The 72,089-nt window shown below is 40.7% G+C and overlaps 3 protein-coding genes across 3 annotated transcripts in view; 1 reads left to right on the forward strand and 2 right to left on the reverse strand.

Moving 5' to 3' along the window:
- Positions 1-33,626: 33,626 nt before the first annotated feature.
- On the reverse strand, positions 33,627-39,510 carry LOC139908126 (olfactomedin-like). The gene is made up of 5 exons (XM_071894709.2): positions 39,463-39,510; positions 39,042-39,200; positions 37,918-38,130; positions 37,165-37,297; positions 33,627-34,525 (listed from the first exon to the last, which is right to left on the reverse strand). Exons 1-5 carry the CDS (start codon positions 39,496-39,498, stop codon positions 33,684-33,686), a joined length of 1,383 nt encoding a protein of 460 aa, XP_071750810.2. The 5' UTR covers positions 39,499-39,510; the 3' UTR covers positions 33,627-33,683.
- A 12,059-nt stretch (positions 39,511-51,569) lies between these two features.
- On the forward strand, positions 51,570-58,220 carry LOC139908128 (olfactomedin-4-like). The gene is made up of 7 exons (XM_071894710.2): positions 51,570-51,659; positions 52,525-52,647; positions 54,381-54,599; positions 55,144-55,297; positions 55,406-55,633; positions 56,353-56,521; positions 57,239-58,220. Exons 1-7 carry the CDS (start codon positions 51,606-51,608, stop codon positions 57,672-57,674), a joined length of 1,383 nt encoding a protein of 460 aa, XP_071750811.2. The 5' UTR covers positions 51,570-51,605; the 3' UTR covers positions 57,675-58,220.
- A 7,290-nt stretch (positions 58,221-65,510) lies between these two features.
- LOC139908125 (olfactomedin-like) overlaps positions 65,511-72,089 on the reverse strand; it is a 7,406-nt gene continuing 827 nt past the window's right edge. Inside the window, exons 3-5 of the mRNA XM_078283213.1 lie at positions 69,168-69,380; positions 68,528-68,660; positions 65,511-67,750 (exon numbers count right to left, since the gene is read on the reverse strand). Of these exons, the coding sequence (XP_078139339.1) occupies positions 66,909-67,750; positions 68,528-68,660; positions 69,168-69,380 (1,188 nt within the window). The 3' untranslated portion in view covers positions 65,511-66,908. The remainder of the gene's footprint in view (positions 67,751-68,527; positions 68,661-69,167; positions 69,381-72,089) is intronic.

Below are 72,089 nucleotides of genomic sequence, written 5' to 3' on the forward strand. Positions count from 1 at the left end.
GGGGAAATCACAACTACAACAGTCTACTGACATGAATGCCAAAATAAAACCCTGGATATAGAATAATAGTCTAGAATAATAGTGTTCCTTGCATTAGCTCTAATTGGTGCGCGCTGGAGGCACACACACACACATACAAAGACAGACAGAGAGAGAGAGAGAGAGATGATTCTTGTTTTTATTGGGGGGGGGTTTCAGTTGTATTTAGTTGCTTTTCTATTCTGCTGTTCATCGGACATCCATGCCAATAAAGCCGACTGAATTGAGAGAGAGAGAGAGAGAGAGAGAGAGAGAGAGAGAGAGAGAGAGAGAGAGAGAGCATCCATGAACATTGGAGCCTTTCTTACTCATGCAAATATGAGTCAAATGTTTTACCCCAGGCGGGCGCATGCAGGCAGAGGCGAGGGAAGGATTTAGGCGCGGCTTGAAGACAATTACTTGCCTCAATTGATACTCGGGGCGGACAATTACAGGTAACCAAGACATATCTGTACAATTATGCAACCGAGAGCCGAATCATCTTACCGGGATTACTATCTTATAACCTAATAAGGTGTAAAGAATCCATCCTCGGTCCTTTCCGCCAGAGAGATGATAGACAGAGAAGAGGCGACTTACTTGTTGGAAATCTCTCTCTGATCAGGTGTAAACGGCGCTGATTGCTTTTCCCTTTCTCTTCTGTATCCTCCTTTATGTTGTGCGCGAATACACGATCTTTGGTTGTGAAATCCAGCGTGCGCGGACCAGTTGATGGCTGCAGCGGGACCGACCGCCCGACCGACCGACCGACCGACCGACCGACCGACTGACTGGCTGACTGACTGAGGAGAGGAGCGGAGCGGAGAGGAGAGGAGAGTTGTCTCTTCAGCACCACACCACTTTGAACAGCTCCCCGCTGACGTCACTCGCCTAGTTACGACGCCACGCCCACTTCCCTAACGACCGCCTCGGAGAAGGAGAGAGAGAGAGAGAGAGAGAGAGAGAGAGAGAGAGAGAGAGAGAGAGAGAGAATAGGTTTAAACAATCAGTGTTGGGCTCCATAAAAAAACCAAAAAAAAACAATGTATCAGCCTACTAGTTAGGGGAGACCAGGGCATCTTGTCATACTTTTTACTCATTGGTGTATTTCTCAGTAGTGCCTTACTACTGAGATACCATATAGATTTTTCTAGCTCAATTAAGGTCTTCTCTACAAAAAATGTCATTTTTACATTTTGAATAATTTACTGGAAGCAAAAGTTATTACTGATGAAATACCACTTGACAACTTGTGACAACTTACCCCATGTCAGGGCATGTTGTCACACATGATGGGGCATGTTGTCACATAGACAAGTGTGCTGTGTTCGTGCACACAATTCCATTTCCTCTGAAGTATATATACAATAATAACATGAAAAACATACGCTTGTATTGAAAACAACATACTTAATCTCAGAAATCGACCCCCCCCCCCCACACACCACCACCACCCACCCACCCATCCTGGGATGCACAGACAAGCAAATTCTGATACAATTTCTAACAGTATGATATATTAATGTACATATAATATATACACATTCAATTTGATGTTTTATGATGCAAAATGTCTTTTTGGTCAGCCTGCCCTCTGTGGCTGTGTGAGGCTGGACCAGCAGTGAAGCCACTTGTGAAGCCAAAGGTTTGTGGGTTCAAGTACCAAAATAACACTTATTCAGAAAAGAGTGAATGTAAAGCTATTTCAAACCAAAAAGAAAAAACAAAAAAAACCCAAAACAATTTGGATAGTTGAAACAACATGCCCCAAAATCAATGTGACAACATGCCCCATGTACATAGCTTGACTAAACCATTCAAATTTATTATCAGGTTATAGCTGACCCTTGCTTTTATGTCTCACAATGTATAATTATTTTGATTCCTTTGTAAGAAAAAAATGAGAAGAAAACACTAAGATTTTCATTATTTACTTTCAGGTATCAAAATAGTTTTTACATTAGAGTGTTTTGACTTAGACTGTTGTATTCAACATAGGTGACCTCTTATTAAGAAAGAAAACATTTGTGTAATTGGACTTTTGGCTCTAAAATATTTAGTTTCAGAAATAAAGCCACTGAGACAACTTACCCATGTGACAACTAGCCCCGCTCTCCCCTAATTACAGCAGTAATTCATTACACTACTCCTTCCTATATCACCTTTACATTACTCATTCAAAATTGGCAGTTGGCATCCTGTCTTTCCTTCAAACATTTGCAAAATACTTTTTAAAAAAAAAAATTAACATACAGGGGTCGATCATTTAAATATCTGGTCAGTCATCAGTTGTTGCTCCACTTTGCCTCTGAAATTTAGTCTATATACGCGGATTTGGAGGTTTTGGTAGTAAATTATATTAGATGCAGGGACTTTGTCATAGTTGAGGGTTTAGTGAATTGACACCCATGTCTAGAAAGGTATATGCAAATTCAAATACAAATACATCAAATCAAACCAAATACATTTGTCATTGGCTTGTAGAAATAAATAATAAACCCTTTACTTGGCTGCTACAAAAACTCTATAAAGAAATGATTATATAGCAGAATAAATTTGTCTCAGCAAAAGAAAGTGAGAGAAACTGATAGAGGAAATAAAAGGGAGAGAGAGAGAGAGAGAGAGAGAGACAGAGAGACAAGTAGAGACCTTGCATAATGAACTTTGTGAAATTACATGTTACATATTACACATCCATAGAATTGTCCTAAATAAGGCCTGCAGAGCTGAACAGGGCGGTTTTCCATTGGCTGTTTTTAGTAGGGAAAAGAACCACAGTGCTACCAGGATTACAAGCCAACACATCACTATGTACTGACCCTCTGCTACTACTTGACTCATAGAAACTAATTCCCATATGCAGAGAGAACATAAAACCAGATACATTTGTAATGGCTTGAAGAAATCAAACTAAAACCCTAAACTTGGATGCTACAAAATTCTGGAAAGAAATCATAACACACAGCAGAATAGCTCATCTCAGTAGAGTACTTAACAAAACGCTGAATCAGAGAGCATGATTTGGTAACTGAAAAAGGTCATCATAAGAATAGATGACATGAATGTCTCTGTTCACACTTGTGTGATAAAATGAAGGCCTTCCAAGCTCTACCAGATAAAGAGAAGAGGTGTTTTAGGTGAGGAGAGACATACAAATGATACTGCTGCAAATGTTTGCTACAAAACATTATGTCATACTAAGAGTAACAGAGATCAATGCTAACCAATCAGACTGAAAACTTCTGGAAAAAAAACCCTTCCCGGAAGGTGAGTGGATGACAAATGGATGACAAATGGATTATTTTTGTTCTGTTAAAGTCAATCTGTACATATTGTATACATGTATATACTTGCATTTACTTGCTAATGAAGCTATTCTGATTCTGAGTATGCAAGAAAGAGACAAGAGAAGAGAGAGAGAGAAGAGAGACAATGTAGGAAAGAGAACAGGGAGAGAGAGAGAGAGCGAGAGAGAGAAAGAGAGAGAGAGAGAGAGAGAGAGAGAGACCTTAAGTGTGGTAAAATAAGACTAACTAGGAGCAAAAAGAGAGCGTGCCACTAATGAACTTGTCCCAATATCAGACAGGAGAGACATTAACAATGGAAAAATAAATGTTGGGAATGTATGTCTCTTGACAAATTTGTTCATATTATTTAACCATTGGTTGAAATCCAAACTTTCATGCCAATGAAGCACCTTTGAACTGAATCGAATCAAACTGAACTGAGAGATAGAACAGGCAGAAGAAGACGAGCGAGACGGAGAAAAGCCAAATGCATGGTGTCTGTTGTTTTTTCCCCTCCGGTGCCAGTTTGGATGGATGTGTAGTCCGCCTACATGCTGTCGAGTTCCATCCCAAACTGATGGGCGGCCGGACAGACTTCACTTCCAGGAGTTGCTAAGAACCAGCGTTGCCCACCAGCTCGTCCCACAGGTACTCGTGATGCCTTCAAGTGCTCCTTGTAAACTCCTTCTTCTGATTTTGGAGGCCGTAAATATGACTGTGACTATGATATGAAATATGTCACGCATTTAAGTGCTTTTGATTGGCAACAATGACAAAGTGGACACTGTTTGACTGAGATAAATGTGACTCATTTTGCATGTAATTTATGTTTTCATTCATTTAGTAAATGAAGAAAGAAAAGCCAGCACTCATAATGTCCTTTTGTCTTTTAATTAAATGGGCAGCTGAGCAGAGCACAAACGACGGACGCATTTCAGCAATAAGCCATCAGTGTTGTGTTGCTCAAAGCGGAAGTGACACTTAAATACATATATGCATACAGTCCAATTAATTATTCAATCAAAATGAAAAATACATGATCAAAAAGTCACTGTCAAAGAGAAATCAACGTACCAGCTTCCCCCACTCAGTACGGATTAATACCAGGAATACACAATCCACAGAATAAACATAACACTTAGGAAAAATAAGTATCAAGAAAAATATAATAGAAGAATAGAAGAATAGAAAATACATATAGCTGCCCATTTAATTAAAAGACAAAAGGACATTATGAGTGCTGGCTTTTCTTTCTTCATTTATTAATCTTTGGCCGTGCACCTAAGGAGGATTTTTTAATCGAGTTGTGCGTGCACTTGGCGGAGTTTGTTCATTCATTTAGTAGCCATAGGTTGGTGTATACATCACTTTTAGCATCAGTTGTTGACGCTGCTTCCATGCTCTCCGTCCCATAAATGTCACATCTCAGCTCAACTTCCAAATATATTTCCAACGGCCCTCGAACACAGCATATGCTGTATTTATACTGTAGGCTGTTTACTTGAAGAAAACCCTAGAGACCTTAGTATGCAATTCATCCAACCCCCATGTCTAATGCTGCGTTCACGTCATATCAGGAAAAACAGAAGAACAGGATGACATCTTGTTGCTACAACTTGAAAGCGTTTTCGTTAGAACGCCCACATCCTAAATCATTTTTATTTATGAACCTAAAATCAATCATAAACAAACTGCACTGCTCACTTTTCATTAGTAGAGTTGATTGTATTAGTGTGAATATAACTGATAATTTTATTATCTTTGACTGCTGACATCAGTGGATTTGGTTAGCCACCTGTGTTGAAACACTTCCGCAATTTTTGATGCCAAGTGGGAGATATCGGAACCTACGAAAAATTCCCACATGCACTATTTGTAATCACCACTAGGAGGCTGAAGTGAACGTTTTTTCCCAAATCGGTGGTTCATATTTACGGTCAATCTGACCCGACATGAATGCGGCAAAACAATTTACTCCAACAACTGGAACTTAAAATGAGCAAAGGTTAATCAAAATGTTTTCACACATGAATTCTTACTCTTAAAATAAACCATACATATACATTGGCCGCCTCTAACCTGAAATGACACCCCTAAACCGAACACTTTACATTAAGTGTTCATTAACTAATGTTAACTAATGCATTTACTAACATTAATTAAACATGAATAACATTAGCAAAGATTTGTTAATGTTAAATGCACATGAACAACTGCATTAGTTCATGTTGTTATACATGTTTGTTAATGTTAACTAATGTTTACTGACATGAATTAAGCATGAACAGTGACATTAACAAAGATGAGTTCATAATAAATGCACAATAAACAGCTGCATTAAGTAATGTTGTTATACATGTTTGTTAATGCCAATGTATTGTCTAAATTGAAACCCTAACTCTTCATATATTACTTAAACATATCCTGGCGTTAACTAAAGAGATTAAGTCTCAACAAGTATTACCTAACATGAATAGTGTGTTATTCATGTTATTTGGTATGCCTGTTTTAAAGTGTAAACTCTTCATGTACACTTGAATAAAATGAGGATTTACTGCTAAGTTATAGAGGATAGGGAGGAAGTCTCTCTGCGTGAAGTCCCTGGGAATGTGTGATGATGTGATATCGGAGCTTTGAGTCCAGCCTCTGAAGGAAGCAGCGTTCCCTAGGGAGTCTTCAGTCGACCTGGAGACAGAGATAGGGGAGATTAGAGACAGTGGAGAGGCAGAGGAACAGCGAATTTGGACCATGTTGGAGTTGAAGGTGATTTACCATGCAGTACGTGCGCAGCATCTGGTTTCATCAAATGGCCGAGGGGATTGATCTCCTGAACTGCAGCCACTCAATCAGCTCCAATCAGCTGCGTTCTCTCACATGTATTCCATGGTAAAGCTAGATTAGTTGGTCCAGCTGATTAATTGGTATTCAGTGGGTATGAGTGCTGATTATGGCTGACTATTCATCAATGTTGCAAAATCTGAAGGTAGTAGGTGCAACATTGCAACCTCTGTTTAAACAAGCTACTGAAGTGTACAGTGTCATTCAGTTTCCCATAGCTAACCTAGCACATTCTACATGTTGTGCACCAACATCATCTAAATATCCACTATCCTTGGAAACACAAAAAGGCAAGTGATACTCTTTGTATGTAATTACAGTCGGTTGAGTCGTCTTTTAAAAGATTCGGCTAGTGTTTTTAAATACATTTCTTATCGTCAAATCCTATGAAAATAACAAAATCAACAATGCGTTTACTAATGCGGCATTACTTTCCGACTTCCCATGTTCCCTTTTTAGCCTTCAAACCGGAAGTCATTGGCTCCAATTGTAAGCTAAAAACCTTAGACATAGTTTCAATTTTAAAAATCGCTAACTGTTACCACGAAAAGTCAGGCTGTTGTAGTTATTACCAAATCAAATTCAAATGGGAACAAATTCTCCATTACGACGGGGACTATTTTCAGTGCTACGGAACTAATTTCCTGAGATGGAAAATGTGTTTACGGTCAGCTTATTAAGTTGTTTGAGGAAAAAGTCGGCCGGCCCGGTGCATCGCAATGATGAAATATGTTGCCAGAGCAACGGCATGGCTCTGTGACTTGTTTTTAATAGTTTTTTTTAATACAATGTTGTTCTATGGCTACTGGGACATGGCTGCATTGGGCATCGGCTACATGGACGAGACTTGTTAGCAAAACAAATTAATTGCTGATTTTGTTATTTTCATGATGGTAAGACATGCATTAAAAAACACCTTTAAAGCTGCACTAGGCAAGATCTTTATGTAAAGATTCACCCTTTTATCAGCCTAAATCACAAAGTGGGTCTGCAATAGAGAAGAGCGTCCCTTCCCTACTAATAGAGACACTGTAGATCCACCCAGACATTCTGGTGTGCCGAGGTGGGGCACAGACTCGAGCAAGGGTAGCATGGCATTTAGGAAGGATGTAGGCAGATCCCATTGCTGTGTGGGTGTTGTTGTGTTGAAAGGACGCGTTTTAATCACTTTTTGGATTCAACTGTTGGAGACTGTTGAAAATAAACAGAATTATCCATAACATTTTCAAGCATCATTGTCTACTGTATGCATATAAAACATGTAGGCTACTAACTCTTAGTTTGCATCTTCAGGTGCATGCTTTGCCATTCAGTTTGTTCAGACATACTTTTTTGTCACATTAAAAGATCCCAGGTTTGGTCTTCTCTTTGTTCCCCATGGCTGGAAGGCATGTTTCTAGAAGCATAGTTTTCACATATAAAACCAAAATGCTGGCTTGATGGTCCCGCCTCTAACATGCCCATCAGTCAATCATAACTCAGGATTTTGGGGTGGCACTTGGGGTGGCCAATCAGATTTCACCCCTTAGACATGCCCCTGGGCGTCATTATGGTCAGTTCTCCACACACAAGAAGTGACCAGTTGAAACTTAAAGGCCCTGACACACCAGGCCGACGGTCGGCCGTCGGCCAATGTCGGGCCATCGGTAAGCGTCTGTGTCCCTAGTTTTTGCGGTGTGTCCCGCACCGTTGGCACTAGTCGGACCCCTGTCGGCGGCTTTTCGGCCGATTGAGAATGTTGAATCGCCGGCGGAGCCCGTCGGTGAGACATGGCCATCTCTATTCCAATATGCGAATATTTCACAACGACATGGCCGTCTGGAATGAAGAAACTGAAGACCAACTGATCAGCATGATTCAGGAGAGGCCAGCTCTGTATGACATTACAGAAAAACGTTATGCCAACCGAGTGGTGAAAACAGAACTCTGGCGTGAGATCGAAAATAAAGTTATATCAGGTAAGATTTTCTTTAGCAGAAACTGTTCGTAATTGTTTGTGTTATTGTTCGCTAACGCACAGTAAATATCATTTGTTCTTTCTGTTTACCACCAGAGTCTGACTCATTTTCAGTTGATTCGGTTCCATATGGTAAACTCGCTTTATGGAACAGGCAGTTGTGTTGTTATTATGTGCTAGCTAGCTGGCTAACTAGCGTCCTGAATCTGTCCTGTCGCAACAAGAAGAGCAAAAATAACCTTTGTTGGCACTGCATATAGACATGAATTGGACATGCTAACTAGGCACAATGCTTAAAACTTGGCTTTGTCTTTCAGAGAAGAGTCAAATCCAAACTGTCTCCTAACAGCAGTGAACAGCGCTCTGTCCAGAGAAAGCTGAACTCTCCAATTCACCTCTCTTGTCCTTTTGGTATCGTTTGGTATAAAGCATCACAGACTGGTCGGGTTGGTAAACATGAGCCACTTGGCATAGTTTTAAAAAAAATTCACAATCATAATCACAATCACAATCATCAAAACCATAGTCAACCTCTTTTTCATGGAGAGTAAACTGGTCAGTGGCACCTGAAGCAGATGCCTGCTGTGTAGTCCTGCATCAATCTGATGTGGACTGGAGAGATGCACATATTTTAGGTGGGGGGGAACTACCTTCATGTAGAAGGTGGCAGTTCAACATTAGTTGAACTTCTGCTAAAATTCAGCTCTGGCTAGTAAAGGGGCCGGCCATTATATAACTAGACGCCCTTTACTGTCAAAAGAATCCATCTGGCTGCTAGTCAAACTCAAGTGGCTTGTTAATTTTTGAATCCACCAACCATGGCGTGGCATGGGGCTGAGAACAGTGTTTCGCAGCTCTGTTTATGTTATGCGCGGACTCGTGAAGCACCGTGAAGTGCTTTTAGATGCGTTTTAGATGGTCCGTCGAGTGCAAACACAATTGAAGGAGATGCTGTTGGGCTGCTACAGTGTTTCAACAGGGCTACACACACATACACACACACACATACACAGCCTGCATGATGATGAATTCCTTTTACAGGCATTCAGATGAATTATACAAGGCAGTCCAAATGCAGCGTCTCTCTCCTCCTCTGAGCCCATTAACGATGACAGTAATGCCTGCTGCTGCCAAAACGAGGAGGTGGTCTGCTGTCTGTGTGTGTGTATGTGTGTGTGTGTGTGTGTGGAGGGAGTGTTGGCAAAGTTGGTGCACACATTTGCTGAGTGGCTCATATTCAACCCATAGAAACCAGCCCTGTTACTTTTTGATTGATCATCAAAAGATGCAGTGCAGTCTCAAGATGAGAGTCAAATCCAGTGGCCTAGGGTGTATACCTGTGTGTGTGTGTGTGTGTGTGTAGGGGGGGGTTTGAAGCTTGTCCTCAGCCTACAAATAGGAGCCAAAAAATCCATCTTCCATCACAAATTCTTTTACTTACAGCGCGTCTGCGCTGCAGAGGCTGAAATGAAAATGAACATCAATACTTGCTGCAGCAGAGATGGAGAGGTACATTACTATAAATCAGTGGGGCGATTAAAAGCCTGGAGAAGTATTGGAAAGAACTGTTGGACGCGTTTACTATGATACACTCCAAGCCATGAGGTTTGGAGTGTATCATAGCACTGCAGAGATTTAGTTTTCATCCAGTTTTTCATCCACTGGCCACTGTGGCTAGTGGATTCCACAGTTTGGCAGCCACTTACCAGCCAAACTGATCTATAATCAGGGATATAGTGGAGGGTCAACTCACCGTGAACTCAGGTGACCCAACTGTTTTGTTTGCAGAATAGAATTTAAGCAGTTAGAAATTCTTTGTGACATAAATTCAGAGTCATGTAAGTAGCATCAACCTTTTTTTTTTTAAAGTCACAATAAAACCGTTGAAGAAAAAGTTGTGGAGTCAGAGGTTTGTCTTACTTGAGTATATATTTATTAAAAGGAGTCTCATGAGAGGAAGAGATGCACACAGCACATAGGCTACATACACTTCTTCAAAGGAGAATAGATTTGAACTGGTCTTTATGTATCTTCCAAGGACGCACAGAATGTGCTGACATGGGAACAGGTCACAGAAAAGGGTTACAGCATCATATGTTATGTCTTAGTTTAGAGAATCTACAGATAGTCTGGGACATCCAGGAGCCACTTGTGTCAAGAGACCTCTGGCCTAGTAAGTTATGGCACAAGGGTTACAGTGGGGTAACCATTCATCATGCAATCGTACATTCTCTGAGGGGACCCCAGTTCAGCTGTTAATACATGTATGTTAATTTTTCTTCCACAAAAACGAAAAGTGACTTTTAAAAAAAAAAAATTGTTACCTTTTCCATGTCGTAATATACACCTATTTAATAACACATGCCAAAAAAGTTACTTTTTTTTTTAATAGTGTATGTGTTTGCATTTTTATATCAAAATCCCATTACTTTTCATTCAATTTTTAGTGGTTACTTCACCAGTAGGCGTACATAAAAATTCCAACCAGTAACACTGTCACCCCCCGCCCCTCGCATTATATAAAACTACCTTTCTCTCATTAACAAATACTGCTATCGCATCGCTTTACACTATCAGCCATTTGTGAACAGTCCCTCCCTGTGTTGTCCTGTTTTAACTGGAAATACGCCAAATTACGGAAGCAAGATGCTCTCAAAATGCTATTTCATTGTGACTTTAATGGGAAAAAGCATAGAAACTCTTCCTTTGTTTACATGCTAAAGTGGCTAGTACCGTGCGTTCACACTGCTAGCACCTTGGTTGATGTATTGCTTTATTCTGACTGAGAGCCGGTGCGAGAGTTCAATTGCATCTATCTAGTGGTATTGTTCAGCTACAAAGTTATGAACAGTCAAATCATGTAGTTTTTGCTGCTTTGCTATTTCCTTTCATAACGTTACATTGTTTTGATGAGTTAACATAGCTAGCTAGCAAGCGCTAATTAGGTAGCAACAGAATAAGCTCAATAAAATGACTTCAGAGCTTGCTATCAATCGCAATGGTCAATGCAACTGTTTGTTTTTTGAGACATTTATTCCTGTTGTCTTTCAAATAAAAGTTGTAGAGAACTGAGAAGCGCGTCCATTTCGCACCTACCTGGCTGAACTATTGTTAATGAAAAATAATAAGAGTCCGCCCACTGCACTACATTTTTGCATGTTTCAAGCCATCATACTCTTCATTTCTGATGAAGAGCATGATGGCTCGAAGAAGTCAATAACATAGTAATTGGTGAATAAATGTGAAAATGGGAGTAGTGCAGTGTGGAGACTCTTTTTTTTATTTTGTATTTTTTATTTTTCATGTCTGGCATGTGAAATACTTGCATGTGCGTGCCTTTGAGTATTTTTTCAAGAACTAATGTTCATGAAACAAACAAGGAAGCACTAAAATCTGATTGGCTGTTGATGGTCAATGACCACGATAAGTTTAGCCGTAGCCAACCAGAGCTTCCCTGGTCTCTCTATAGGAAATCAATGGACTTCCTGTGACTTAGTGATCGTGTTGCTCGCAGTGTGAACAAACAGGTAGTCAACAAACTTTCCCGCCACAACCCTAATTTACCGGCATTTAGGCTACAGCGTAATGTTAGATTGCCATCAGTCTCTGCTTACGAGCACGGCTATCTGGACTTTGATTCATATCCTGTAGTGTGGAGGAAAGCATATCATTTTCCCAGGCAATAACAAATTACATGAAGACAAAATTTTTAATAAATGCCTTGTCTGATAATCTCTGCCAGTCTCCACATTTTCAAACTATCATTAGACCTTTGTTATGCTCTCATCTCCAGACATGCTCATAAATAACACATGCATACGCCCACACACACACACACACATACACACACACACACTCCTATTCTCTCGCCTCATCTGATATCCATAGCCGAGGGTTGGGTTGTACTATGTGATGTACAAGCTGCCCTAAAGCCTGCACCGCTGTATTATCTATCACACTTCACTTCTCATTACTAGCAACAGTCACTTCTCTCCATCTTACTCTGTCTCGTCTTCCGCCCTGTCTATCGCCCTCCTTTCCTCCCACACACTCTTCTTTACACCCTCCCTCCCTTTCCTTCCTCCCTTCCTTTCCTCCCTCTTTTCTTCCTTCCAACCTTGACTTTAGTGTCCCACGATGGTCGAAATGTTATTTCAGAGACTTTTCTGTCCCGACGACAATACAATTCTAGGGGAAACACTGAATACTTGTAATTTTTGGAGGGGATTTTTTGGGGGCACGCAAATGGTCAAATTTAAAGATGCTGAATATTGATACAAAAGATCAGCTATCGGCAGCTTCAATCCAAAAATATCAGTATCAATGGCTAAAAACCTGTGTTGGCCAAGTAATCGATGAGTCATTGGTATTGACCAACAACCCTATCAACCCCGACAGATATATTATGCTCATTTTCTGCTATGGGGCAGTAAAAACCTGACTTATTGCCCCTTTAATGTCTAGAGCCTGTTTATCCACCTTGACAATGTTCACCAGCCCTGAACAAGAAAGCTCAATATTCACCATAATAGATACAACTGTGTTGGAAAGACCAGCGTGAAAAGCAATTATCCTGCCAGCAGTATTTCATCAACTCAGACTTACATCAGCTCTCTATTGTCAAAACAAGGAACGGCTTTGTCTGCGGCTGTGCTCGGGCCTTTGTATAGGGCAGACGACTTTGCCGTGGTAAAGCCTGTCTACCTTATGTGCACTTATCTCTTCAGGCAGTCATTTAGTCCACAAAGCTCCGGTCGGTGCCGATAGGGAGTGGCCGGCTGCTCTCTTTAATGAGGCCGCTGATCCTCTTACATTGGCACACACAGCTACTCTGTAACCCGGAGAGGTCAGGGGACACGAATGAGGGGGCGAATGACCGAGGAGGATGAGCTGGGTTAAGTAAAGTCAAGTCAACTTTATTTATATAGTGCTTTAAAACACATTAACTAGGTTGTACATAATAGGAGGGTGGCAAAACGGGGGACCAATAGCAAAATTAAGAAGGGAGTGAGTGAGTCAATGTGAATAAATGAGAGAATGGATTAATCAATGTATTGAATGACTGAATGATACAAATTTTCCTAAGGTGAAACTACTGTAGTTTCATAAAATATACAAAACAATAATCAAAAATAACTATAAATAGTTAATTCATTCATTTTCATATCATCTGTGTACAACAACACCAAGCACAAAAGTAGATTTAAAAAAAAAAAAGAGAGAAAAAAAAAAACGTTTTGGGCCATTTTCTCAAAATGACATATTCCCTCCTATGTAAAACACTTTTTCAGCTTAACTTACATATGGACACAGAATTTGACCTGCTGCTTCTTAACCAAAATAGCTCGTAATTTACAGAGGCTTTTTGATATGTTCCATCATTTTACATGAAAAAAATTGAATTGAAAAAATGTTTTTTTTTAACAAATCCTTGTGTAAATTACCAACTATTTAGTTATTCATCAGAATGAAACTCTCTGACTTTTTTCCCATTCACCTGTAGTTAATCTGGCACATCTTGTAACAGCAGACACACATCTCCTCAGCACTGATACAGGACTGTGAATGCAAAGGCAAATGAATGGGAAGTGTAATGATAAGTTGGACAAAGCAAACAGCTTTTTAATGAATTACACAACAAAAAACTGACTTTATATCCAGTGTATGTCATTTCAAGCACGTCAAGCTGTTTGCTCTCAGCCTCGCTGACCACCTAAGTCAGTGAATGAATAATGCCTCTGTGGCAATCTATTGAGCGGCCTCTAGCCATTGGCTGATGGAAGTCATCGTCATCGTCAAAGAGATGAATGATACAGCATGGGTCCCAGGGGAGCTGTAGACACTCGATGGGACTGGAGGAAAGCTCTGATTGGATGATGGGATGGCCAGATGGGGGAGGAAGAAGGGGGGGTGGGGTGGGGGTGTTTGTGTTTAACTCTGTGCTTATTAGAAACCAGAACCAGTGATAAACAGTAATGAGTCGAAGGAGAGATGAGAGAAGGCATGTTATCTGTGTTAGCTGCCTAAACGATTCAATTAGGCAAAATCATTTCATTACATTTTTTGATTTAGATCTGCTATCCAACTGGAGTTTGTTAGCGAGCGCTTGCCTGAATTTATCAGCTTCTGGCATCAGCATGCTATGTATAAATGTGTGTGTGTGTGTGTGTGTGCGCGCGCACGCGCATACAGCAGTGTTACTGTCAGTAAGTGAGTGAGGTTGTGCCTGTGCATGTTGATGTGATGCTAATTGGCAATAACGGAAGAGCAGGGGCAGAGTGGAGTTTGCCTCTAGGGCCAAAACCCAGCTAACAAGAGCTACTCTATTAAAGATTATGAGATTAAAAAGGCTTTGAGCCGATCCACTCCCCAAGTGCTTTCACTCCTCTGCCTGCTACAGCTTATCACACACACAGCTGACCCTCACTGGTTTCAAAACCCTTTGGCAAAGGAGGCTGTCCCAACTAGTGTGGTCTGACAGTATTTTGGATACTCACTGTATATTTAGAGTCTATACTTAGTCTTCTATCCATATGTATGTCTTGCTTCATCTCCTTTGCACTTGATGTGTGGTCCAGTACTTTCTTGTACTGTGTGGGTCTGATATTACTGTATGTTCACACTGGAAATGAGGCAAAATTTTGCCTTGATTTAGTTGCATGAGTTTGATCGCTTGACTTCAACATGAGTTGACAGAAACAGAAAGCATAACAGACTAGCGTGACAGAGCAGCCGTCATGAATAGTTGTTTTTGGTTGACATCTTTCTATAGTCCAGTCATTATGATTAATGGTTTTGGTTGATATCTTTATAGTCCAGTCATTATGATTAGCAGAGTTGTGGACTCGAGTCACATGACTTGGATTCGAGTCAGACTCGAGTCACAAATTTGATGACTTTACTCGACTTGACTTTACTCGACTTGACAAAATCAAAAAAGACTTGCAACTCGACTTGAACTTTAACACCAATGACTCGTGACTTCACTTGGACTTGAGCCTTTTGACTTGAAAAGACTTGATACCTTCCCCCAAACCCAAAGATTAAAAAGTATGTTATTTAAAAAGTGTGCCACGAATCAATTCATTTCCCTTCATTTCCTGAATCAACTAACATTAACGCTATTCATTCCCAGCAAGTCGACACTTAATTTCCCAGATCCACTTTGTTTGAACCAATCTGACAGCATCCAATCAAGTTGCAGGAGAGAACCATGAAGAAGTAACGTTACGTTACTGAGCGCCAGTTAGAAAAAATGATACCAAAGATAATTTCGTTCGCGTACAAAAACTACGCGGTGGTCAACCAAAAACTAATTGCAGTATGCAAAACATGCGGGTCGAAAATTACAGACGGAGATGCAACAACTTCCAACTTCGTTCGACATTTGAAGCTGCACAAAGAACGGTAAGTCGAGGCTAATATATTAACGTAATTAGCGAGCCAATGCTTAGCTAACGTTACAGCTATCTCCCCCCCCCCCCATAACACAGGCTCCGTGTCGGCCATTGTACAGCAATGATCTGTTTAAACAGACGAGACTGTTGTGGGTTCCCTCCCCGACTCGTACTTTGATGTTCACCCGAAACGAGATGACAAATCGGCTTCTAAAAAAGCATTCATGATTTGTGTAAATTTAATATATTATTACTCTGTTGTTAAAATGGCATTACATTTGGTGAAGAGCGCATTATGACTTGTTTAGGACTTGAAACTCAAAGTTTAGGACTTGGGACTTGACTTGGGACTTGCCTGTCTTGACTTGGGACTTGAGTGCAAAGACTTGAGACTTACTTGTGACTTGCAAAACAATGACTTGGTCCCACCTCTGATGATTAGTGGTTTTGGTTGACATCTTTCTATAGTCCAGTCATTATGATTAATGGTTTTGGTTGATATCTTTATAGTCCAGTCATTATGATTAGTGGTTTTGGTTGTCATCTTTCTGTAGTCCAGTCATTGTGATTAGTGGTTTTGGTTGGCATCTTTCTGTAGTCCAGTCATTGTGATTAGTGGTTTTGGTTGACATCTTTCTATAGTCCAGTCATTATGATTAATGGTTTTGGTTGATATCTTTATAGTCCAGTCATTATGATTAGTGGTTTTGGTTGGCATCTTTCTATAGTCCCATTATGAATATGTGCCTGGACAGAGTCCTGCTTGATGCTGATTGGCTTTTACTTTACTCTGTCAGGCAAATTTCTTGCTCAAGTTGAAAAATTTCAACTTCAGCACCTCTTTGCCTCGATTTGCACTTCAGAGCATGCTCCATCTTGGTCTGTTCACCTACTTCCATTGACTTGCATGTATTCACACCCCCTCTAAATTTTCTTCGCAAGCAATATTACCTAATTTCTTTAGGTTTGGCTGACCGACATTCATTGAAAGAGTGAGCCAAAATCATTCCAAATATGAAACTGCAAAAATGTCAGAAATGCTTGGTACCAGCACATTGAAGCCTCCCACTAGGTCTGAAATATTGTCACTTTACAGAGAAAGCTGGTGCTTATGAGGTCTTATTGAGTTAACATGGGTATGTGTAGGGGTATTGTCTCTCATGCTGCAATGAATTCCTCACCAAATAATCACAATAAAGAATGAAAAGGTCCATTTTCAGTCTCTCCATGTAAACACTCACACACTTCACACACTGACATTTCAGCCCCCTTGTAACCCAAGTGCATGGCTGTCTTACAACTCGTGAAACTAGCTGACATGAGCTGCACTCTTGTTTTAGAGTCAAGCTTCGGTGCATGAGAGGTTTGTTTTCATTCTGGTCTGTGGAAACCCAGGCAGAAAAAATGTGTGAATATTTCATCAGGAATCGTGAGAGATACCCCACACAATAAGTCAAAGCGACTTTGAGTTTGAAGGGCTGAGGTGTGGATAAAAGAGGTTCTGCTGTACATCCATACTATATACCTACAGTACACTCGTATACACTCAGGCATGCCTCCCCTGCCTTGTCGCAGAGGGACAAAGCTCTCTGTCTTGTCATCAGCAGGAGCACAGTGGGGATTATATTTCCTGGAGGGGAAAAGCCTGTCTGCGCTGCCCTGCCCTGCTCTATATAAAACACTGGGGCTGATCCAGCTGCACTGTAGGCCTAACAGCTTAGCACCGGGTCTGGAAACACACACAAGCACACACACTTACACATAGACATAGAGATACACCTGCATGAAACACACCCCCCTCAGATGCTTGCACACACTCAGAGAAATGCGTGTAGTCTGATATACAGACGTTCAAAGTGTATGCAGACACACATAACGCACACAAAATCACACACACACAGACACACACAGCCACACACAGCAATCAGTATGAGGTTAGTGTACTGCAGCGGTCTGAGGGAGCATGGAGACGGGGTGGGGTTCCCTAAGGGGTAGAAACTTCAGCTATCTCTCAGAAAGCTATAGCAAAGAATATAATACATTATAAGGCTCCATTTGATATTTGGGTCAAAATTAGGCTTTCATATACTGTAATGTAGCTCTACAGGTTTTTACATGTGGGCCAAGTTAGATTTTTTATGGAGTAAAAAATTGGGTATAGATTCACTCTATGTGATGCAAAAATATTGACACTCAATATATTAAAACTACTTTGCTGGATAAAAATGTCAAGATTTAGACTTTCAAGCTTGTGACAAGCCTGAGAAAGGCTATTGATATGGGTAGTAAGGCCATTGCCGTGGGTAGAAACGTCATCACCATGAGTAGAAATGTCATCAATATAGGGAGAAAGGCCTTTGCCATGGGTAGAAACCTCGTCACCACAGGTTGGACTGTCATCACTGCGGGTAGAAACACTATTATCACCTGTAGAAACGCTATCACCGCGGGTAGAAACACTATTATCACCTGTAGAAACGCTATCACCGCGGGTAGAAACACTATTATCACCTGTAGAAACGCTATCACCGCGGGTAGAAACACTATTATCACCTGTAGAAACGCTATCACCGCGGGTAGAAACATCATCATCATGAGTAGAAACATTATCACCACAGGTAGAAACACTGTCACCGTGGGGAGAAACATCATCAATGCATGTAGAAACATCATTGCCAGAGGTAGGAAAGTCCTTACCGCGGGTAGAAACAGTTACCACTGAACGAAGCACCATCATTGCGGGTAGAAATGCCATCGATGTGGGACAGAAATGTCATTAGCATAGAGTAGAAATGTCATCATCACAGGTAGAAAGATCATCACCACAGGTACAAATGTCATCACTGTGGATAGAAACGGCATCAGCCTTCTTCTAAAGGGTCGGAATGTCATCAACACGGGTAGGAAACGCTGGTAGAAACGGCATCGCCGCAGGTAGAAACGTCATCACCGCAGGTAGAAACGTCATCAACACTAGTAGAAACGTCATCAACACTAGTAGAAACGTCATCAACACTAGTAGAAACGTCATCAACACTAGTAGAAACGTCATTGCCGGGAGTAGAAATGCCATCACCGCAGGTAGGAACATTATCACCGCAAGTAGAAACGTCATCACCACTGGTAGAAACGTCATTGCCAGGGGTAGAAATGCTATCACTGTGGGTAGAAACATCATCACCACAGGTAGACATGACATCACCGCAGGTAGAAATGTCATCCCCACTGGTAGAAACGTCATCGCCGGGGGTAGAAACGCTATCACTGTTGGTAGAAACATCATCACCGCAGGTAGAAATGACATCACCGCAGGTATAAACTCCATCACTGCGGCAAAGGAAAAGTAAGCCCAGGAACATCATGTTAGAATTCTTGTCACTTCTCCACATATTCACCTGCTTTTCCAAAAACAAGATCCGATCACAATGCAGACAACGAGAAAACATAAATACCAGGTGTAAATGCAAAGCTGCAATCAGTTTGTCCATTATCCAGATAGAATATCCACATGCAGATTGCATTTTAATACCAGGTGAAATGAGGTCATACAAAAAAAGCGCACATTCTAGCGTAGCCTTCCTCACACCGCATCCATTTTGAGTATAATAACATTTCTGTGTCAATCAGTTTTCCCCTCTAAATTGGAAGTAAAAACATGAAACTGACCCAGAATCTGTGTATTTAACCAACCTCACCAAGCCAACTCTACCCAAACAGTACAGTAAAGCAGCTGGTTCAGGTAAGGTGAGAAAGTAGAGCCACAGGTCAAAAGAATGTAAATCTATCACCCACAGTAAACCACTAATTGGCAAATAGTAAAACCTCTTGCTGGCTGAGGCAGGTTAGGCCACACCGAAAAGAAATCACCATTTCCTTGTGTCTCACCAAAAGGATTTCTCTGTCTAAATATGGCTCCTGTTATTTTATCCATTTACTGCAGTCTCCCCACTCCTGTGTCAACAGCAGTCCTGCCAGGGACAAACATCTGTCTCGGTATTTGCTCGGCAGAAACAGGATTTTGCATTATGGGCTAAATCCAGTGTTGGGGAATAACAGATTACATGTAACAGGATTACAGTAATTTAAGTGGCAAAAAAGTTGATTTATTCTGCTGCGTGTATTCATTCATTCTAAGATAATTTACACTTTTTGCTCAAATTGCTGATGCTGGTAAGGTAACTAAGAGTAAGTATTAAATATTAGTATTCGGGTGGATTACATGACTGTGTACAGTTTGAGGTAACCAATAGACTGTAAAAGCATCACTTTTTGAAAGTAAATCCACCACTGTCTTTTCAGCATGTCAGTTCACAAAGTGTTATTGCTCTGGTATGGAGTGATGTGAGTTTAAAATGGTAATACGGGAAACATCTGTGACACAGTGGCCTATTCAGGACGAGAGAACAGGCTTACACTCTGACACTGTCCATCCAGTGTGTGGATTAACTGACCATCATTGGCCCCCCTCCTCACCCCATGCACACAGACACACACACACACACACACATTCACTTTTCCATCCACCCTGTCATTTTAACCCGAGAGGGCGGATTCTTTCCAGGTTTGTCCTCGGAACAGGATTTTTTTTTTTTTTACGGTATTTATATCTTTAAACTACAAGAAGCCTTGTCATTAAAAGGCCTCTTATGGCATCGGGGCCGGTTCCACCCATCACAGCTTGTCTCCCACACCCCACTCACCCTCTCTTTCTTTCTCTCTCTCTCTCTCTCTCTCTCTCTCTCTTTCTGTCACTTTCCACTGAGGTCAACACCTCCATGGGTTTGCTTAAAAGCGTCTGTTTCATATTTATGTTCAATTTAATGTTTTATTCAACAAATGAACCCAAACATACATTTCATATTTAGTTTATTTGCTGCTTAATAAAAATAGAAACTTTGACACAAAACGCACACACACACTCCCTCTCTACCTTGTTTTTTTGGGGAGTTTGTCCTGTTGGTCAACTTACCTGTTAATGGATGACATAGACATAAACACCAAAATCATCCATTCCCGGTAGATTGTTGTTGCTGGTGCTCTATGCTAACACTTTAGCAAACGCTATGTTGAGTGATAGTAGGACACTAGCACTATCCAAAGTAAGAAGACTGGCCTTTTACTAATGAAAAAGTTGTTAGCTGTAGATTAATTAAAAAAAAGAAATATAATTAACTCAACCATGTATGGTAAGCAACCATGTATTCATCCACTGTGCAGTGATTTCTAGCTGTACAGTCTCCCATTGCCATCACTTTTACTTTCTATAGAAACAGGGCAAGTAGTCCCTGCTAAATTCAAAACAGTATGTTATTTTTGTGTCACATTTTACATAAATTTTGCCAGTCTGCTACACAAAACTGCCAGACTCAGCCGCATATCATTTAAAATGACTTACCATAGTTTTAGAGCTGCCACAAGTTCTCATTTTCTCACTTTTGAGATAATGAGTATGCTAAAGTGTTAGCATGGAACAATGATCTAAGGGGGATATTGGTCAGTTTACCAGGTAAATTGACCAATGAGACAGTCTGCCAAAAACTTGTTTGATGTATTCCTGTAAGGGCAGGCTCACCACCATGGATGGGAATGAATGGGAGAAGTGGGATGGGATGGGATGGGATGGGATGGAGGAAGGGTGAAGGCGTTGTGTGGGAAAGGAGCAGATATGAGGAGGTGTGGAGGGGTGGAGGAGAGAAGCTGGGAGGAGTAGGAGTAGGAGAGGGAGGAGGTAGAGGTAAAATTGGTGTGTAATTACTCTCTTACTCTCTTAAATTAGAGGGAGGGACAGCGCTGCCAACCTCCTGCTGTTGCCTGATGTCTGTTTCCTCCGTCGGCTCCTCCATCCCTCCTCCACTCCTTTCCCTTTTATTCCTCATCTCCTTTCCCCAGGGTATCATACAAACATGACTGGCTGACTTTCTGTCACCCAGCCACAATGGCAACTGCTTTGGGAATTTCTGCAAATCAATTTAATTTTTAAACTGGCAAAGTAGCTTTTAGGACACAAAGGACTGATTGTGTAGAAGCTGGCTAGTTGCCAAAGGGATGAGTGGATCCACAAACACACAATCCACACATTTGCCACAGCAAAATTTACTCAAAGACAATAAAACAGTTAGGACACATTATACCAAGATCAATTCCAAGAGTCCATACCACCTTGCAAGTCCATTCCCACACCCTGTCCAACAGATATCACAACCTACATCTCCAGCCCATTACACCACATATTATGCCTCAGGCCATATAACAACCAGTGCACAATTCAATCAAAACTGACAAGACACACAAAATTCATCTCATTTTCATTTTAATCGCGACCTTCAGCTGTTCTCATGGGGGGCTATCAGTTCCCAAAATCAGCACATCTCAGTGTTACTGAAATGTTGAACAAAATGACATAAAAAAATCCTCATTTGTAATGATCTGGTGTTCATTGTGCTAAAAATAAAAGCCACTTGGTTCTCTTCCTCTCTCTTTCCACTGTCCCTTTGTACCCTTCCCATCGCTTTCTCTCACGCCTTCACACCTCCGCTCTTAACACCGCAGTGTCTCTTTCTCTTACCCAGACCCGTCGCTATGGGCAGGCCTTAGGGGGCCGGGCCCGCCCCCAAAAGTGCTAGTGCCCCCCCATTGGCGCCCAGATATAGTTTGAAAATTAAATTTTTTTTAAATTAATTATAGTATTTTTCTGTTAAAAAATTAAAAATACGTACTAACTTTATATTCCTTATAAATGAAGACATTAAAATAGAGAAACAATGGTGTGTTTTTGTTTGACGGGGTCGAGCCGAGCTGTTTTTTGGATTGCTTTGTAGGATTGCTTTTGCTATTTGCTTAACAATGGACATTCGTAAATGGTTTAAATCGCCAGTCTCTTCCAACTCCTCTAACGTTATATTGGAGGAATCAGATTCCGCCTTCAAATCGGACACTGCACCCAAGCCCCGTGATGTTGAGGGCGGAGATGGCGCCGCCGGAATGCAGCCTAGCAGCAGCAGCGGTCACACCTGCGGCGGCCGCGGATCTGAGACTAGCCCGACTACTGCTGCAACCACAGGAGCGGTATTTGGACCACAACTGCCTGTTGGATTATCAGTGGATGACCTTGGCACGGTATCTTTAGGCTGGTCGTATTTGCTGTTGATGGTTTAATGTGATGATCGCATCGGTCATACTGTATCTTATTTGCAAGTGCACTGATTGCGGTGCCAACCTCCCCTGTTTAGTCATTGTTTCCCTGGCATCTATTCATTTTCTAAAGCCAATTGTTTACAAAACCTTGTAAGTGCGCCTGATTGGTGCCAATTGTCTAATTAGTGAATGTCTGCATTGTGAATGCACCAGTTTTGTTGCCGCTCTCCACGTTATAATCGTAACTTACTGCATTCGAATAATTTTAGGCCTATACATCGGGACATATTAAATCTATCTGAGACCAATTTGGTTAGTATGCGACCTCAGTATAGTATGCGTCAGTGCTGCACGAATACAATAGCATATCGGATTATCAAAAATATTTAATAATAATTGTGCCCCCTCATGCAGTTCATATGCCCCCCTTAAGACTGAGCCCTGGCGACGGGTCTGCTCTCACCTTCCCCTTTCTCCCATCTCTCACTACTACCGTCCAGTGTTTCTCCTACTGTAGACTGTTTTGTAGCCCTGGGGCAGGCCGGAGGGAAACTTTCGCTTTGAGTCCAGTCCTAAACCACGATCCCTTTCCTGTCCAAGACCTGGGTGCAGTTCCAACGGAGTTCATATTTAGATGCATATAATAATGCAAGGTCACGTAATAAACATATTGGACCTAGATTTGTTGTTAGGGGACAATTTGACTAAATTATATTTTTACATGACTTTACATTTTAGCAGATTGGAATTTTAGTTCTACAAACATTTCTTGAAGGCAGAGCTGCTCTGGAGGCAGAAATAATCTCATTGGTTGAGTTAAACTTCAGTGGGTGGAGTCAAAGAACCACAGTTTTTCTGGCTAAGTAATTTAAGACTGAAGCCCAGTGAAAAAGACAAGAGGTAAGAGAGGAGGAGGAGGATAATATTATGAAGCCTAGCGCTCTGCTACTATAAAAATGTAATCTAGCCATACTGTTATAGGTTAGCTAGTTAGCCAAACTAGCAAGTAGCCAAACTAGCCTATAGCTAGTAGGTTACCTAGCTAACCTGCTGACCATCCAGGATCATGAATGCCATGGTCATGAATGAATGAAAAGAAAAAGTCATTACCATTTGCATTTTTTATTCATAGTTTGAGCTCCTTTTTTGCCATTCAAGTTTGCCAGTTAGCTAACTTGCGCTGTGGTTCTTTCCGCCCATTGAGGTTTAACTCAACCGATCAGATTATTTCTGCCTCCAGAGCAGCTCTGCCTCTGAGAAATGTCTGAAGAACTAAAACTCCAAGTTTCTCCTCCTTCCTCCTCCTCATCTTCACCATTCTCTCACCACAATACCTCCAAACACCTCCCCTCTTCCATCTCTCTCCTCTCCACTATCCCTCAGCAGGCCAGCACACACACACATGCATACACACGCTTTGCTTTATCTGACTGCTCCGGGCTCCATTTTCTCAAAGCTCTGACTTAATCTTCAGTTCCTCCTAGGCTGCAATTCATATTTATATGCATACTGTATGTAAATGAGTGCATGTGCATGGGAGGCTGTGCATGACTGCATGTGTACAGTATATGAGGGTAATAAAAAGCATTGAGACAGGATGTACAAAAACTTTAAACAGGCAGCAGTGTATTTTATTAGTTAAATCTGTCTTTTAGAAACTACCCAGCAGCTTCCACTGTTGCTGCCATTACACTGCCATCACCACTACAGCATACAAACGCCCACATGCTTCACCCACTTTACACACACACACACACACACACACACACACACTACAAGCATCCTCCATTTGAGTGCACACTGTTAATCCAGTGCGGACATATAATCTTATTAACCCCCCACAGTATTGCTGTACCTAACCTCCAGCAGCGTATTACACAGTTACACTAACGCACAGTAACATACACTGGGTATCAGCAGAGTCCTTTAAAATTTTGGAAGTCTTAAAACAAATTATCAAGATTTACGGCCTTAATAAGTATTAAATTGTCTTAAATCCAGTTATTAGAGGTCTTATTTTTTCACCATGTAATGACTGCATGTCCACTCTTAGATTAATCCACAACAGGGTTAGTAGTACAATATGCTTCATATTCTGTTTTACTTCATGTCCCTTAGCAATTACAGTTTTTCTCGATTGCTAAGACACGCTTAATGAAACTGGGATCCACTTGATCTTCTTCATCACCTTCTTAGCACAGCAGAAGTCTTCTCTTGCAAATGTGTTAACACTTTTTCATTGGTTTCACACAGTTTTCACACCCTTTTTCAAAACCGTTAACACAGATCTCATAGAAAGACCCAAAACTCTATTGGATTAACTGTGTTAAACAAAAGGAAAACATCTATTCACAGCTGATAGAAATTACTTGCATAAATATGAATTTCTAATGCACCTGTGTGAAACTCCTTTGCGCAACTCTTCAATCAGCAATCAGTCCTTATCCATCTATAAAGGATGCCACCTCTGTGTTGCTATTTGCAAGCATGGATCAAAGAGGCCAAAGGCACGTAAGGAGAGTATGAGGCCATGGCAGAGGGGCCCGAGGAAGAGGAGTTCGTATGCGTGGTGGAGGAGCTGCAGCAAGAGGAGAAAATAGAGCTCAAGTTTCAAATGAAATTCGGGCAACAATTATTGACCATGTCATCAATCATGGCTCGTCCTTTAGAGAGGCTGGATAAAGGGTCCAGCACATTCTGAGTCAGAGCACTGTGGCATCTATTGTTAGACTTTTTCGGAATGAGAATAGGTAAGTCACAATGTTACTGTATACCACTGTGTATTTCAGCTTTACTGTATTGCCCTGTTGGCAGAACAAACTGTGTCTATAGTAATGCAGTTGTTTCATCAATCCCATTTATTTGACTGTCATAATGTCAATTTTGACATGCTTTTTGCATTTACATTATAGAATCCACAGACTACCACACACTGGTGGCAGAGGAAAGATCTTTAGTGCTGAACAGGAGGCTGCCATTGTAGATATGATCGTGGCAAACAATGCGATCAGACTGCGTGAAATCCAGGCAGCAGTAATTGCAGATCGGGGAGCATTTAGAAATATCAACAGTGTGAGTTTGGCTACTATTGATCGAGTCCTTACACAAAACCATGTCGGAATGAAGCAGCTGTACAGAGTTCCATTCCAAGGAAACTCTGACATCGTGAAGGAGGCAAGATTCCAGTATGTGCAGGTAAGGATTTGTTATTGTAATGCCTTGTCATACCATACAGTTACATGCAACTGGAATAATTTGCTTTATGAATTTGCTTTTTTCTTAGAGAATAATGGAGCTTGAAACTGAAGGGGCACATCACATATTCATTTATGTGGATGAAGCCGGCTTCAACCTCTCTAAAGTGAGGAGATGCTGGAGGAACATCATTGGGCAGAGGGCCACTGTTACAGTGCCAGGTCAGAGGGGCGCCAATATCACCATGTGTGCTGCCATCTCCAATGATGGTGTCCTTTGCCACATACCAACTATCGGCCCATACAATACAGAACGCCTCATCACATTTCTTGATGCACTGAATGAAAGACTCATTCCACCCGAAGAGAGAGGGCTGTTGAGGCCTGGCATGACTCTGTATGTCATCATTTGGGACAATGTTGCCTTCAACCGCTCTCGCCTTGTGAATGAATGGTTTGCAGCACAGCCCCGTATGATGATGCAATTCCTCCCTGCATACTGTCCTTTTCTGAACCCAATTGAGGAATTCTTCTCTGCTTGGAGATGGAAGGTATATGATCACCGGCCATATGACCAGATGTCCCTCCTGGAGGCAATGAATGCTGGTTGCCTGGCAATAGGTGCAGAGGACTGCCAGGGATGGATATGCCATGCAAGGAGGTTTTTCCCTCGGTGCATTGCAAGGGAAAACATCCAATGCGATGTTGATGAGAACCTGTGGCCTAATCATCAGGAATGAATGGACTAAATGTGAAGTTCTGAGTATTTCAACTCTTTATTTTGTTTTTTGGATATTTCCACCCATAAGTTTCCTTTGGTTGCTTTTATGTTTGTTTTTTTTTAATTTACAGTATTCAGCATTTCTGAGTTTGAAAAGTATGGAAACAAGACTAGGTCTTGCCTTTTTTGGCACATACTATAACTATGTAAAGTATCAACAAATGGCACAGGCATATAGCACAAATTAAGGTTGAACCGGTTCATATTGATAGCTGTATTTTGTATTTTGTTGTCCATTGTGTAATGATTGATTGAAAGAATATATTAATTTGACCACAAGTTGTGTTGTTTGATGGAAATATTTGCTTTTGTTGCATGTTTTTAATGTTTTGTGGGTGTTAGAGCATTTTGAAAACAAAATGTGTCATTTTGGCCAGCGACTTTCAGTTTATGCCTGTGTGTGAACTGTTTTGAAAATGTAACTTCTGAATGGACAAATGTGTTCAAGCAAATGAGAAAAACTGTAATTTCCCGTTGTCCTTTTTCTTCTACTACCCATTTATAGTTTAGTATTATGGCTACAGTACTATATGGCTAATGACTGACTATAACTGGGAAATGGGTGTTCACTATCATCATCATCACTAATGCAGACAGTATGGGCAGCAGGCAGATTAAAGAACACAGGCAGTGCCATATTAATTCTAATGGAGGGGGGTTCTTGAGTGGATTAATGCTCCTGAGACTTCATGCATGTGCTGTGATAGCCTGTGCATGTTGGAATCTAGTCTAGTAGATAGAGTCTAGTAGATTCATCCGCTGACTGAGCTAAAACAAACAAAAATAAGAAAAAAACATTTACCACATGTAGGTCTCATGATGTAAGCATCCATATATGAACCATTCTTAAGATGCAACGGCTACTGGAGCTGTAAATAAACTATGAATGGGAGCTAACTTTCTCTCACTGTGCAGCAGCTATAAAAAATTCAATAGAAAACACTGTAATACCTAGACGGATGGGCTGTCCAGTCAAGACCACTGCATAGAGGTTTTATACTGGCTTTTATTTCTAGAATGCAATAATGCATGTAAAATGGCACAGTTAAGCAAAAAACAGTAATGCTAGAGTTTCAACTATCCTCAGTCAACAACAACTCACTATTCGCTACATTTTGGGTTTCAAGACACTTGAAAGACACTGTCTATGCACTGCTTTTGCAGTGGCGTTGGTGCATATCTGCCTTGCATTATGCTGGAATTTCTCCTCTGTCTTTATTTGTGTCTTCACTACCTGAAAAGCTAAAAAGTGCTAAAAGCACTAGGGAACTTCGCACATTGGCGGCTCCAAATGGCAGCGAGGGGTAATTTGAATTTGATAATGAAATTTAAGGACTTCAATACCCAGAAATCCTGTAAAGTGACGTCAGTAAACTGCACACAGCCCCGGCCGGTCTGTGATGCTTTATACCAAAGATACCAAAGAGACGAGAGAGGAGAAAGATCTAATGTTGGTGAGTCCAGCTTTCTCTGGATGGAGCGCTGCTCACTGCTGTTTAGGAGACAGTTTGGATTTCACTCTGAAGTTTTCATTCATCACGTCCTGTGGGCGGAGAAGTGACCACGGCAGAATTTTATTTGGAGAAATAAAGTGAATCTACAGCATCTAAATTACTGTGGATGGGATGCTCTTCTCCATTACAGCCCCATTTCATGATTTAGGATGACATGAGGGGTGTATTTGTACATGAAAACCTTGCCTTAGTGCAGCTTTAAGGAAGATGGACTGATGGCTCACAGGAGGGTCAGCTGATGTCAGTCGTTACTGGCAATCATCCGTACTTGATACCGGCAGTGAGTGATAATGGCTGTATATTAGATGGACCTGGATGGATATAATGTGACCATTATATATTTATGGACGATGATGGTGAGGATGTGTAAAGGTGAAGTTGTCAGGCTACCATCATAGTATGGCCCAGCCTTCCAGACAAAACAGGATGGACTTCCCCCCAGGCATTATCTATGAAGACATAAGTACTTGCTAAAAGCCCAGTCCAGAACTTTATCAGTACAGTACTCATGCATTTAAACAGAGAACTGCCATCCTATCAGGGCTTCAAGCATAGATCTATTTTGCTCTGACGCCTACAAGCAATTCAAGCACTTTCTAAGCTTCCTAAGACATTTGGCTATTCCCTTTTGTCAGTCCCTGCACCAAGAGCTCCTTTCAGCTCCGTGCATTGGCATTTTGTGGCATGGCCAGCAATTTCTTGACGTTGGCAGACCAAATTCTGTCTGGCTGTCCGTCTACCTATCTGTCTTCCCTTGGTTAACAGGAGGGAGGGTGCTGAAGCTGTATTTCATATCGATGAGAAATTCGATACCGCATCTGTGGAGTGGGAAGCTGCATAGAGGTACAATAAAGACAAGGCGTGTTTGGTGAAGTGAGGTTAAGGACCAGTTTAAATTATTCCAATAGAAATGGTGTTGTGGTTGTTGTGTAGTCTGCAGTCTCGCTCACTCCTGTCTGGCCTTGAATCTAATTCTGCAGCTCTCCTACTGTCTCGATAAAGACGAAAATATATTTTTTAAAAAAAGGTGCACAGACTAGCAACAAAAAAACAGAATACTGAACAAAAATCCTTCCAGTTCCTTTGACTTTTTACTTTGAACTATTCTGGGTGCAGGATGGAGGCGGGGTCGCCCTGTGGGACAATCTGATTGAGACAAAGATCTTTTCACATAATGTCAGATCCCTGTGGAAGGAGGACGAGGAAAACAAGTGCAGCAGATCCATCTGAATTAAACAACTGTGCTAGGCAAGATGTACCAGACCATCCACTCAATCCATTTGGATTGATTCTGCCTAGGACTGGTGAGTTGTCTATCAGCTATATGTTGTATTTCTATGCCCCCCAGCCTTGTTTAATTTGACAAACCCTGGAGTGTGGCGTTTCTCTGCGGCCGTTTTAGCTGATGTGTTCATTTCTACAGAAGGGGTGTGTGTGGCAATGATGAAAGAGAAGAGAATAAAAAAAACGACTCTGAAGGCTACCAAAATGTTACAGAACCCCAGCATATCATTACAGAGCATGTTCGTCCTAACCAGCCATTTTTGCCTTCGCAGAAACATCAAATCAGCCTGACCACATACACGGTAAAAGAGTAGACAATTAAGTTTCGTCCCGAGCCAGTCGGTTGCTGTTTGGCTGCTTTAAAGCTGCGGGGCAGCAGGTCTGTCATTATGTGAGCAGGGCTTTGGGTGTGTCTGCCAGGCAGGCAGCCAGCCAGAGCCTGGAAACCAGGCCACAGCAGCAGAAACATCTGTCCTCCCCCAGTGCAGTGTGTGGTTGCAGAGCCCCCTACAGTACATGACAGGTACTACTACTACAACCAGAAATCTGCTCAGTTACAAACCACAATCCTCCCATCCACACTAACTGTGCTTATTTTCATTTAAACCTGGCCATAGCCTAACATCATGGAGTTTTCAATATATTGAAGTTTAGAATCAGAAGAATTCAGAATAGAATTTTCTCAATAATCCCTTTGCAAATTCAGCATACCAAAACAGCTTACTCTTCACTGTACATTATTATATGGCAATCAGGTTAGATAGGACAAGAAAGTAGTCTAATGAACTAAGGATCAGATGCAGATACTGTATGTAGCAAATCATATTGTAATAACCAAATAGCAGATAATGTTATGTTGGTTATTACATTACTATTGATGTTTTTATTACATCTTTTACATTATGCACAGTTAGGCTATAGCAACAGTTATTACATTACACTGTGTCACTGAATGCAGAGTAGCATCCATGAGCTCGAGCCTTTATATCATGCCTAGCAGTCACCCATGTGGTAGAAAGTCTCCCATTGATTCATAATTGAATGGTCGGGTTCATGCATTGTACAGTGCACAGTTAAGTGGTTCAGTCTCTTTGCCACTGCCCCCAATGTCAGTTCAGTTGTGTTCAGTTCTGTTCAGTGCTTCTTTGAATACCTCAGATCTTGGTCTTCTTTCAAACAGGTTTTAATGGTGCAAGTGAAAGTGAATACATTCCTACAGGTCTTAGTTCATTTAAAAAAAAAAATCCTAAAAAATACTCTACATGAAAACTCCAAACGGCATAATGGTCTATACACATATGTAGGAAGAATATCCCTCTTACTACTAAGATATATAGAAATGTAAGGAAATCAGTCATAGCTATATTAATTTATCATTTTGTGAGCTTTTTTTTAATGCATATTCATGATCTTTCTTTATTGTTTGTTTGTTTGTTTTTTAAAGAACCTTTTGGGGTTAAACATTTAAAAAGATATAAAGTAGTTTTGGGATGTCAAATCTTTGACCCTCAATATCTCAGAACTGAACTTCACCCAGATCAAACCTTATAATTCCAAGATCACAATTTAATTTATGAGAGGTAAATGTTTTCAAATTGTGGAGGCCTATCTTTTATTCTGTATCTTTTTCCCGCTAGTTGGAGAGTGTTGCTCAAGTCTGTAAGCCACGATGTGTGTGTGTGTGTGTGTGTCATTACTTCCTGGAAGAAGTAATTTGATACACTACTTACTTACACTACTTTTCCATTACATCTCAAAAATTGGTGACTGCATCCTCTCATATCTGCAATAATTAAGGAGAACTCAGTTATCTCTCCTGTGTGCTTGGGTGTGAATGATCAGAATAACAAAATAGCACTGATGTCCAATGTTCTTGTCATCCTTTTCCGTGATAAAATCAACTTTGAGGCAATACTTCCACCTGGACAAGATAAACAACTGACGTCAGCTGAAAGGATGATGACTAATTCTGATGAAAACCAGTCGGGTGATGTTGGTGATGGGATATACTGTATGTTTTACATAATTGACCTTAAATCTGATATTTAGATGGGGTTGACAACTAAAGTATTGTATAAAACTAGATAGAAACTAGATAGAAAGACACAACTCAAGATACATAAATACATACAAGTCTACAACTCTTTCTTTAAACTTTGAACAGCTATCCCCCTCTTTACTTTATTAATCCTGTGTGGATGGGACCAGGCAACTAGCAGGAATCCTCACTGGAAATGGATGGGAGCCTTGTGTCCAAAAAAAACAAAAAAAAACAAAAACCCCCAAAAAACAAACAAACATCCTGCACATGAACCACCAGTCTCCAGTCTTTCGTCTTACTGTAATGACCAGGCCTTACAGCTCCCTCTGGTGGTAAACTGGGTAAACTGGGTCTTTTCCTCTGACTTCTTTTATTGTATTTTGCATTGAGTTGATTTACATACTGATTATCTTGCAGTATGCTCTGCAGGCATTATACAGCCTGCCTTATTTGATTAGTAAATATTATTTCATTGACTCTGATGTCTACTAAGCCATGCAACACTACTAGTTACAGTAATACTACTATTATCAATCGGTTAAATTAATTTACCACTGCACACTATAAGTGAGCAGCAACAATACAGATAGTACAGCTTATCACAGCATGGCACATAATACCCAGCTATCCATATATCTCAAGTCTTAAGGCACATTATTGAGGACGTCTTAGTCAGCTGAAGTCTTAAGACATCTTAAGACATGGTGATAGTAAGTTTCTGCCTTACCACCAATATTATCCTCCTTCTCAGATGAGCCAGCCCAGGCTCTCAGTGTATCACCCAGTTCTCCTGCCAGTCCCGGCTCACTTGGACTGAATCGTCCGCCCACGGTGGCCGACCTGTGGCCCGGAACAGATCCTCTGGCAGGCTTTACATGTTGATTCTCTCAGCTCATGACACATTGTGCTTTGTTGTCTTCTTAGTATGGGGGAACTCAAAATAGCTCTTACATGCCGTAGACATAAACTTGACACAAACACACTAGCCGCAGGTTAGGATTGTTAGGTGAAACTCTTGTTCCAAGAGAAAAGAACAAAATGTTGGAACTTTATGTTGGATTTGTGAAGACAGTACAGAAAATTGTTGTTTTGTGTGCATGTGTGTGTGTGGACTTCGTGGACCATCATTTGCCCAGAGTTTTGGAATCATCTACTTTAGCAGAGTGCGTGTTTAATATATGATAATAGACACATTACACATTGTCTTTTGACAAAGTTTTTTATTGTTTAACACATCAACACATTTAGAGACTGAAAAATACAAATTTTGGTCCATGTGAAATTATGCAGGTATGCAAGGTATGGCAAAAACATTTCAGTCAATCAATCAATCAATCAATCAATCAATCCATCAAGCAAGCAAGCAATCAGTCAGTCAATCAATCGCACTGGAGAGCTGGTTTCAATGCTAGCTCTTGTGGTAACAATGGAGCTAGTTAGTTTCTTCGTTTTTTTTACCAGCTGTGTTGAATTCATATTGTCAGCATTAACAGTCATTATCTTTAGTATTTGTAATATACTAACTTTCTACTTCATATCTTTAGTAGCAGTTCTTTAACAGTCAAATTGTTTTTGTTGTTTGTTCTTGTTCTTTTGTTAGCGGCATCTGCTAGCTAACATTAGCATAACGTTAGCGTTAGCATTAGCATTTGCTGATAACGTAAGAACTTACATTACTGACTGGTTATCTCTTTAACCATTTGTAGTGTCTACCAATAATGTAATAACACTCCGAAATCTGTTTAGATTTATTTTCCACATCAAATAAGAAGTGGGAATATACAGTAGGCCTAATATTTATATTTTTTATTTATATTTTGAGTAAACCTGATCAGTAATCAGTCAACATAATAACCAGTCAATACCATAATAGATTATTGGCAAAAATGCTATTACATTATCTAACAGGTGGTATTACATTCAGTGTTACTATATTATTGCCATTTGTTATGTTACAAGCCTCTACAAACAACATGAAGTAGCTGACTGCTAACATTAGTTAACATGGATCAACACCATAGATGTTCCTTCAACCCAGTTGCTGTAGCCTTTGAATTGATTTTTTTCACCTCTGCTCTTCTCTTGACAATAACAAAGGATAATTTTGATGTACATTTAATTTTTATTTGTCAAAAAAACAGTTGAGCTTGCTTCTGATTCCATGTGCTTCACGTCTTCTGGGTATGACGTAAATCAAATATGGCCGACATGAACAAAGCAAACTGCAAAAGCTTCAGATCAGAACTCGGCCTGGTAAGCCAGTAAATATCCATCGTTGTACATGTAGATCTGCCTGTTGGTGGGGTTATAGCTCAGACTGGCCACTCCGGTAGCCACCTTCTCCAGCGGCAGCGCCAGCGAGTTGTCCTCCCTGCCTGTGGCCGTGTCGAAGGCGTAGAAAACCTCCTCGCGGTATTCGTTCACGTAGCGTGTGGCATACAGCACGCCGCACACCATGAAGGCGTTGCTCACTGCCTTCTTGAACAGCCTCGTCTCCCAGGTCTGCGTGACGTTGAACGCCTCGCTGTCCCAGGCCAGCCGGCTCACGACAAGGTTACCGTGATTTCCGAGGGTGGCGTAGATGGCCCACAGCCCCGTCTCGTCCGCCTCCAGGTCCACATCGCTATAGGCACGGCAGTCGTAGTAACAGTACGGGAACTTGTTGTTGAAGCCCACGCCGGTGCCTGGCAGGGTCACCCGTGTCACGGACTTGTCGGTCAGGTTGTAGCGGCAGACGTCGGCGGAGCGGTAGCAGTGATAGTACAGCGCCTCACCGTACAGGACAGCACTAGGACCCTCAATGGCGTTGGTGTGAGTATGGGATGAAGCAAAAATAAAGTCCCGGTGGTTGGTAGAGGTCATGAAGTCTTCGTAGTTCAAGTAGAGACGCACGGTGGTGCCCCAGGCGTGGCTGTTGACCAGAGGTTGAACCCAGTAGCTGTCCCGCTCGCTCTGGCTGTCCTGCTGGGCCTGTTTGCCCCAGGAACCAGAGATGTAGCTCTTACCATAGGGGCTGATCTTAGTCACTACAGGGTTGCTGATGTTGGTCATCAGGCCCTTGTAGCATTGGTTCTGCTTGCCTGGGAGGTAGTGGGAGAGATGGGAAGGGTCTGAAGGTCAGGAGGGATACAGCACAGCCAAGAGTCTCACTGCCTATCTATCTGTCTTCCTGTCGCTCACAAAGTATCGCTCAGTGATGCAGTACAAGCCATTAGACTTGTATATATGGAGGGAATTCTGGTTCAAAATTCAGAAATTACGTAAGAGGCATTGTGAATAGAAAAAAATGGAAATGAATTAAAAGAATGAAAAGAATGAATGAAAAGATGTCCTCTAAGCATAGACAGTGTACTTGGACAGCAGGCAGGATACATCCATTTGTATTTCTATTAATCCCATTCAGGGCCGGTTTTAGCCTGCTATATTAGGGTGGGCTGGTAGAAATAATAGGTGGGCAACTTGGGCGGTAGGTAGCCCAGAGGTTAGAGAAGCAGACTAGTAGTCCAAAGGTTGCTGGTTCGAATCCCTGGCCAGATGGCACAAAAATCTGGCAAAATGACAGCTGGCAACCGGAGGGTTGTCAGAGTCAAGATCAGATGCAAGCTCCTGCCATTGTACCCTCAGGCCTCTCCAGTTTATGGCTGTGTGTTTGTGTATGGGGTGTTTGGATGGGTTAAATACAGAAGATTAATTTCCCCATGGGGATTAATAAAGTTTTATTCTATTCTAATTTATAAAGAACAATTTGAAGCAGGGAAATTGGGAGATAGTGAAGCAGCATTTCTAAGTTTGCTGCTACCCTATGATTTGTCAGTGGAGGGCAGATTGACTTACCCTAAAATAAAAAAAATTCCTTCATCCAGATTTTAACATAATCAACTCCATAACATTTCTTTTCATTGGATGAGCTTAGTTCTCAAATAAAATTAAAACCTAATCCAGTGAGACTTCTCACCATAGACCAATATTTACAAAACTAGAAGGCAGTCTTATTCAAACTCAAACTGAAAAGTGACAAAGAAAACAATTAAATCAACTAACTCAAGCCTATACTCAAACTTCAATGTAACTATATCAGTAGATTAACACTTACATTGTTTTTGTTTGTCTTACATTGTTAAAGTCACATTGAAATTGTTAACTTAATTACTTATATCACTTATATATATATATATTTATTTCATTTATTTATTTCATTATCTATTTTATTCTATTAACTAATATTGTTATTCACATTATTTTTTGTTAATTTCATTCCTTAACATTGTCTTTCATAATCGTAATTGTGCTTTGGCAACACCTGTCAAATGTCATGCCAATAAAGCCTATTGAATTGAATTGAATTGAGAGAGAGAGAGAGATAGAGCGGTGGTCGAGCGAGCTAGAGAGTGAATGAAGAGAGGGAGCGGTGGTAGCGAGAAAGCCGGTGAATCAGAGAAATAAAACGTATTACTTTCTGATTGTTTCACAGCGGTTAATTCTGAAGCACAAATAAACACGCCCACACCCCCGCACACCTCCGCACAGCCCTGTGGGAAGTGCCACAACACCTCATTTGGTGTGAATACGGCCACACTGTGCAGCGGACGGGTCTGCTTCAGAGCTCTGTGTGTTTGTGCCTGAACACGACGAGAAGGGGGGGTGGGCAGTGGGCGACTTTGGAGGCGGGCTGTAGGTTGCCCACCCAATCAGAAGTTAGAAACGGTACTGGTATTTTCTGTGCTATTTTTCCATTGGCTGATGTGACGACCCTCCCACCCTACCGGCTGCTGCTCTGTGTCTTGTCTGTCCTGTAGGAGCCTGGTAGGCGGGATCGTGAGCGCTGGTTGAGTGCACCTGGGCCCGGTGAACTCCTTGGGCTTTAAAAGCCTTCAGACCATTCAGTGTCTCTCTCCCTCCTCACTTAATGCACACCTTTTGTTCTGTTCTTTTGGTTTGATGTAGTTTGTGTTGTCTAGTTATTTTCCCTTAGTTTTAGTTAATAAATCGTTGTTTTAACGTTTACTTTGGCGTATGTCTCCCCTCATTGTTACTTCCTTGAGCCGGGTTGTAACACTGAACAAAAAATATTTTTTTTCTTAACTTTTGATTGGGTGGGCAAGACGCATGTTTGGGTGAGCTGAGCCCACCCCTGCCCATAGCTACGGCTGGCCTTGATCCCATTTCATATATTGCTGAATTTTGAACCAGAATTCCCTCTATATATATCTCTTTCTCTCTCTCTCTGTGTTTCTCTGTCTCAGTTCAATTCAACAGTGTTGTATTAGCACAAAATACATAAGTACGTATTGCCAAAGCAAAAACAAGACATGTAAACAGATTCAGTTAGCAACCACGATATTAACAACAATAAATGGCTCAATAATATAACATTGACGGATCAATTAATCAATGAACAAATTTGTCAAAAGCCATACAATGTGTATCTTCCATAGTGTATCATTCCATGTTTCCTGTCTGAGATTGTGACAGGTTAATGCATATTTTGCTCCAAGTATGGCACACTCTTTTTTTTTTCTCCTCTAATATATTATTATATAATGTTTCATTTGAGGAAAGGTTTTCAAAATGACAACATATTAGTAGTTTCTCTTACTTCTCCATAGTTGTTACAATGCAAGAGGAAATGCTCTCTCTCTCTCTCTCTCTCTCTCTCTCTCTCTCTCTCTCTCTCTCTCCCAAACACACACACACACAGTGACAGTGACAGTGCACTTACTTATGAAGTGTTTGGGGATTGACCTACAGGACTCTGCACTGTTCTTCAGCTGTCGCAGGTTTTCTTTGACGGTCTTCATGTTAATGGTATCTGACATATGCATCCTCTGTACATCTCTACGCAGTTTACCCATCTGATACACATGAACACACACACACACACACACACACACACACACACACATACACACACAGACATGTTCATACATAATTAAGTACTGTAGAAACTTTAAAATCTTTAAAATCATTCTGGTCAGATGTTATTAGTTTACTTCATATTATCTTATTCTTTCTCATTTGTTAATCAATTGCATTGCATTAGATTGTATGTATCCCAATATCTCACTTAAATTTTCACTTATTTCATACTGCATGCATTTCATTTTCTGCTAGATTTTCGTATCATACATATTTTTATTACTTTTTTTATCTTTGTTTCAGTATGTTCTACTGCTGTTATTTGCACACCCTCCTAATGCTGTTCGTTAGTCTTTCATTTCTACTTAATATGTTTTTGACATGCTGGAATTGTGGCCTTATGTTCACGTATTATGTTTGCATAATGAGCACTCCCCATTTGATATATTGTGGTATTGTTATTTATATTCTATTTTTCTCTGCTGTATCCTATTACTATTTGCTACTGCAACAACCCAGTTTCCCCACAGGAATCACTGAAGTTTCATCTCATAATATGGGTTCAAACATTGCTCTCTACACCTCTACATTTCGATGTCTTTCCTACATGCTGTACCTCCTTGGTGAGTTTCTGTGTCTGGGCGTTGTTTTTCGCAGTGTGGATGGAGCTGATGTCCGTCTCCAGCTGTCCCAGCTCCTGGCCCAGCAGCCGGAGAGACAAGGCAGAGTACAGGCCCTTATCGTTCAGATACTGGTAAGGCTGTAGCCGGGCCGTCAGCTTCTCAACCTGAGCCTGGATATCAGGGAGATGCTGGTTGGACAACTCCACCTACAGGGGAGGAGAAACAGAAACTTTATGGTTATTTGCAATACCGGTGCCAATAACCATGATATAACACCGCCTTGACTATGTTTTTTTTTTGCACAACTTATACAACATTTACAACATTTTAAAATAGTATCAAGTAAACAAAGATGCAAGCTTTGGGTTTTCAATGGACTTGTATCAGACAGATGTAATTTGTCTCCATCTCCATCTGATGATTTAGTATTTTCAATATTTTTTGGATTGATGTATGTGTATCACACTCAAATTGCACTTGACCAGGCCAAACTCAACTGAGGAGATTTTGACTAGTGTTTGGTCGATATGGATTTTTGAAGGCAAATATTAATATTTTTGGGACTGAAGCCATACGTATTACTTTGGATGTGAATAACATAATATATGAGGTGCAGACTGCACCTCATATACTTCAATTTAAAGGGTGTTTTCATCCATATCAGATGAACAGGTAAGAATTGCACAGTAACAATATGTTTTTTTTAGGAGTTTTCTTTTAGGAATTGAAGCAGTCGATAGATGAGATCTTGTAGCGATATTCAGTATCTTTACATTTTCAATGCAAAAAATTGCAAGTATTCAGTGTTTCCCAATAATGTTATTCTTGTCAGGGTGGAAAATAGCATAGTGAATAATGATAATAATAATAATGATAATCACCATCATCATCATGGATATTTCTGTGGAATCTGATCAAAATCTCTCATTAGAATCAATTCAGATTAAGGCCTTCCCATAGACAACCAGAGTATTGATCAATTCTACAATAAATATGTAATCAATCACACTGCATCATATCCATCATATCAGAGGTGGACCACACTGACTGAACCAGATCTGATTTCTAATAAAACACCAACACTGTCCTGATATATCAGTCTAACTCTAGTTCTTACTCGTGTCTGTAGGTTGTTCACGGAGTCTTCGCAGCTCTGCACCTGCTGCAGAACAGCATCGTACTTTACGACAGGGAACGACCACATGCTGGAGTTTACCGCACACACACACGACCCGCCTTTCTCCTGGCCCGAGACACGCTGAGCCTGGCTGTCATCCTGCAGGGACACACACACACACACACACACACACACACACACACACAAACACACACACATATTCACAGACGAATATTCATGTACTATACAGCAGATGAAGAATGTAAAAGAGAGAGCATGGAGTGAGTATGGTCTAAAGAAACTGTAACTCACTTTGGAATAGAGTATTAGCCTAACGTCATAAGGTACTGCATCATCTACTTTTATTATTATTATTATTATTCTGAATAAAACCCATGGTAGAATATCAAATGTAACTCACTGTGGATGACAGCAGCAGCAGTAGGAACAGCAGCATGGTCAGAGTTGGAGTAATAAATGTTGAACTGACAGAGAGGAAAGCTGTTAATACTCAAATCACCTCCCTTCCTCTCTCTTTCTCTCTAATAAACTCAGAAAGTCATGTGGATGCGAAACTGGATTTTTCCAGTTTCTCATCCACATGACTTTCGGAGTAGAATAGAATATAGAATAGAAATAAAAATAGAATGGGACATTTTGCAGTAGTTGTGGTCTGTGCAGGGCATTCCCATATTTCCCCCTCCTTAGGCAATGGTCATTTCCCCTTAGTTTGCAATATCCTCTTTCCAAAATTCATTGCATGAATGAATAAATCATGGTTGTGTAGAAGTGGCATGTAAAATACATTTCAGGAAATACTGGTATACTGTCTCAGGTATACTGTCTGTGTCCTGCAAAACCTTTATTTTTATTATTTTTATTTATTCCTTATTTTATATTCTATTTGCGTGCTTACACTATTTTCTTTTTCCCTGCTGATTCCTATTCTGCTGCTGCGACTAACTAATTTCCTGTTTCCTGTCTACTGAAAAGATTTCATGACAAGTCCAAGTCCAAGTCAAACCACTGAAAAATTTCTGTCAAGGAGTTGCAGAAGATCAATTGTCAAACAGTTGTTCTCAGTTCCTGAGAAGTTGACGTTTCGGAGATGGCTGCCTTTGGCAAGACACTCCTGATTGATGCTAAAACCATTGAGCTGTAACCCTTTTGCCTATACCTATCTATGCCTAACCCTATCCAAGTCTAAGTTGTCTCAAGACTTAAAAATCCTTCTTACACCAAAAGTTCTGAGAATCAATGGTAAAACATATGAATAGGAGAACATACCTGTCAACATTGGGCTTTGAAGATAAGGGAGATTTTCCGGGACCCCCACCCGACCATAATTTTTACATTATGAAAGGGATTTCCTCTCTCGGTTCCAGAGAGCTACCAACTAGCATGCTGGTTGACATCATTTTTCCCATCGTGACCAATACTAAACTCCACCCTAAACCTTGCAAAACGCATGGTTGTTTCCCAACATACTTCTGGTCAGGAATGGATAAATAGTCTAAATATCTATATAGATATACATGAATACAGCAAGACTTAGTGTCACTACTTATACAGTATATAAATTAGTACTACATACGGCTTGTTGCTAGCAGACCATCACTGTGAGGAGACCACAACATTGAGCATTTAGCATCATGATAAAGGGCTATATTTGAAAAGGCGATATAATCTATATCAATACAGATGAAATCAAAATCTTTGCATCTTCTCACATTCCCAAATACAGTGGAAAAGGGTTCCTTTATGAGTTTGGCATTTAACACAGGTGTCTGGGATGTCTGGATTAAATTTATTTATCTTTACAGGGGTAATGTACGTTCTCATTATCCAGTTGTATTGAATCAGTTTAAGTCTAGAATTTATTGAAAGGCTTTGGGCCTTAGTGCATATCTGGCTCCATTCACAATCCAGAACATCCTCATGCAAATCTTCACTCCATGATGCTCTTTAGAGTCAGATGATTCTTTAGAGTAAGATGAGAATGTATCGTAGAGTAGAGAGATCTAGCCTCTACTATGTTGGTGCTGGGTCGCAAACTGTTCTAGTACTGTTAAAGGGGGACAGTTTAATGAATGGTTTTGCTTTGAACTAATGTAATCTAATGCAACTGTAAGTATTTAAAGAAGTGGGACTGCGGAACATTGTGTTTATCTTTGAGGTCGTTAAATGACATCAAAGTAACCCCATCATAAAGATCCATGATCCTACTAATGCCTTTTTGTGACCACTGCTTGAATCCTAGATCATTCTTCCCAGGTCTGAAGTCTGTGTTACCCCAAATAGGGGAGAAGCGGGATAGAGGTGGGATTTCGCCTACAGCATTCTGCGCCTCATGCCATACCAGCAGAGTATTTCTAACAAAAGGGTTGAGAGTGATTTTCTTCAAGTTCTTACAAGAATCGGAATACAAGTATGCATCTAAACCTAGCCCTTTTGTGGCTAATGCTTTGATTTTTACCTAGGGTAAATGTGGTTGCGAAGAAAACCACAAGGGGGCAGCTCTTAATTGGGCTGACCACTGTGCTAGTACCATAATAGGTTCGGCACTTTTAGGCCCCCTCTGTCATATGGGAAATATAATAGAGTGAGGCGAAGCCTTGGGCGTCTATTGTTCCAGATAAAATTGGCGAAAAGTTTCTTCATATTTGGGAAAAACTTCGGAGGGGGTGCGAGTGGGATAGATTGAAATAAGTATAGAAACTTTGGAAGGACGTTCATCTTAATGACATTTATGTGGCCAATCAAGGATAGGGGTAGAGAAGTCCATCTGCTTAGAGATTTGCTCACTTTTGATATAGCTGGATCATAATTGGCAGGGATTAACGTGCTCAGATGAGGGGTAAAAAAAATACCAAGATAAATAAATCCTTTGGAAGCATTCATGAAGGGATGTTGGATCGTTTCCTGTTCATTGAGAAAGAGGATAGAAGATTTAGTTTTATTCACTCTGTACCCTGAGAATTTCCCAAATCTATTAATCACATCAGTGAGAGCTGAGATAGACCGATCCAGGTCTGTCAGAAAAAGTAGCACATCATCTGCGTATAAAGCTATACGATGCTCTACATCAGCAATTCGAATTCCTCTAATAATGGGATGATATCTAATAGCGATGGCAAAGGGTTCTAATGCTAAAACAAATAGAAGGGGGGACAGAGGGCACCCTTGACGTGTTCCACGATACAGATTGAACGGTTTAGAAATAATATTATTGGTCACAACCTCCGCCACTGATCCAGAGTACAGGATTCTAACTCACTGGCTAAAGTCAACACCAAAACCAAAACGAGAGAGTACTTCGAACAAATATGACCATTCAACTCTGTCGAATGCTTTTTCAGCATCGAGTGACAGAATACAGGTATCTTGTGCCTCTTCTTTTTCATAAATTATATTTAACACCCTTCTAATATTATAATATACCTGATGGTTTTTAATAAATCCATTCTGATCTATACCTATTAGAGATGGGAGGCATTTCTCCAATCTTAAAGCTAAGACTTTAGCTATTATAAAAAAATCAATGTGATTAATGCGCTTCTTAGAGAGGGAGGCAGACAGCCATTTTGGAAAGACTCCTTATACATATCCTTCAATGGGCTTACCAATTTGTCCTAAGGATTCCTTTCTATTTTGTTACGTTTTACTGCTGTCTGATCGCGCTGATCGGCTCATCTGACGCTCCGTTCGCGAGGGGTGAAGGCATAGCTCACTCACCTGTCTCTCTCTCTCACTCGCTCACTCACCGCTCTCTCTCTCTCTCTCGCTCACTCACCTCTCTCCCTCTCTCTTTCTCTCTCTCTCTCTATAACTGTAAAAATAAAAAAAAGGAAATACGGGAGATTTACGGGGAAAATTACCAAACGGGAGCACCGCGGGAGAGGGGGTGAAAATACAGGAGAAACCTGGGAAAAATAGGAGAGTTGACAGGTCTGTAGGAGAAGAGAATACAACAATAGGAGTACTGATTTTGTCTCTTAATGACTTGGCCATCTCAACAGAATAGACAGTTTGTTTCTGTATTGTTTTTGACTGGGAACTGATTATTTCACCACTGATTACATCTGATTGATTTTATGTTTAGATAATGCTAGCTTGTTAGCTAGCTAACCATAGCATCTGGTTAGCTACTGGTTGCTAGATACAGACACACACTCACTCACACACACTAACCTAACCCAGAATATACCATACACAAAAATATGGAACTTCAACACAAAGTAACAGACATTATTGAACATACAAGAAATTTGTTGAATGTAATATACAGTATGTTGAGATGAAATATCAGATATGTCAATCTCATAATATAAAATGTAAAATAAAAACCTTCATAATCCTTTTATAAAACAATTTAGGGCCTAAATTTGGCTTTTAAGGGGAGTGATTGCTGCCTTTTCTTCAGGTCTTCCATCTTCTCTTGCAGGTCAGGCTGAGCAAACTAGTCTTTCAATGTTGTCCCAGCTGTGAACTTGGGGACTGCAAAGTCCTCCCCCTCCGAAGCTATTGCCACCTGTAATCACAGTTATTAAATAATATGGCATTACAATCATCCCTCAAAAGAAAAAACCCTTTGAATTGTCACACAATAAAATTAATTTAATGTTCCCTTTTAGGACTGGATGGTTGTTAATTATAATATACATTGCATGTTCTCAACAACATCACTGTAGTGATGCGTAAGAGTAATGTTAGGTAGCGTTTGCTAGCTTGATATGCTATGTAGCCAGCTTGCTATCACAGCAAATGTTACCCTAATGATCAAAAACGTAATTTTCGGAGAACAGCCATATCCTTTGTTCTTCTTTGCACATTCAGTGTGTGGAAATTCCTCTATGAACAGACTAATGTCGCTGCTTGAGAGAGCTGGGAGATCATTAGACAAGTTGTAAAATGCCTTTCCATTTTGAAGAGGACTGGCCCGGAGCAGATCTGATGTCACCTGGTTATGACATCACTTCCTGTTAACATATCGCCGTGTGATAAAGGCTCATTAGGGTCATTTAGATCCCATTATGTTGTAGATTCCAGACACAATGCATGTCATGATTAACTCATCAATCTTTCGATACTGAGCATCACCACATTGTACATATTTTCCACATGGTATACAAATATCGATGTCCATTAGCTTCACATTTTCAACTAGTTCTCTGACAAGAGGGAACAAGCACTGCTTTATTTTACAGCCCGCACACCTTGTACTTACTCCATAACTACAATGAACAAGAGGGGAACAAGCACTGCTTTATTTTACAGCCCACACACCTTGTAGTTACTCCATAATTACAGGGAACAAGTACCAGTAACATTTGTTTTGCCCCCCAATGACGTTATTGTACCCTGTAATTATTATATAAGTATGTGGTAATTACGAAAATAGTTACACCATAACTATCTTATAAGTCTCTCATAATTACAAAATTGCTACCCCTTAATTAATTCCGGACTTCTTGTTTTGTTACCCTGTAACTACAGCATTGTTATTTTATTAGTACCCCATAATTACAAACTAGTTACACCGTAATTAGCGGGCTGTAAAATAAAGCGTTACCATTTACTCTTACACCGCCCATTGGGTTGTAGGTTTTGTTTAACATTCACACACTGAATCTTTTGGTGCTCGCTAGTGGAGGTTAGTCTGTTGAGAATGGCATCAACAACTTGATTTCCTTTGTTAACAACTAACAGTTACAGAAGCTGGTGCTTTGAGGGTTGGGGAAGGCATAAGCAAGTCAGGCAAATTAACCAGAGACAGAGACTTAATTTTCTGATATCCAAAATCTCTGCCAGTGATGTTGTGAATTATTGGAGATGACGGTAATGACATAATGTTCATTTGTTATGACTTTTCTGACTTTGCCAAAATTAGCATAGGTAGTTTGGTGTTAAAAGTTTGATGTGATTTCTGATGCTGCATGAAAGAATCACAGATAGGTGTGAAATCATGATTTCAGTTTTAGTTCAAATGATGGTAGTTTTGTTTTAAAGATTTGATGCGACTTCCAATGTTCTTTCTTTGTCGCTTTCTTTCTTTCTTTCTTTCTTTCTTTCTTTTTTCTTTCTTTCTCTCTAGCACTACTTTATTCAACAAGAACAAGGCATACTAAGGCATTGCAGCCTGTCTTTGCATTCATTTTGTCTAAAAACCTAATTTATGATTTAAACCACAACACACAACAATAGCCCCTGTCTTCAACATCTTCACAGTTCTTACCTTCTAACCCTTAGTCTCTGTCATATACTCATAATAGCATTCAATGGTATTATGAGTTTCACTGAATGGTGTTTTGATCTCTGTTTCTATCTCAGACGTCAATCACAATACCAATCTTTTACCAACCCCCTAACATCCCTAACAACATGACCAGAACAAAAACAAACATTATAGGCTACACCAAGAACCACATTAACAAAAATAACCAGTGTGACATAAACCCACTGCGGTCTGTCAGTGTGCTGAGTTCAGCACTTCTTTTTATTGTTGATGCACTTGCACCCTTATGTTGTCACGGTACATTTGTGGCAATAAATTGATTATTTTGGCAAAATTTTTGTTAAGCTAATTTTTGGCAGTGTGCCAAATATGTCTTTAATTTTTTATGTTTTACTTTATCTGAAGTTTGTTCCATGCACCTGCAACAACAGAGTCATCAGAATGCAACAACGTGCTTCTACATTAGAAATCAACAAAATGACATTTTGATTGCGGAGTGATATGACTAGATGTGAAACAGCGGTCTGTTACAGGTTTGTTCAGAAATAACAGACCTAAGAACGTGGTCATTGGCCAATCATAACTGAATAATCAACAAAGCCGTGTAATAAATATATTTAATGCATACAGGCCCTGTACTGTGAGCTTTAAGGCATTTGCCACCCATTTATTATACTTTGGATGTGATGTAATGCCATGACTATGAAATTAAAGTGAAAACTGTCAGCTTTATGGATTTTCATCCACAATGGATGCACAATTCAACATCTACAATCTTTACCTGTCAAAATACTTTTCCTCTTGTAAAATGGGCTGACCATGTACAGAAAAGTGTTATTAAACCGATCATAGCTCACTGTATACCCTTAAATTAAGTAGGAGTGCCGATCTAACATATATTCAAATATTGCAGTCTAAATATATTTGGTATTTTGTGGTTTCATTGCAGAGTGGACAGTTTCTGTTCCTGATACATGTTCCTGAATGTTACCTATCTTACCACATTTCCAGCACAGATCCATCTGTCTTAACACACCATGGCAAATATGCACGCTAGTCACCCCTCTTCTTCCCCATTTGGATTTCCTTCCCATCCTCTCCAGTCACATCGACAGAGACCAGTCCACTGGCAGCCTCCAACCCTAAAATAACTAGCATGCTGTCGGGGGGCCGACAGCAAGGGTATATCCCCGAAATTCCCCAATCCTCGAAGGCCCCATTAAGTCAAATGTGATAAAAAGCCATTCAATAATCAAACAATAAGACTTGGTTAATATTCCAAATTATATTGGTTGTATGTCCCAACTATTTTTATTTCGCCAAATAATACAGTTTTTCCTTCTGGGCTAATCTAAAGTTAATCATATTATTATTACTCCTAAACACTCCAGAATGAATGGATATAATCCTCTAGGGATTGTCTCCCCAATAATAAAGGGTATGTACCTTAACTAGTTTTTTAACACTCAATAATAAATGTAACTAATTAAATATAACCGTTGGCGGCGATGGCTGGGTTCATGCCAGTAGAGCAGCCAGAGCTGAAATGTGGAAGTTTGCATTAAAACTATTTTCAGTTTTGTCATATTAGGCTGTTGAGCCATCAGGCCCAAGACTATCAAGTTCTGATACTGAAGAATGTAATAACAAGTTAAAAGGTGCCAATATCCCACTTCGTATTGGCTTTACTGTGTTTAGCTGTACACTCAAAATGCTGCTATTGGGAAAAATCTGATCAGATCTGTATGGAAATTGGTGTGCATGTTCCACATAAAAGTTGGAACATGATTACCAAGTTTTATAGCAATTGATGAAATTCTGTTTGAGTTATAAGCCAAAATGTCATAGGCCACGCCCAGTTTCACTAATGATGACCAAACTTCAGATTTTGACGAGGACATGGTCTTAGAGCATGTGTACCGAATTTCGTGCAATTTCACCAATTGGATTAGGAGATACAGTTTTCTGGCCTTTGTGGTGCCCCCTATTGGTCAATATTTAAATGGCTTTGCGCACTTGTTCATTCATTCATTATATGTGAACATGTTGTCCAAGTTTTATGATGATTGGACCATCTATCACAAAGTTATAACAATTTAGCTTATAGGCCACACCTCCTTCACAACTTTAAGAGTTAATATCTTCAAAACTACAGTAGATATCAACAATCTATAAACAAAATTTAAAGAGCGTAGGACCATAGATGCTACTGACCGATTTCGGTGGTAATTGGTCAAACGGTGTAGGAGGAGATGTTAAAAATGTGTTTTTTAAATAATTCAAAATATCTAAAAAATTTTCCAAGCGAACCGAGGGTCTTTATGGCACATTTGTAGAGTACGGTTAGGTGGGCATGTGTACCAAGTTTCATATAAATTGGACAAACGGTGTGGGAGATACAGCACTTTAAACTTTTTATTTTTGACCTTTAATTATAGCGCCACCATCAGGCCAATGGGGGTGATATTTCTTGTGGGTCTAATTGAAGCCATACTAGACCATGGTGCAAAGTTTCATGGCTCTAGCATTTACCATCTCACGGGAAATTGAGCCCAAAGAGAAAAACAATAATCATTTTTAAAAAGTACCAGTACAAAAATTAATTAATTAATTTATTAATAATAATCACAGAAAGTGCAAATTTCATACAAATCTCCATAATTGCCTGAACAATTCTCTTGACAAATTTCAATACAATGTAATGGTGAGATATGGGTCCAAATAGCATGGAAATGAATTTAATCAGTTAATAATAGTTATAATAATCATAAACACCTCAACATCAATACAGTTCTTCCTCTAGGGGTCATCAATGTCCATACCAAATTTGAAAAGATTCTTATACAAACTGTTCAAGCTATCACATTCACACGAAGGATTGGCGGTGGACGCGGCGGCAGGTGGGGTGAATCCATAATATCCCCGAAACTCATTTCGGGGATATAATAAAGCCATATTGTCCAGTGAATGAGATTACCAGCAGTGGAAAGGACCTAACCTAAGTATTTTTTTCTCAACTTGACATATCTGAGTTGGCTTGACTTAGTACTTGAGTATTTCCAGTGGAGGGAGCTATTTTGTTTTCAGTGATGTAGGGGTGGATAAGCTTATGCCATCATTCAGCAGTATTACAATTAAATGAAAAAGGGAAACATGTAGGGGAAGCCAAAAAACCCTCAAGGGTTTGAGAAGCAGCAATCCCCCAAAAACCATTACCATTACTTGAGACACACTCTCTCACACACACACACACACACATATACAGGCAGACAGGCATACACATACACATCCAATACACACACACATATACTGTCATGATCTGCCCCTGTCTGCCCCTGTGTCCTGGTCACCACTCCTTTCTCTCCCCAGTCCTGCCATCCTCCTGCCAGCCACTAGATGCCCTTGGACTTTCCTCCCTTCTGTGCTCCTTCCCTCCACACCTGCCCTGCATCACCCTCGTTAGCCCTGTTACCTTGTTCCCCCTTCACCCGCCTGCTTTCCTCCTATCGGCTCCTGGACTCATTTCCCTCCCGCCAGCTGTTCCTCATTTCCCCATTAGTCTGTGTATAAGTAGTCTGTGTTTGTGTGTCAGTTTGTCTGTTTTAGTTGCCTGCTTTGTTCCTGTTCTGTTTCCTGAGTTGTTCCTGTTGCAGTCTTCTTTGACTGTTCCTGCCCGGCTTTGGATTCTCGTTTTCCCATTGCCTGTTGGCCCTTTTGAGTTTTGCTTTTTGCTTTTCCTGTTTTGTACTTGCCTCAGTTCGCCATTAAAGCTGCTTGCTTCAAAAAGGCTTCCGCCTCAATGGTCTGCATTTGGGTCCTAATCTCTGCTCCCTGACATATACTGTACACACAGGCACAGACAGCTCACCAGAAAAAGCTTACTCAGTCAAACGTACAATACACATTTCCATACTCACACATGCAAACAAAACAAAACACTTGTAATACGACAGAAAATAGCTAAATATTCCTAGCTGGCACAAAAAAGTTTTTTGCAGCTGTTTTGAATTGATTGGGAGCAAAATGAACAAAGTATGGAGGAAGTGAATTCCATATCTTGGAGCCTCTGTATTCAGTTCTAAACTGAGATGCAGATGTGTGAGACTTAAGGGGGTCTGAGTGATTGTAGAGTACATGTAGAGTAATGATGAAATAGAAAATTAAACAAAATGGTATCATGAAAAAAAGGAAGGAAGTGTTATTTATTTAGGAGCATACAACAAATATATATGAAGTTGATATGGTGAATATTGAGGAGTAGTTTTGAGTCTTTGAGTTGAGTATATAACCACTAATCCCTTAAAATAGCCTTACATTTACATTAATTTACATTAATTCACCCCTTAATTCATACAAAATCCCCTTAAAATTAGGGAGTGATTAATTGAGGAGACAGGAGGGAGACCGGAACTTTCCATTAATAAGTCATTAATAACCCTGTGAACCATGCACAAAAGGTGTAAAAATCCCATAATTACTAGTGCCTCCATGAATCAACCCATGAATAAATCTCTTAAAAACTCATTATTTTAAATCTATGTTATTTTTAATGGATAATTCATGTTTATGTAATGGAGAAATTAAGGACATTTCAGGGATAAAATGAAGGGGTTTGGTTTGGTTTCTGTAAACGGTGAATGAGTTCTAATTTTGACAATAGTGAACTCTGCTGTTCATATCCCTCCACTGGCTCCCAGTTGCTGCCCGCATCAAGTTCAAGTTCAGCAACCAAAACGGCTCCCACCTTCCTGAACTCCCTCATTCAGGTCTACGCTCCCTCCCGCTCACTACGCTCTGCCAAGGAGCGGCGCCTGGTGCTGCCACCACAACAAGGCCCTAAGTCTCTATCCAGACTCTTCTTCTGTGGTTCCTCGGTGGTGGAACGAGTTACCAAACTCCATTCGATCCACAGAGTCCCTCTCGATCTTTAAGAAAAGGCTAAAGACCCAGCTCTTTAGCAAACACCTTCTCACCTGATGGACTGTGTATTGCTAAAAAAAAAATAATAATAATTCTTTATCTGCCTCTATGCACTCTATGCACTGCCTCTATGCACTCTATGCACTGCCTCTATGCACTGCCTCTTGGCACCTATGTCCTGTCGGACTATAACTTAGCTTTATGGCACTTACTCTCGTTGTTCTCTCCTGACTAGATCCTTGCTTATGTGTAAAATCTCATGTGTACGTCGCTTTGGATAAAAGCGTCTGCCAAATGGGAAATTGTAAATTGAACGTATGTAAATCATGGAGTAGTAAAGACAGATGTATATTTGTGAGATTAATAATTGTACCTATTAAACCAATATTTGTTTGTAGCAATTTGTGATGCTTTGTGGGAAATATGTGGCTTCCAAGATATGTGTTCGACTGTCAAACCCAAGAATTGAGGAGTTTTGACCACTGTTATCAATTAGCACCTGTACATTATTGTTTACATGAGGTTTAGAACAAAAGAAGATACATTTGTTTTCTTAATATTAAGAGAGAGTTTGTTGACTTTAAGCCATTTTGACAGCTTGTCTAGCTCTTCATTTACAGCCGTTGTTATAATGCATACATTCCTAAAAAACACACTGGTGTCATCAGCAAATAATGTCTGCAGTGTTTGGCAAATCATTCATGTATACAAGATATATAAGCGGTAAAAGACCCTAACTTACATCACATTGATACTATCAATTTCTATCATTTTCTACAATGATTTCTATTAGCCTAAAAATGTGAATAAACTCAATTCCTGCAAATAAAAAGCTGGGTTAAAAACAAGTTTAGCTTGGTTTATCCTCCACTGCATACCCGATTGTTTTCCTTACGCTACATTTTATAGCATCTCTCCTCCTTTTTACACTACAACTTTACTCTTTATCTGACACTTGCAGTACATAAAATTGGTGCACTTTCAAACTTTAAATGAAGTCGGTGCATGGACGAAGAAGATGAGACACGGCCCAGAAACAGACAAGGATATATCAAAGAAATGTTTCACTTTTGATGTGTGAGTCACCGTTTGTCCAGTTTCCTCTTTGTACATTTGGAGATGCCCCCATTATGCTTGATCAGCAACCCACAGAGAGATGATAACCCCAACCACAAGGAAGAAGGGAACCCAAGTGATTGTGAGTCATGGTCTGGAGGAAACACGACAAATCACACACACACACACACACACACACACACACACACACACGCACACACACTGCACACATGCACATACAGGGTACAGCCCAGTGGGAGTGTTCGGCGGTCAGAAGCCGCTGCCACAGACTCAGTGATTTATTCAAACTGTGGTCAGAGAAAGTCTCACTTTGTTCTGCTGTCTGATCCACCATGACTCTGTCTGTGATCGTCCAACTCTGTGCTCTGCTCACCATCAGCCAGCAGGTAAGGACTACAACAACACTACAAAATATGTAAAGTAACGTATAAATAATGTATACTGTATAAAAATATAATACAATATAATATAATATAATATAATATAATATAATATAATATATTATATTAATACTATATGATCAGAATATATCAGATAGAAGAATATATATATTTTTTATATATTATTATTATTATTATTATTATTAGATTATTTATATATTATATTATATTAGTTTATTTTTATACAATATACATTATTTAAATGTTATTTTACATATTTTTTTATTTGATAAATGACCATTATTTTATACAGCCTGTTTCAAAAGTAGGTATACATTTTTATATACATTATTAATACTCTATTTTTATTAATACTGTATAATTAAATATGTTTTCCAGGTACACTTTAGGTTAAAACTGACTAAAATTATACACTTTTGTTTTTCATTGTTATTATTATTAAAAACTGCATACCTGCATAATGCATTTTGAAACATCCATTATAGATGATACATAATATACAGTATATATATTTATATATTTTATATAATATGAAATTTAATAGGATACATCAATATCTGTACTTGAGAACCAACATACTTTACATCCTCAATAATGCCATCATTATGTTCTTTCCCATCTCTCCTGCTCTGATTCATTATTAGCTGTGTTGATGTAATAGCCTATAGAAGCTTATTTGTATTATTATTATTAAACTGTATTATCTTTTTGTTTGGGTGAGGTCTCTATAAACTCAGAGTGGGATTATCACCTCATCTGCACACTTATATCTCATTTCTATTTCATTTATTCATGCATTTTGCATAGTGTGCAAAATAAATACATAAATAAAATTCTTCATATTTCCCAGGCTGCGTCCTCGCCCAGCTGTGTGTGTGACCTCACTAGCTCAGAGCAGCCCTTCCCTCATGACAAACTCAGCAGTGTGGAGGACGGTGCAGCCAAGTGTACCGGCAGCATCACCCGGCAGAAGGTAACTACTGCCATTATTCTCTGAACCAGAGTCTGCATTTTTGGTTTGAGGGAAAACCTAAATGCCTAAATGTTAGACATTTTTCCAGTGACATCTGCTGGACACAAGCGACATTGAAACAAAAGAAGAGCAGATTATTTTGGGAGCATCGTATTGTGTGAGTTAATTGTTGCATCTTAATGGAAAAATCCACCCTAAAACACATTAAAGCAATATTCCACTTAATTTTAACAAGAGGGTTATTCAGCACTAAATCTGAGCAACCCAGAAGCTCCTGTGACACAAAGCCAGAGTGTAGTACAAGCTTCTGGGGGCAAGGGATAGAAATCCTGTACAGGAACTGAATCTGTACACAAACATGTTAAATGTCAGTTTTCAGTCTGTTTTCATGACCTCATTCAAATTAATGGGAAGTAAAAATCTGAACGCTACAGACTCGTCCAGCTACATCCGATCATGATTAGTTTATATTCTGGTTTTAATGGCAGTCAAGCACCGAATAACCCACATGTTAAAACTAAGCAGAATATTGCTTTAATGCTAAATATAAAAAATATTAAATAAATACGCTATTGGTGATGTACCTTGAATTTCTGCATCCATTTTGTTGTTCAGTGGTGTATTTTTCTTATAGTAATAATTAGTAATAGAAATGAGTCACCATTTAAACAAGTATTAAAATTTACGACAGCATAACGCAACTGTTAACTTCAATACTAACTACGTGTTAAGGAAGAAATGTCCAAAGGAAAAGTGTGAGAAATATGAATTACAGCATTATGGGGGTACTACATATGAAGACAAAAAACATTGAAAAAAATGTACCAAAATATGAAATATAATGCTTATGAGTGATAAAGTCAAGGAATAAATCACTGTAATTCTGATGACAAAGGTCTGCAGCTTGAATCCAACAATATCGGTTCTAGTTTCTGCCTTTAAAGAGTAAGTAAAGTCCAAACCCAAATCATGTGTGTAGCCCATAGACTGTAAAAAAAGATTGATGTAGTGAGTGTGACGTCACCCATAGGTTTCTGAAGGGCCGTTTTGAAGCCAAAAGTTGGGGGTTACGAGCGCCGCCATGTTGACATTTTTTGGAGCCGGCGCCGCCTGCTATTGGCCCGTGATCGGTGACCTGTCGATCACTGGACAGGCGACCTGTAAATCACTTGGAAAACAACCCCATTTTATAACCGTTATATCCCGTTAATGAGGCAATTATTTAGAAAATCGCCATATGGACACACATTAGAAGAAGTGAAATTAGCTACTGAGACCATAACCTCTTGTCGAAAAAATGTATTGACTTTATATTTTGAGTAAAAAGTGGGGCTGTGGTCCCATTGACTTGAATGGAGTTGGGCAGGATTTAGAGTCTTTTTGGAGCCGACTCCTAGCAGACGCTTTTAGCCACTTCCTTATTGGCTTCAAAATTCAAATGTGGTTTTGGCCGCTGACATATAATAGTAAAAAGCATGCTACTGAAATTGCAATCTGTTATTGGCTAATCTTTGGTACCAGGTTATGTCACTTTCTATTGTGCAACAAGTGGTGACATCACCTGCCACCACAGATCAGCCAATAGCAGATGGTCAGTTCAGTACCCTACTTTTCACCATTAGGTGTCAGGCTTCACCACAGATTTGGGTTTGGGATTTAGTTACTCTTTAAGAACCCGTCAGCAGTGATGTAGATGAAATAAATACCTCAGTGTTTTTCTTGTCTCCATGCAGAGTGTAGAGCTGGATAGCCTGTTGCTGGGTCTGCAGCGGCGTTTGCCCCAGCTGGAGACAGACGTGTCTGTGCTGGAGAGGGAGGATGACGGGGAGCTGTACGGAGCCGTCAGCCTGCAGGTGATCGAGAACGAGCTGGTGGAGATCCTGCAGCTCATGAACAAGCTCAACAGCACCACGCTGGCACACAGCCGCCTCACCTCTGACACCGCTCAACAGGTACATTCATATGGCAACCGGCTCCTGCAGCACTGACATGGCTCACAACATAGATACAAGAAAATCCAAGGTGCAAAATATCCGAATTTTAACTCTCTGGCAAAGATCTGATCTTTTAATTTCAGTCACAACAGGGAGAAACCAGGTGTTTCTTTCATATTTTGAACATAATGAAAAGGTAGTATGTAGTATATTATGGCCATGGATGTGTACAGATGCTGAGATTTCTGGCTTTCAAAACTCTGTTTTGAAAGCCAGACTCTGTTTGAGAGCCATTGGAGTTTGACAAATTCTGCCAATGTTGTTGCAGTACCTACTAATTGCCAGTAGAGGCCAGTGAACTACTACTAGATTTAATGCCTTAGAAATATTTGTGTTTTGAGAATTCTAGAAAATATTCTTTGTTATTCCTGTCCAGTTTCTCTGCTAACTGGCGATTTTGATTGGTGATTAGAATACCCTTAAAAATGCCACAAGGTAATAGAAACAGTTCCAGCATTTCAACAGTAAATATTATACCGTCCGCTGTGCTGCTATCTTTCAGGTACAGGACCTGAAAGTGGAGATGCAGCAGCTGGAAGTCTATGACAGCACGCAGGCGGTGAAGCACCAGCAGGCCAACCAGCGTCTGAAGAGAGACCTGGACCAGTGCAGGAACGGACATCACCCCACCACCCAGCCCACGCAGCCTGCAAGTGGTACGTCCCAAACCTCCACCTAATGTGCACCCAACATGGTATGTTCCAAACCTTTTCCGAACTTTTTCGTGAGCAAAACCACACTGACCTTCCCCCCTCTGTCCACAGGTATCTGTCCCCACAGTCATTTTCTGAACGTGACTGGACCAAGGGTCTACACAGCAGGAGAGTATCCTGGCTCCTACAAGTATGGATCCTGGGGTCGCGATCCCAAACCTGAGGTGGGAAAGGAGAACTGGTATTGGCTGGTCATGCTCACCTCCAGCAACATATACGCTAACTATGTACGCCGCTACTCCAGCCTGAGCTCCCTGATCGTTGGGGTGAGCGTTCCAGGTAAAGTATAGTTGTGTTTTAGATGTGGTCTGGTGGTTAGTGTCCTGATACTACATTGATAATGTGAGGTGTGGAGTTCAATCCCCTTAAATTCATCACAAAGATTTCAAATAGTGGACCTGATGCTAGTTTTGTGGACTGGATTCCATCTGTTTGTTTGTTTGTTCCTTTATCCGTTTGTTCATAATGCACGATATCTCAGACACCGCTGATCAGATTTTGACAAAGCTTGGGGAAATGATGCATCTCACCACTGCTTGCCGACATTTTCAAAATTACACTGATCACCCCAAGGGGGGCGTTACAATTGCAGGTTAAAACAAGGTATTGATTGGCCCAGAGGGGACTGCATCATTTGTAGGGGACAAGATGTTTACTGTTGCCATATTTTATTCTTTGGGTTGAGGCAGCACAATAACCTACACGCCCAAAGCTTCTACAACTATCTTCATCTGGGATGTTCCTTTGCTGCCTGTGCTTCCCCATTGGAAGTATCTATTACAATTGCTGCTTTGGGAATGCACCATGGATAGTTGTTTCTTGACTGTGAGCACTCCTTATAGCATGCACTGGTACACTTGAAATGCTTCACAGTACAGATACAGGAGAGAAACTACCGATCGATCAGCCATTGGCTGATTTGTTTCTTATTAAAACATATATTATTACTAACCTTTTTTTCCATCTTCTCCCTCTTCTTCTTCTTCTTCTTCTTCTAGGCAATGTTCAGATCCACTCCTCCAACCCAACCACCGACACCATCCAGGGGCCAAGTGCTGTTCTCTATGGAGAGGCCTTGTACTACGGCTGTTATAACCGAGATGCTGTCTGCAGATTCAACCTCACCACCAAATCTGTTACCTCCGTACAATTGCCTAAAGGCACCAGGTTCAGTTTTTTCTTTGAAATAGAGTTTTGCTGATGCTAGATAAAACCCTCCCAAAAAGTAATGAAGCTTTACACTTTTGGATGTGTGCAAACATTTACATTTTCAAAGTTAGAAAATTATGGCATGAAAAGATAGGATTAAACTTTAATGATCCCCATGGGGAAATTTGCAACAGCAAATACTAACAAAAGATACAGCAAAGAATAATAGATTGTAAATAAGAACAGAGTAAATGGCAGGTACTAAACATAACGTAACTGACCATTTCAAGAAATTATTACGTGGAATGCATATTAAAAGGAAATGCATGAATGAACATATAAAAAAGTTATAATGGTATTATGAGGGTGTGCAAAATAACAGCAGTAGAGCATCCTGAAACAAAGAAAATGAAGAAATGTATGAAAATAGACAAACAAATGAAATATTTGCTGTTGAAATAGTGAGAAATTATAGAAATATTAAGAAATATACAATATGTGGAAATGAAAAACAATATTGGAAATGAAGAAAACAAATATGTGAATTCACCGCATATACATGTGCAGGTTTAGAAGGCCATATATGTGCATAAAGTGTCTAGGCGTGAAGACGTGCGTTGTCTAAAATAAACCAAGCAAATACACATTCTGAATTTCCAGATGTTTTACTTTATGTTTTATAAAGGAAACTCTCCCTCACTACTGCTCTCTCTTTCCATCTCCTTTCTTTTGCAGGTTTAACTCCAAAGGTAACTTCTGCCGCCTCGATGAATGCTACCCGTACACAGACCTGGACCTGGCAACCGACGAGTCGGGTGTGTGGGTGATCTACACCACCACCCAGGACTTCGGCAACCTGGTGGTGTCCCAGGTGGAAGAGGGCGAGACGCCGACGATCAACCAAACCTGGCACACCTCGCTCTACAAGCAGGCGGTGACCAACACCTTCATGGCCTGCGGCGTGCTCTACGCCACGCGCTACGTCAGTAAAGACGCAGAGGAGATCTTCTATTCCTTTGACACCTCGACAGGCGTGGAGAGGTTTGACATCGGCATACAGATTCAGAAGGTGTCCGGCAACATATATTCCCTCAACTATAGTCCCCCGGACCAGATGCTACACGCCTACAGCGAGTCCCACATGGTCTCCTACAAGGTGGTGTTTGAGTGATTGGATTGGTGCTTTCAACACCGATACACTGTAGCAATTTTCTGTACTTATCCGCTTGTGTGTTTTCCAAAATAAATGTATTAGCATTTCCAGCAAGCATTCGTCAGATGGCAAGGTGCAGTTCAATCAAACAAGTACAAAATATTCACAATATGATATTATGGCATGGTCAAAATTCATCATCATTAAGCGAACCTGACGAAGCAACAAGCGAAACGCGTTGTTCGCTCCTTAAGCCTATTTTTGCAAATGTTATAAGAAAAATAAAGATGTGAGTAAATTGGCAACAAAGTCTAACAGTGTGCAGTTGGATAATTCCACAATATGATATTATGGCATGGTAAAAATTCATATTTAACTGTTTTGAACTGATATCAGAAAGATATTTAGTTCCTGATTTCAGCAAACGATGCAGCTAGCAGCTACAGTATAGACTACGGACATTGTTTCAACTTTCATTTTGGTGACACAGTATTTACACTAGTTTTCAAAGTTTGTGTAAAATCTATTCAACATCTAAATGCTTGCTGGGTTGTTTCTTTGCTTAGTATCGTTGTACTGTAGCCTATATTGTACTGTAATTTTTGAGTCTCAGAAAGAAGAAATAAAGGAAATATGGTTTTGTCACAAGACTATGCTCTATTGTGTTGAGAGTACAAGTTTGTCTTACATTCAAAACAGGTGACTTTCTGATGTGATTGTCCAGGACAAATGTTGAAAATGATCAGACGTCTCACCCTTAAAATTCTGACATAAAGTCTTTATTTCTTATTCATTACTTACTTGTATATATAATATATTGAAACTTTACAGTACACATCTGAATGACGACAAAGCAGGTAAGAGTCCTTCTACCTTTTGTGAATAGAAACAAGCTCATAGGGAAGACTCCCACAATATCAAGCAATCCAAACAAGACAAAAAAAGAACAACTTATTGCTCAATACAAATCAATCATAATGGCAGTAATAAGAAGAATTATAGTAGTAGCAATACACATGAACCAATATCATTATACCAAGATGAGGCTACACCCTACTGTGTCCTATAAAAAAGAGAAACTCCAGGGCTTTATGATCTACGCTTATGAGATGCCTTGTGATCTTCCAAACTGTCTTTGTGTGGTGCGTGTGTGTGTGTGTGTTATTACTTCCTGGAAGAAGTAATTTGATACACTACTTACACTACTTTTCCATTACATCTCAAACATTGGTGACTGCATCCTCTCTTATGTGCAATAATTAAGGAAAACTCAGTTGTCTCTCCTGTGTGCTTGGGTGTGAATGATCAGAATAACAAAATAGCACTGATGTCCAGTGTTCTTGTCATCCTTTTCCATGATAAAACCAACTTTGAGGCAATACTTCCACCTGGACAAGATAAACAACTGACGTCAGCTGAAAGGATGATGACTAATTCTGATGAAAACCAGTCACATGATGCTGGTGGTGGGATATACTGTATGTTATAGATAATTGACCTTCAATCTGATTGACAACTAAAGTAGTGTATACATAGGTACAACTGCTGAAATTGAAATCGTAACTTGTTATGCTACTTGTTACTGGGAAAGGTAAAACTAGATAGAAACTATATAGAAAAACACAACTCAAGATACATACATACAAATCTACAACTCTTTCTTTTAACTTTGAACAGCTATCCCTAATCGTGTGTGGATGGGATTAGGCAACTAGCAGGAATCCTCATTGGAAATTAATGGGAGCATTGAGTGAAAAAACAAACAAACAAAAAAAAACACCTGAAAAAAAATCCATCCTGAACATATGAACCACCAGTCTCCAGTCTTTCCTTTTACTATATTGACCAGGCCTTACAGCTCCCTCTGGTGGTAAACTGGGTAGTGTGTCATGATTTATGAGGTGAATGCATCATCAATAGGCTAAATCTGAATACATTTTCCTGACCACTAAATGATTTGCCAAAGGTTAGCAATCATTGTAAGGTGAGTGGTAGAATTTCTACCTGCCACCTGTGAGACCTGGGTTTGATTCCCAACTGAAGCATGTATGTAGCAAGCAAAGCAAAAAAAAATTGGCTTCATTCATTTATGTAGCACTTTTGTAAAAAAGTGCTACATAAATGAATGAAGCCAGTTTTTTTTGCTTTCCACTGTTAATTACTTAATCACATGCATGTTAAAACACAGGACAGTTTTTAAAGGCAAATAACAAAAATATATTTTTTATTATTGTAAATTGAATGTGCAAACATGAAAAAAAGTTTTTTGAATAAACAAAGTGCACACAATTATTTGTGGAGAACAATGAATGTTTTAAAACTTTCACAACTTTTATAAATAAGCAAAGTGCAAATAACTAAACAAAAGCACAAACTACCCTCAACCATTCTTCTTTCCTAATAAAGATAACCCGAAGTTTCGACGTGGACGGCTGCTTCATCTGCCCATCCCCAGAAGACCTGGGTGTCATTCTGGACTCCACCCTCTCTTTTCAGTCACACATCAAATCCATCACCAAATCCGTTTTCTTCCACCTCAAAAACATTTCCAGACTTCGGCCATCACTCTCTGACTCCGTGGCAGAGACCCTCATCCATGCCTTCATTACCTCCCGTCTGGATTACTGCAATGGAGTCCTGTTCGGGGTACCCAGCAAAGCCCTGGACAGGCTCCAGTATGTGCAGAACTCAGCTGCCAGGGTTCTCACCCGCACCAAGCCCTGGCAGCACATCACCTGGCCCACCCTCATCCACCTTCACTGGCTCCCGGTCAAGTCCCGCATCTCCTACAAAATCCTCCTCCTCACCTACAAATCCCTCCATGCCCTCGCCCCTCAGTACCTATCTGACCTCCTCCACCCCTATACCCCGTCCCAGAATGCGGTCCTCAGAAATGGGTCTGCTCTCCACCCCCCACACCAGCCTGCGATCTTTTGGGGACAGAGCCTTCAGTGTGGCAGCCCCCACCCTCTGGAACTCTCTCCCGGCAGAGATCCGCAACGCCCCGTCTTTGGCCACTTTTAAAAAAATCCTGAAAACCCACCTGTTAACCAAGGCCTATGGCCTCTAGTTAACTCTCTCATCCCCGGAAATTATTGCTATTATTATTTTCTGTTCTTGTTTTATTTGTTTTGTCTGCCTCACTCTGTAAAGCGTCCTTGGGTCTCTTGAAAGGCGCTATATAAATCTAAGTTATTATTATTATTATTATTATTCGACACAGTAGCAAAACTTACTCGCAAACCCTCCCCTGTAGCGAGCTCTCCATTTACTGCAAATGACTTTCTTAATTTCTTCAATCACAAAATTGATTGTATTAGAGATGAGATTAGCAATGCCTTACCCACCGAGGGCGTTGATCCCTCTCCTAATCGTGCATTAGACGCAATAGAGACCACCGCCGTACTCTCGCAATTTGAGACTGTCTCCTTAGACACCTTCTCTAAATTAATACTTTCCTCTAAATCCACAGCTTATCTGACCCTCTCCCTGCTAAATTGGTTAAGGAACTTCTCCCAATATTAGGCCCCTCCCTACTCAATATCATTAACACCTCTCTCTCCTCTGGCGTTGTGCCCTCGTCCTTCAAATCAGCCGTAATTAAACCTCTGCTCAAAAAATCTAACCTTGATCCTGATGTTCTTAATAACTTTAGACCAATCTCCAATCTCCCCTTCCTCTCTAAAGTCTTCGAAAGAATAGTTTCTACCCAACTAACTGACTACCTCTCGAGTAATAGTCTCTTCGAACCCTTTCAATCTGGTTTTAGGTCTCTCCATAGCACTGAGACTGCTCTCACAAAAGTGGTAAACGACCTACTCCTCGCCTCAGATTCCGACTCTTCTTCTGTTCTTATCCTACTTGATTTGAGTGCGGCATTTGATACAGTCGATCATAATATTCTCTTAAACCGTCTAGCGAGCTACGTTGGCATCCGCGACTCTGCGCTTTCCTGGCTAAATTCCTACCTATCTGATAGAACGCATTGTGTCTCACATAAAAATGCTATATCTGATTACTCTAAAGTTAACTTTGGCGTACCGCAGGGCTCTGTGCGTGGACCTTTGCTTTTCTCCATTTACATGCTACCTCTTGGTGAAATTTTCCGCAATTTTGGTATTAAATTTCACTGTTACGCGGACGATACTCAAATTTACATACCAATTAGACCTGAGGACCGTTTACAACTTTCAAACCTAGAATTATGCCTAATCGCTGTCACAAATTGGATATCACAAAACTTCTTGCAACTAAATGCCAACAAAACTGAGATGCTAGTTGTTGGCCCAAAAACCCAACTGCCTCTTGTTGCAGACCTTACTCTAAACTTTGGGGATTGCTTAATTACCCAGAGCCCCACAGTTAAAGTCGAGATGAAACGGCATTTCGAGAGTATCTAACTTCCGTATTGTGACATATTTCCGAGTGAAACAGGAAAGACAGGCGGGACATAACGTTGGGAGGAATTTGATTTGAACGTTGAAAAGTGGCCGTGTCATAACACCCGAAGACACACCGAAGTACCATGCTGTTGCTAGCTAGCTAACTGCTCTGTGCGCTAAAAGTTGAAGATTGATTGATGGGTGGATGTCATGATATTATTGGTTGAAATTGGTTATGGGCATGCTTACGTAAGCACACGCCATATTTTGTTTTACAGGAAGAAAACATGATTGAATTTTGATATAAGAATACAAAGAAATTGATTTTTTGTATTTTTTTTGGCATATATTGGTATATAGGTGCACAATATGACCGGGGATGTGATCTAAAAGGGTTAAAAAGGCATTTTTCATTTCATCTCGACTATAAAAACCTTGGCGTTACTTTCGACTCAGCTCTCTCATTCGATGCTCACATTAAGGAAATCATTAAGATAGCATTCTTCCACCTTCGCAATATCTCGAAAATTCGCTCCCTGCTAAATACGGCGGATGCTGAACCTTAATACACGCTTTTGTTTCATCAAGACTCGATTATTGTAATGTCTTACTCTCTGGCCTACCTAACTGCAGTATTAAAAAACTACAACTCGTGCAAAATGCTGCTGCCAGAATACTAACCAGAACTAGAAAATTTGACCACATTACTCCAATCCTAACCTCCCTTCACTGGCTCCCAATTCAAGCCAGATCTGACTTTAAGGTGCTTCTGTTAGCTTATAAATCGTTACATGGGCTTGCACCATCGTATCTATCCGACCTCATCATCCCTTATATTCCACCTCGTGCCCTCCGATCGCAGGATGCTGGCTACCTTACTGTCCCTAGAATCAAGAAAAAATCAGCAGGCAGTAGAGCGTTCTCCTACCGAGCTCCCTATCTCTGGAACCAGCTACCTCTTACAGTAAGGGACGCTAATTCTGTCGAAATCTTCAAATCTAGACTCAAAACCTATCTCTTCTCGCAATCATACGACCTACCTTAGCACCGTTGGCCTGGGCTCGACACAGTCTTTTCTCTTACCCTAGCCTAGACAGTATTTATATAGAAATTTGCCGTTGGGAACATAGTATAGCGCTGCCTCCTGGCTACACTGTGTCTAATCACTTTCTATCTGCTGTCTGTATGAACGTGTCTGTGCCCAAATACGTCTGGGTTTTGTGCTGCTTCTGCACAGCTCTGTGTGTGTGTGTGTGTGTGTGTGTGTGTGTGTGTGTTTTCTCCACCCTCTCTCAGATTCCTCTGACCCTGATGGTCTTCGGTGCTGGCCTTAGTCCTATCCCTGACGCTGCTCCCACCTGGATCTCTCTCTCTCCGTGTGTTCGTTGTCTTTGTGTACACCTGTGTCTCCCCCCTTTCTCAGACTCCGGTGCAGTGCAGTGGTCGCCAGTGCATGCCTTAGTCCCATCCCTGCTGCCGCTCCCACCCGATGTGCTCTGACTCCATGTGTTCTGTGTGCAGCTGTCTTCTCTCCCCTTCCCCAGACTCCGGTCCAGTGTTCCACCTGCCAGTGGACAGGTGTTGCTCCGGCCTGGCGGTCGTCGGCGCCGGCCTTGGTCCTGCTCCCGCCCAACGTGTCTCTTGTGTGTTCTGTTGCTGCTGCTTCTCCCCTTCCTCTCTCCCCTTTTCAGACTCTGGTGCAGTGCAGTGGTCGTCAGCGCCGGCCTCGGTCCCATCCCTGATGCTGCTCCCACCCACCTATCGTGTCTCTTACCCTGTGTGTTCTGTGTGCAGCTGTTTTCTTCCCTTCGTCTGTACGTGTGTATGTGTCTGGTTGTGTTGTGTGTGCGTGTGTACGCGGCTTCCTCTCTCTCCTCTTCTCTGACTCCAGTGCAGTGTTCTACCTGGCAGTGACGGGTGCTGTCCTGGCTCTTTGTCGTCAGTGCTGGCCCTGCTCTTCCCCTCCGCCGTTCCCACCTGGACACTGAATTACGACTGCTGTCCTCGCTCCTTTAGTGCTGGCCTCAGCCCCCCCTCATCGCTGCATGCTGCTTCTCCTTCTTTTTGTCTCTCTCGGCTTTCTCCTGTCATTATTGTTGCCCATGACTCTGTCAATGTTTTGTCCGGCACCTATTGCACGCTAAGCCGTCCTGGGGGGGGATCCCTATTTGCCTCAGCCCGCCCAAGGTTTCTTCCAAGTTTTCCTTCTAAGATTTTTCCTGGGAGTTTTTCCTTGTGTGCATTTAGGGTCTAAGGCTGGGGTGCCGGGTAGGTTAGGCTATGTAGAATAGGTAGATTGTTTGTCTTGCTAAATCTGCTCCTACCTACCTTGTGTTTTTCACTATGTTTGTCCTACATACATTTTGTTTACCACTGAGTGTGTTTAGTTAGATCTAGCTAGACACATTCTCTGTAAATTCTCTGAGACATGCTTGTGATAAAGGGCTATATAAATAAACTTGACTTGACTTGACTTTCCTTCAGTTAGAGCAATGGTTCTCAGGGTGCGCGCCGTGGCGCGCTGCGCGTGTGCGACGCATATGTTTGTTGTTTGAGTGCACACGACACGACAACAGCAGTGGAGAAGCAAAGAGTGCATGCATGCACTAAGATGTGTTCACGACAACGGAACGTTGTTTGCACAGACAGTTCTACTCTTTGATGAAATGGGTACAACGTAGAAGAGAGAAACTGAAACTGGTATCGATCCTATTGACGCTAGAATCGATCTTCAAAAACGAGACGTAGTATCTGTAGTATCGATATTTTGGGATCGATCCGCCCACCCCTACATCCTGCCTTATTTGACTGGAAAATATTGTGAGTGAGCAGCAACAATATAGACAATACATCTTATCACAGCATGATACCCATCTATCCCTATATCTCAAGAAGTCTTAAGGCGTATTAGTGAGGACGTCAGCTGAAGTCTTAAGACATCTTAAGACATGGTGATAGTAAGTTTCTGCCTTACCACCAATATTATCCTCCTTCTCAGATGAGCCAGCCCAGGCTCTCAGTGTATCACCCAGTTCTCCTGCCAGTCCCAGCTCACTCGGACTGAATCGTCCGCCCACGGTGGCCGACCTGTGGCCCGGAACAGATCCTCTGGCAGGCTTTACATGTTGATTCTCTCAGCTCATGACACATTGTGCTTTGTTGTCTTCTTTGTATGGGGGAACTCAAAATAGCTCTTACATGCTGTAGACATAAACTTGACACAAACAGTTAGGTTAGGATTGTTAGGTGAAACTCTTGTTCCAAGAGAGAAGAACAAAATGTTAGAACTTTATGTTGGATTCATAAAGACAGTACAGAAAATTGTCGTTTTGTGACCGTGGACTTTGTGGACCATCATTTATCCAGAGTGTTGGTATTATCTACTGTGTGTGTCTGTGTATGTGTGGTTAATATGTGATAATAAACACATTACATACTGTCTTTCGCTAACGTTTTTTATTGTTTAGCACATCCACACATTTAGAGAATAAAAAATATAAATTTTGGTCCATGTGAAATTATGCACAAGGTATGGCAAAAATAATTCAGTTAATCAATTAGTCAGTTGGTCAATCAATCAATCAATCAATCAATCAATCAATCAGTAAATCAATCCATCAATCAAGCAAGCAATCATTCAATCAATCAATCAATCAATCGCACTGGAGAGCTGGTTTCAATGCTAGCTCTTGTGGTAACAATGGAGCTAGTTAGCGATGTTTCTTGTTTTCTTGTGTTTTTTACCAGCTGAATTCATATTGTCAGCATTAACAGTCTTTATCTTTGGTATTTGTAATATACTAACTTTATACTTCATATCTTTAGTAGCACTTCTTGGACATTCAAATTGTTGATGTTAGCTGTGTCTGCTAGCTAACGTTAGCATTAGCTTTTTTTGCATAATAACGTAGAATAACGTAATAACTTAGCCTATTACATTATTGACTGGTTATCACAGTGCTGACTCAATAACAATTTGTAGTGTCAACCAATGTAATAACATTCTGAAATCTCTTTTATTGTCTTTTCTGCATCAAATAAGAGATTAACATGTACAGTAATATTCAATATTGGATTGGATATTTTGATTAAACCTTAAATCTGTATCAGCAACATAATAACCAGTAAATAACACAGTAGGTTGCTATTACATTATCTTTCCAAGATTTTAGGCTTTTTATTATGCTAGAGGCTTCATTACATTCAGTTTTACTACATTATTGGCATTTTTTATGCCTCTTTTTTATGCCTCTACAAACAAACAACAAAGTAGCTGACTGCTAACATTAGCTAACACAGATCAACACCATGGATGTTCTTTCAATCCAGTTGCTGTAGCCTTTGATTTGGGTATTTTCCTGCTCTGGTCTTCTCTCGACACAGACAGAGCCCTTTCCCTAACCTTAACCAAGTTGTTTTAGTTGCCTAACCATAACCTTAACCCAAAACTTAACCAAGCTGTTTTACTTGTCTAAACTTAACCAAAGGCGTTTTATTTGCCTAAACTTAATCGTTAACCAACCTTTGGGACGTAGTTCAATTCGTGGCAGAGGAATGTATTTAAGTTGGTGGCACAGGAACATATTTCAATTAGTTCCAGGGGAATGTAATTCAGTTTGTGGTGGAGAAACATTATTTTCCCATAATACGTGTCCACAGCATGTAAATAGCCGCTTTAGTATTCGTGGTCATTTCACGTGTGAGATCATGTTGTCTCGACAATAACAAAGGATACTTTTGATGTACATTTAAATTTTTTGTCCAAAAAAACAGTTGTGTTTGCCTCCATTTCCATCTGCTTCACGTCTTCCGTCTATGGCGTAAATCAAATATGGCCGACATGAACAAAGCAAACTGCAAAAGTTTCAGATCAGAACTCGGCCTGGTAAGCCAGTAAATATCCATCGTTGTACATGTAGATCTGCCTGTTGGTGGGGTTATAGCTCAGACTGGCCACTCCGGTAGCCACCTTCTCCAGCGGCAGCGCCAGCGAGTTGTCCTCCCTGCCTGTGGCCGTGTCGAAGGCGTAGAAAACCTCCTCGCGGTATTCGTTCACGTAGCGTGTGGCATACAGCACGCCGCACACCATGAAGGCGTTGCTCACTGCCTTCTTGAACAGCCTCGTCTCCCAGGTCTGCGTGACGTTGAACGCCTCGCTGTCCCAGGCCAGCCGGCTCACGACAAGGTTACCGTGATTTCCGAGGGTGGCGTACATGGCCCACAGCCCCGTCTCGTCCGCCTCCAGGTCCACGTCGCTATAGGCACGGCAGTCGTAGTAACAGTACGGGAACTTGTTGTTGAAGCCCACGCCGGTGCCTGGCAGGGTCACCCGTGTCACGGACTTGTCGGTCAGGTTGTAGCGGCAGACGTCGGCGGAGCGGTAGCAGTGATAGTACAGCGCCTCGCCGTACAGGACAGCACTAGGACCCTCAATGGCGTTGGTGTGAGTATGGGATGGAGCGAAACTAAAGTCCCGGTGGTTGGTAGAGGTCATGAAGTCTTCGTAGTTCAAGTAGAGACGGACGGTGGTGCCCCAGGCGTGGCTGTTGACCAGAGGTTGAACCCAGTAGCTGTCCCGCTCGCCCTGGCTGTCCTGCTGGGCCTGTTTGCCCCAGGAACCAGAGATGTAGCTCTTACCATAGGGGCTGATCTTAGTCACTACAGGGTTGCTGATGTTGGTCATCAGGCCCTTGTAGCATTGGTTCTGCTTGCCTGGGAGGTAGTGGGAGAGATGGGAAGGGTCTGAAGGTCAGGAGGGATACAGTACAGCCAAGAGTCTCACTGCCTATCTATCTGTCTTCCTGTCGCTCACAAAGTATTGCTCAGTGATGCAGTACAAGCCATTAGACTTGTATATATGGAGGGAATTCTGGTTCAAAATTCAGGAATTACATATGAGGAATTATGAATAGAAAAAAATGGAAAAGAATGAATGAAAAGATGTCCTCTAAGCATAGACAGTGTCCTTGGACAGCAGGCAGGATACATCCATTTATATTTATATTAATCCCATTTCATATATTGCTGAATTTTTTCTCTCTTTCTCTCTCGTTCTCAGTTCAATTCAATGGTGCTTTATTAGCACAAAATACATAAGTACTTATTGCCAAAGCAAAACAACAGTAAATGGCTCAATAATATAATATCGACGGATCAATTAATCAATGAACAAATTTATCAAAAGCCATACAATGTGTATTTTCAATAGTTTCCTGTCTGAGATTGTGACAGGTTAACACATATTTTGCTCTTTTTTCTCCTCTAATATATTGTTATATGTTTCATTTGAGGAAAGGTTTTCAAAATGACAACATATTCGTAGTTTCTCTTACTTTTCCATAGTTGTTAAAATGCAAGAAGAAATGCTCTCTCTCTCTTTCTCTCTCTCTCTCTCTCTCTCTCTCTCAAACACACGCACACACACACACACACACACACACACACACACACACACACACACACACACAGTGACAGTGACAGTCTACTTACTTGTGAAGTCTTTGGGGATTGATCTACAGGACTCTGCACTGTTCTTCAGATATCGCAGTTTCTCTTTGACAGTCATCATGTTAATGGTGTCTGACATATGCATCCTCTGTACATCTCTACGCAGTTTACCCATCTGATACACACACACACACACACGCACACACACACACACACACACACACACGTTCATACATAACTAATTACTGTAACAGAAACTTTCAAACCTTTAAAATCATTCTGGTCACATGTTGCATCATCCAAATTTACATATCTGTTTTCTTCATATCCGCATATTCTTTCTCATTTGTTAAATATTGCATGTATCTCAATATGTCACTTAAATTTTCACTTATTCCATACTGCTGTTATTCATAGTCTTTCATACTATTCATTCTTTCATTTCAAATTAATATGTACTTGACAGGCTGGAATTGTCGGTTGCATTATGTTTAATACCCCCCATTTGCTAAACTGTTGTATTCTTATTTATATTCTATTTTTCTCTGCTGTATCCTATTACTATTTGCTACTGCAACAACCCAGTTTCCCCACAGGAATCACTGAAGTTTCATCTCATAATATGGGTTCAAACATTGCTCTCTACACCTCTACATTTCGATGTCTTTCCTACATGCTGTACCTCCTTGGTGAGTTTCTGTGTCTGGGCGTTGTTTTTCGCAGTGTGGATGGAGCTGATGTCCGTCTCCAGCTGTCCCAGCTCCTGGCCCAGCAGCCGGAGAGACAAGGCAGAGTACAGGCCCTTATCGTTCAGATACTGGTAAGGCTGTAGCCGGGCCGTCAGCTTCTCAACCTGAGCCTGGATATCAGGGAGATGCTGGTTGGACAACTCCACCTACAGGGGAGGAGAAACAAAAACTTAGTAGAAAGAAAAATATGAGAGGGAGAGCTATAACAGGAATTATATAGGAATCTTCCCAAGCACCTGGAAGTTAGCTGTTGTAATCATCTTCAAGGCTGGCAACCGTACTACTGTACGAAGGCTTTCGATACTGTGAACCATGAGGTACTCCTGTCAAAACTATCTTTTTTTTATTTCTCCATTGATGCATTTAAATGGATGAAGTCTTATTTAGCAAACAGGAAACAAAGTGTACACATTGGTAACACTCAATTAACATTACTAAACTGTACCATTGGTGTTCCTCAAGGATCAATACTGGGCCCAATTTTGTTTAGTTTGTATATTAATGATCTACCTCTTGTCTGTCCATCTGTTAACATATGTATGCGGATGATACAGTCCTTTATATACATGCTAAAAACAAACACCAAGCTGCAAACTAACTGCAGCTATGGTCCATGTATCTGATTGGTTAAGCAATTCATGCCTACATCTGAACATAAACAAACTGTATGTTTTTCTCACAAAGACCCATGGAAACTCACTGATGTTTTTGTTAAAGGAGAGAAGCTCAAGGTGGTGCCTGATTTTAAATACCTTGGAATCATTCTTGATTCAAATTTATCCTTTAAAAAGCATGTTAAAAAATTGGCCAGTGCTGTCAAATTCAACCTGGCTAATTTTAGACATATTAGACAGCTAAGAGGCAGCTAAGCTATCTTTATGCATGCAATGATTTTCTCTCACATAGCATACTGCTTCACGAGTTGGTCGCAAGCAAGCATGACTACTCTAAAACCAATTGGGTCCCTTTTCAGACAGATACTAAAAACACTAGACAACAGCTATCACCATTGTCATATTATACAAAAATACAATCATAGTATAAAGCAAGGAATCTCTGTCTGTATGTGTCTCCTTCGCATATCTCGAGAACCGTTCGTCCGATCTACTTCACACTTGGCAGGTGTATTGCTGGGGACTCAAGGACGTGCAGTGTCGAGTGTGAAGTTGTTTGGATGAGCGGTTCTCGAGAAAGCTGCAAGCAGCAATACCGGAGGCCAAGCAATCGGCCCGTTCCGAACAGGCATGTTTTGAACGGGCACTGCACTAGTTTATTCATTGTGGATAACTTCAAACATTTTGCAGATACTTGCCTTATTTTTAAGGTACTGCATGGGCTTGCCCCTCACCCACTGAGCCAATATATAATGCAGAAAAATAGCAGCAGCAGAGCAACAAGGGCAACTACCAGAGGGGACTGTGTAGTGCAATACCGTCACAGCAAGTTTTTCACAGTCTTCTCAGTCAGAGCCACCCACTACTGGAACAGTCTACCTACTGAACTAAGAGGTTGTACTTTACCTTACTTTTAAACATAAACTTTAGAAGTGGCTTAAAGCAAATCAATCTTGCAATCATCAGTAATCATACCAGCTCATCTCTGGCACTGCTCTTATATTTCGTCATTGTTTTGTGTTTGTGTTGTTTTTTTTTTAATGTAATATCTGTAATGTATTTACTGTATTTCCTCTAATATTGGCCCGGGCCTTTATTTACCTCAACTGCAGAGGGTACCAGGCCTTTATTGGAAGCAGGCTTATATTAGAGACAGGCCTTTATTTCTAATTCCCTCTGTCTGATAAGTATATTTGCTCATATTTTAGTATGAAGCCTCCTTGTTTTCTGATCTGCTTCTGTTGGGGTACGTTAGGTAGCCGTTTTTTTGTTACTGCAATGCATTACGATAATTACGGTAATCGATGATGGCATGCTCCAGAGACTTCCGCCGGCCGAGCCGTCTTGTGGCACTTGTACGTTACTACAAACTACAGTTACATGTATAACAGGCACCAGGAGTTTACCGGTATCCACCGTTGTTTGCATGTAAGCTGAAGCTAACTGAAGCTAAAGTAGAATCTATACAATTATATCATATCGCCGTTTATTTCGATGCGCGAGCTCAGTCCACCTGACAGCCCTCTGTTCTGTCTGCGGCATGGAGGTTTCGGTGCGCTGAGGGCTTACTGCCGACCATGGATGTATTAGCTGCCAACGCTTCGAGTTTCCCGGGGACACGGTTCCGGCCAGTGCCGATAGCTGGGCGCCGATTTGTTCCCGGTGATCCGGCCGATAGGTACGGGCCGTGGGCGCGGTGGAGAGGACAGCGGCGGAGAGAGGAGACGGACACGGTCCAGCCATATACTAGGTTTTGACCTAGTCTTGTTTCCTTTGTTTTTTTCCCCGGCCTGTATTTGGGGCCGGCCTTTATTTGTTCGTGTCGACCACGGCCCCGGCCATTATCGGAGACCCGGCTTTTAATTGACTACCAGCCACTATTAGAGGAAATACGGTATGCATTGTATTGTTGTTCGTTTGTTACAACCTGCCCAGGGACTACGGATGAAAATTAGCTCCTTATAACTCCTGAAACTGAAATGTTGATTAATGTGCATTGTCCCTGTTAAATAAATAAATAAATAAATAAATAAATAAATAAATAAATTATGGTTATTGGCAATACCGGTGCCGATAACCAAGGCCAAACTCAACTGAGGAGATTTTGACTGCTTGGTCCATATGGATTTTTGAAGGCCAATATTAGTATTTTTGGGATTGAAGCCCCACTGTACATATTACTTTGGATGTGAATGACATAATTAATGAGATGCAGACTGCTCGATAGATGAGATCTTGTAG

This window comes from Centroberyx gerrardi, chromosome 4 (assembly GCF_048128805.1).
Source record: "Centroberyx gerrardi isolate f3 chromosome 4, fCenGer3.hap1.cur.20231027, whole genome shotgun sequence".
NCBI lineage: Eukaryota > Metazoa > Chordata > Actinopteri > Beryciformes > Berycidae > Centroberyx > Centroberyx gerrardi.

What these genes read in the sequence shown, in the direction of transcription:
- LOC139908128 (XM_071894710.2), top strand. Translation starts at nt 51,606, where the DNA reads ATGACTCTGTCTGTGATCGTCCAACTCTGTGCTCTGCTCACCATCAGC. An exon ending in GCAGCATCACCCGGCAGAAG is followed by an intron (nt 52,648 to 54,380) that starts GTAACTACTGCC and finishes GTCTCCATGCAG; the next exon opens with AGTGTAGAGCTGGATAGCCT. An exon ending in CCTCTGACACCGCTCAACAG is followed by an intron (nt 54,600 to 55,143) that starts GTACATTCATAT and finishes GCTATCTTTCAG; the next exon opens with GTACAGGACCTGAAAGTGGA.
- LOC139908126 (XM_071894709.2), bottom strand. Translation starts at nt 39,498, where the DNA reads ATGCTGCTGTTCCTACTGCTGCTGCTGTCATCCACA. An exon ending in TGCTGCTGCTGTCATCCACA is followed by an intron (nt 39,201 to 39,462) that starts GTGAGTTACATT and finishes GTGTCCCTGCAG; the next exon opens with GATGACAGCCAGGCTCAGCG. An exon ending in AATCCCCAAACACTTCATAA is followed by an intron (nt 34,526 to 37,164) that starts GTAAGTGCACTG and finishes ACTACCTCCCAG; the next exon opens with GCAAGCAGAACCAATGCTAC.